This window comes from Castanea sativa, chromosome 6 (genome assembly GCF_040712315.1).
Source record: "Castanea sativa cultivar Marrone di Chiusa Pesio chromosome 6, ASM4071231v1".
NCBI classification, from domain to species: domain Eukaryota; kingdom Viridiplantae; phylum Streptophyta; class Magnoliopsida; order Fagales; family Fagaceae; genus Castanea; species Castanea sativa.
This window is the reverse complement of record NC_134018.1, coordinates 30,488,312-30,560,400: the sequence shown is the minus strand read 5'-3', so window position 1 is coordinate 30,560,400 and position 72,089 is coordinate 30,488,312. Positions and strand designations below refer to the sequence as shown.

The window sequence follows — 72,089 nt, the reverse complement described above, 5'->3', positions numbered from 1 at the left end:
TCCATAAGGTCGTCCATGCGGGCTACTACTGGCCAACTATTCAAGTAGATGCTAAGGCTTATGTCAAAATGTGTGACCAGTGACAACGCTTCAGCAACGTCCTTAGATAACCATTGGAGTATCTGCGCCCGATGATGGCCCCATGGCCCTTTACGCAATGGGGACTAGACATTTTAGGTCCCTTCCCACTTAGAACCAAACAAATGAAATTTTTGGTAATAAGGATCGATTACTTCACTAAATAGGTGGAAACTGAACCCTTAGCAAAAATCACACAACAGAATGTCAAAAACTTCGTTTGGAAAAGCATTGTATGCAGGCTTGGGACACCTAGGGTACTATTATTTGACAATGGACGACAATTCGATAGTACACCTTTCAGGGAGGTTTGTGAGCAACTTGGAATCAAAATCATTATTCCTCACCCTCCCACCCATAAGCGAACAGACAAGTAGAAGTAGTAAACTGATCCTTATTGAAAATCATCAAGACTTGGCTCAAGGGGGCAAAGTGAGTATAACTAGACAAGCTACTAGGTAATCTATGGGCTTACAGGACAACTATAAGGACCCCTACAGGGTAAACCCCTTTCAAACTAGCCTATGGAAGCAAAGCAGTCATACCTGCAGAAGTACAGATGGCCAACCACAAGGTAATGCAATATCAGCATAAGGAGAATGAAGAACAACTTCATCTTAACCTCGATCTCATTGATGAGGTAAGGATGGATGCAAAGCAGACGACAACAAGATACAAAAATCTTATGGCTAAGCAATATGATACAATGATAAAACCCAGCCGCTTCAACATTGGGGACCTCTCCTAAAAGGGTCTCTTTGGCAACCAGAAACCCGACCCATAAGAAACTGGAACCTAATTGGGAAGGACCGTACAGGGTCATTAATTGCAAGAGGCAGAGATCATACTACCTAGAAGCCCTAGATGGACGGAAGTTAGAGCACCCTTAGAATGTTAAGCATCTGAAAAGATACTATTAATGAAGGGTTAGCCTGGATGAGCAACATCATGGACGAAGTTGAAATGTTTCCCTCGTCTTTATCTATGTTTGTTACTACTATTGCATGTTTTAAATATTTTAATTCTCTAAAAAGTGCATTAGACTGTAACTTATGCACTATCCAAAGACAAGTTTGTGATGGACGAAGCTATGTACATAGTCTATCTGTTTGTATAACTATTTTTAATTCCCTAAGGCACTAGCTTCTAAACATGTGTCATGCTTGTGGACGTTGTTTTATGTTATGTATATGCAGTTTGGATCTCCAATGAATGTGATGCATAAATCTAATTCCCATAATTTCTTCCACAAGAAGGCTAAGGCCTAAGACGAACAAAAATCTCTGGATGCAGGGATGTACCGTCTATAAGCTTTCCCCAAAATAAGGGTAAAGCAAAGAAAAATAAGCTCAAGGCATATTCATCCAAAAAACGGATGGGAAAATACGTGCACGCGAGAATAATCAAGATCCACAGGTAAAAATATAACCAGTCGAAACTATCCAATCTTTGGACGAGTAAACACTAGAGCTGGAGATGTCCAGACCATGGACGAAAAGAAAAAAAAACCAGTTACTAAATCTTTGGACAAGTAAAGTTGGCAAAACCAAAGCTAGTAACAAGGCCATTCATAAGACGAGTTATACTTATAAAATTCAAAGAATGGCAAAAATGTTGAACATGAAGGAATTCTTGAACAAGGACGAGCTAAACACCACGAATGGACGGACCACACTTAAAAAACCAGTATAATGTGGATGATGTAAATAAAGAAAAATTCATCCAAACAATAACATGTTCAATAGTAAATAAAGCAATGAAAATAAACATTCATTTATAAAAGTTTAGAAAAGGGTAAACGACCACCGTAAAAAAACCCTTATAAATTAAACCCTAGAAGGCAATTGTTTGAAAGCTTATCACAAAGATTATAGACGAGACAAATGTACTTGGATAGACTTAAATGGTCCAAAACAGCGGACCTCACACATAAAAAAGAAAAGGCAAATGACAAGATAATTTTTCAAACATTTTTCACTGAGGGGGGTTATCCCCAACGTTAGGCTCGTTCTGGGTAGGCTGAGTGGTGGCATTGTCTTCAATACTAACATCTTCAAAACTCTTATGGAGAAAAGAGCTTGTAGCACCAAGGTTGAGATTGATGGAGCTAAAGTCAACTTCAGGGAAGTTTTCTAAAGCATCCATGTGAAAATCTTCGAAGCCAGCAGTATAGTTGGTGTCTAACAAATCAGTGAACTGTTGGGAAGCTCTTAAATCCACCACAACGTCCTCTTTGGCTTTCTTAAGAAGGGTACCCAGCTCATCATTCCTCTTTTGAAGGTAGTCAAGACGAGTGTCCTTCTCAACGATGTCAGCTTTAAGTTCTTTGACGAGTTTCTGCAGCTCCTTGGCCTCGTCTGTAGCCTTGGCTGCCACTTCAACCTAGCCCTTACAGTCATCCTTGACCTCCTAAATCCTTGTCTCAAGCAAAATCCTCGTTTTGTCCATCTTTGTGGCCTGCCTAGACGCAGCAATGAACTTTAACATTGCTTACACAAGTGATTAAAAATTCTGTTAAATATATGTATATATATGTGTGCGCATGTGTGTGTGTATATATATATATACACACACACACACACAACTATGACAAGATGAGGTAAAAGTGATTACATACCTTAAAAAGATCATGAACAGCAAGGTAGGCATAGCAGTTTTGGACGGAGGAATTCTAACATGATCAGATGAATCTACATCATGGACTTGAATGGACGGTTGCTGAGAGTTGGGAGTAGGGAGGCCAGGCTTGACAACCCCAGGCTTGGACGACCTGTGCTTTGCCTTCTTCTCCTTGCAATGACTTGGAAGATTTTCCAAGTCAATTGTTTTTGACAAATTTTTTTGTTTATCTCCAACGGCAGGACGAGGCTGAGATTGGACCTCCTGCCTAGTTACCTCGTCCACCACCTCCTTACCCTTATTTTCTTTCATGGTTTCCATTCCTGAAAAGAACAATTTTAGAGTCATTCGAAAAGAAATATTGAAATAAAAAAAGAAGAAGAAGAAGTAGAAAAGAAAAAGAAAAACTCACGTCTACGGACAGTGAGCTCGTGAGCTAAAGCTTATGGAGATGGCTCAGGATCAAGTCTCCAGGTAGCAAGACGTTGAAGGGTAACTAGAGAGTGGAAACCCTTATTAATGTATAGACGAGCCTTTTGGATGCGTTCAAGATAGAACTTGCTTAAGGATGGCCATCTAACACCTGCAGAAAAAAGAGAACAAAAAATGGTTAGACAATTATAAAATAAGATATATAATAAAAATAATAAAATGATGATAATAGGCATACCTTCAGGACAAAGGTTCTCTAACTCTTCAGTATATGGAGCAAATGGATCCATGCCTACCTCAATAAGGTGTTCAGCCCAAAAACCAGAGACGAAGAAAAACTCTGTCTTCCAATTCCTATCTGATGTGACAAGTGATTTTATTAGTCTACAATCTTTCCCTCTGGCTGTGAATTGGTAAAATCCAAGGGATTGGTAAATTTTAGAGGGCTTGTAGCAGTAGAGGAATTCGTCCACAGTGAGAGGACGATCCCCTTCAAACACCTCCCTCCACAAAACTTGCATAGAGACGACTAGCCTCCACACGTTAGGGTTAAACTGACATATCCCTAAACCTAACTTGATGAGTAACTCCCTAGCAAAGGTATTAACGGGCAACCTAAGACCCCCTAAAAGGTAAGTCTCATAAAAACCTACTCCAAAACGGGGTTGACAACACCATTCCCCATGAACAGCTAACCTAGGATTTAGGTCGTCTAGAATTTGGTACCTACTCCTAAGGGATGCTAACCTCTTTTCATCTGTCTTAGAGTGGACTCCTACAGCACAGCTATATACCGTCTCAACCTCGTTTAAAGGAGTGGACAACAGAGCACTCGAGGTACCAGCCCCAGACCCAGATATTGCCCTCGTCCTAAGTTGCTCCTAAAAAACCTCTAAGGGAATCCTAGGAACACCAGACATGTATTCCTCGTCTGTAGTGTTCCCCCCACTGCTACTATTACTTCCATTACAGCTATCACTATTGGAGCCATTGAAAGTAGTATCATGGTGCTCGTCTATAGAAAGGACAATCTCAGACATCTTGAAATTTGAAGGAAAACCTAAGAACAAGGATGAATAGAGTACCTGGCTATAGACGAAGGAGGACTAAAGACACGAAAATACTTTTAGACGAGGCACTGGACGATGAATGTCAAGGGAGAAAATTTAGGAAATGTGAAGGGTAGGAGAGGAATTCTACTATGTATAGGCAGTGAAGCTTGTCATCTGAAACGACGCAACCAACCAAAGAGCAACATGTGGCATATTCCTCGAAAAGGGAAATCCACGCGACCAGTCACCAATGAGGTCATGACACATGGCATGACATTAAACGACTGATATAAAAACACGTCCAAAGAACAACAGTAAATTTTATAGTGCTCTAGACAACCCTTGGACAAAGGGGTAACTATTGGTGAACTGAAAATTGAACTCCAATTTGTCCATAAGAGTCGTCCTAGTTGAGAAGACAAGAATGGTTGTACCTAGCAAGATGGCCGTCCATAGACATATGGGTCATCCATAAGGAAAATGCTTGGATGACCCCCGACACTTGGGAAAAATTCCAAAGATTTATCTACAAGAGCTAAATTGAACCACGTGTTATTATTTCAAGGCATGAGTTAAATCATGGTTCATCGCTATAACTTCCTCCTCAGTACTTAACTTCCAATGACAATTATAGAAGATAAAGATAAAATATTATAACTTCTATAGCGGTTATGAAAGTTAACCTTGAACCCTCTGACTTCTTCAAACATAGGATAAGTTATGAGCCAAGTAACCGCTTCAAGAGCACAATATATAAACACTCATTCACATCAAATGAAGGTAAGTTTGAGACAACTCCTAAAAAGTTGGAATTCTAGAATTTAAGAGAGAAACTAACTTTAGCAATTGGAGGGTTCTTGGCCGGTCTATCCCAGTCACCTTTGATCGTGTGTTTTTCTTTTCAGGCCTTCCAAACAATCACTAGCCCTTTGAAACCTGGAGCATTCGGCCTACTGATTTCCTTGCATCATCACATGTCATATAATTACCCACTTTAAAAAAAAATACACACCCATACCAAATACACAATTATGTTTTTTCATATTGATGATGCAATTCAATCAGTAGGCTGGATGATCCGGATTTGAAAGGACAACTCGCTCTCCAATGGCCTGAAAAACAGAGAAAAACGATCAAAGATGACCGGGATCGCCGGCCAAGAACCCTCCAATGGTAAAGTCAGTTTTCTCTATATTCTTGGAGTTCCAATCTTTTGAGAAAAAATGTTCAACGTACCTTTCATTGGTCCGAATCAGTGCTTATATAGTGCCTTAGGAGCAGTTATTTGGGATTATAACTTCTCCTGAATTTGAGGAAGCCGGGGGTTCGTGGATAACTCCTACAACCGTTTAGGAGTTATATTCTCTCATATAACGGTCACCTGAGGTTAGGCATGCATTACGGGAGGTAAAATGTGATTGATAATTCCAAGTGTAAAATACTCGTCCATGAGTCTATATGTGGACGAGTCCTCCCGGGACAGGCTGCGTGCATCCTTGGACGAGGGATGTAGCTACGCTATCACCCCAGGACGGCCTTGTCCATTATCCTCGTCCTAACGATAACTCCTGGACGGCTGCTGAGGCGATGACCATCCAGGGACGGTCCGAGCGTCGTCATCCCACATCAGTTGCCCCTCGTCCAGGGGTTACGTAGCGTATTGACAGATTTTAGGACGAGTCTCTCTCTCTCTTTTTTTCTTTTTTTTTTTTAGGAATGGCAACCATGAAAGGAAATAAAGGGAAAGAGGTAATCGACGAGGCAGCTAGACCTGAGTCTCAACCCCAGCTTCGTCCTGCTGCTAGGGAAAAAAGGAAAAGTTTGTCCAAGCATGTGGACTTGGCTAGCTTGCCCAGTCGTCGGGGGAAGAAGGCCAAGCATGGGTCATCCAGGCCTGAAACTGCTAGGCCTGATCCTCCCTCCTAGCCGCCCGTCCTGGTCATTGACGTAGACTCGTCCACGCCCCTCAGCGTCACTCCGTCCAAGTCCCCTGCTCCTGACTTGTCCCAGCCTCCTCGAAGGATTTCTACTAATTTATTGGAGAACGAGGATCTGGCTTGGGAACAATTCCAAGAGGCTGTGAAAGGCGAAGACGTAGCTGCGTGCTATGACATGTCCTTGAAAGAATTCGAGCACTCTAGCGTCCACGATCTCTTCAAGGTGACCATTTTTGCCTCGTCTTGGTTTATCCATGTTTACCCAATGTTATTTCTATCTTCTGAACTTTCTATTCTTCCAATTAGGCAATGTCAAAGTTCATAGCTGCGTCCAGGCAGGCCACAGAGATGGACAGGACGAGGATCCTTCTAGAGAAAAGAATAGAAGAGATCAAGAATGACTGTAGGTCGTGGGCCGAGGTGGCAAACAAGGCCAAGGATAAGGCTGAGGAGTTGAAGGCTTTGGTGGGGGAGCTGAAGTCCGACGCTGCCAAGAAGGACGACCGTCTTGAACTTCTTCAAAGGGAGAATGACGAGCTGAGTCTTCTTCTTAAGAAAGCTAAAGACGAGGCAGTGGAGGAATTCAAAGCGTCCAAAGAGTTCACTGACCTGATGGATACGAACTACGCAGCAGGGTTTGAGGATTTTAGGATGGACGCTATGGACAGCTTTCCTGAAGTTGACTTTAGCACCATTAAACTCAACCTGGGCGCTGCTACAAGTTCTCTCGTTCACACAGGCTCAGACGATGTCAACATCGAGGACGACGCTTCCACCAAACCAGCTCAGGACGACCCCAACATTGATGCCCCCCCCTCTTAAAGAAAATGTTTTTTAACCAATTGTTATTGTTGTTTGGCTTTCTTTTCTTTCTTTTTTATTTAAAATGTATTCAAGTACAATTACCTCGTCTAGAGTGTTCTAGACGAGTTTATGAACAATTGCCTTTTTTAATGCTTATTTTATAAGGGTTTTTGGACGGTGGTCGTCTACCCTCTTTAGGCTAAAGAATATCTTTATCTGTTACCTATTGTATGAACGAGCTTATACATTGTTATCATTTATGCAATTGTGTTTTTTTTTTTTAAACAATGTTCTAAGCATTGAATGATCGTCTACACAATTTCTTTGTGGACGACCCGATTAGGACGATAATGATGACCGCATTACTTTGGCTTGTTCTTTAGGCCATTATTACTCGTCTGCTCGCGAGGGGTTCGTAACGTTCATGTTTCACCCGTCTTGACTAGCTGCTCATTTTTGGAAGGATACGCCTTAATGCCCACTTTTTTAGACGAGTGGGCCTTGGCCTCTTTTTGCTTTATACTCATTTAAGGGAAGTCTTGGACGAGCATGCCTTAGTCTTTTTTCTTTTATCCTTTTTAAAGGAAAGCCTTGGACGAGTAGGCCTTGGATTCTTTCTCTTTTCTTTATCCTTTTTAAAGGAAAGCCTTGGACGAGTGTTTCTGCGTCCGAAGATTTCAATTCGTCTTAGGCTTTTGCCCCTTCTGTGGGTATTATCATGGAAACTAAATCTATGCATCAAATACATAAGAAATTCAAACCATATTATTACATGAATACTGTTCACAAACGTGGCACATGCTTATAAGCTAGTGCCTTGTTAAGATACTTAAAAGTACATAGCCTCGTCTTTCGTAAGCTGGTCTGTAAGTAGTGCAAATGTTTAAGAACTAGTGCACTTTTATTCATAACACACCATAATAGTAGTAAAAATATAACAGTAAATAGAAGCAAACACGCACATCATAGCTGTAACTTTGCCATTGACTTCCCTCGTCCCTGCTTATCACTGATAGTACCTCCTCAGATGTTCCACGTTCCAGGGATGCTCTAACTTCCGCCCGTCCAGGGCTTCCAGGTAGTAGGACCCCTGCCTCTTGCAGTTGATTACCCTATAGGGTCCTTCCCAATTGGGTCACAGTTTTCCATGAGCTGGGTTCCTAATCGCCAAGGAGACCCTTTTGAGGACAAGGTCCCCCACACCGAACCGTCTGGGTTTTACCATGGCATCATGCTGTCTAGCCATAAGATTCTTGTACCTTGCCGTCCTTTGCTCCACATCCATTCTTACCTTGTCAATAAGATCGAGGTCAAGGCGAAGTTGTTCCCCATTTTCTTTCTCCTGGTACTCCATCACTCGGTGACTTGCCATATGAACCTCCGCTGGTATGACAGCTTCACTCCCATAGGCTAGTTTAAAAGGGGTCTCTCCTGTCGAAGTTCGTGCAGTCGTCCTATAGGCCCAAAGAACACCTGGTACCTCGTCTGGCCATATCCCTTTTGCCCCTTGAGCCGAGTCTTGATGATTTTCAGCAGGGATCGGTTTGCTACTTCTGCTTGTCCATTTGCCTGTGGATGGGAGGGTGAGGAATAGTGATTCTTGATCCCAAAATGATTGTAAAAGTCTCTGAAGGGTGCATTGTCGAATTGACGGTCGTTGTCAAATACTAATACCCTGGGTACTTTGAACCTACATAGAATATTCTTCCATACAAAATTTTTCACGTTCTGCTGAGTGATTGCTGCAAGAGGCTCAGCTTCTACCCACTTGGTAAAGTAATCGATTCCTACTACCAAAAACTTCATTTGCCGGATTCCCATGGAGAAAGGGCCTAGGATATCTAGTCCCCACTGTGTGAAGGGCCATGGGGCCATCATTGGGGTCTGGTACTCTGACGGCTGTCTAGGTACATTGCTATAGCGCTGACATTGGTTAGATACTTTGACATAGGCTTTAGCATATGCCTGCATTGTAGGCCAATAGTAGCCGGCACGGACGATCTTATAGATTAGCGACCTTGCTCCTGAATGATTTCCACACGATCCTTCATGAACTTCCTTTAGAACATAGTTTGACTCGTCAGGAGCCAAGCATCTTAAGTAAGGTTGGGAAAAATCTCGCTTGTACAACACTTCGTTTATGAGGACATACTTGGCTGCCCTGACCCTTAACTTTCTCGCTTCATCCTTATCTTCTAGAAGCCTTCCATCTTTGAGATAAATCATTATCGAACTCATCCAATTTTCTCCTCCTCCTATCTGCTGTATGTCAGGGATGTCTATGCTCGGCATATATTTGATGTTGTCGCACTCGTCTGTGACCCCTGTCGAAGCGGCTTTTGCTAAGGCGTCTGCTTTCGCATTTTCCTCCCTGGGTAGTTGAACAAAACTTATGGCTGAAAATTTTCGTGCAAGGCGTTTCACTTTGTTGAGGTATTTCTTCATTCGATCTTCCTTAGTATCACACATCCCATTTACTTGGTTAATAACCAGTTGAGAATCTCCTCTGATTGTTAACGACTCTGCCCCTAAGGACTTGGCTAATTCCAATCCCTTGAGTAAAGCCTCGTACTCAGCCTCGTTGTTGGTAGTTTGATACTGCAGACGGGCCGCATACTCCAGCCTGTCACCCTCAGGGGACTTCAGTACAATTCCAATCCCTCCTGCATACAGTGTGGATGATCCGTTTACATTAATCACCTACATTTCACTTCCTTCGTCCTTATCCAGGTCGCCCTGACTGGGGGTGAATTCTGCGATGAAATCTACTAACGCCTGCGCCTTTATCGTACTCCTTGGGAGGTATCTGACATCAAATTCGCTGAGCTCAACGGCCCACTATACTAGCCGTCCAGTAGCTTCCAACTTGCTCATTGCCTTTTTTATGGGATGGTCTGTTAGGACATTGATGACGTGTGCCTGGAAATAATGTCTCAGCTTCCTTGAAGCCGTGATCAATGCGAAGGCTAGTTTCTCCATCATTGGGTATCGTCCTTCAGCTCATCTCATTGCATGGCTTGTGTAATAGACCGGTTTCTGGATTCTCCCATCTTCTCTGACCAACGCTGAGCTTACTGCGTGCGGGGACACTACCAAATACAAATACAACTCTTCTCCAGGCACAGATGGACTCAATAGCAGTGCTGTCATGAGATATGTCTTCAAATCTTGGAAGGCCCTTTGACACTCGTCCGTCCATTCAAATGCCTTCCTCAAAACTTTAAAGAAAGGCAAACACTTATCAATAGCTTTAGAGACAAACCTGTTGGGGGCGGCAACCCGTCCGGTAAGAGACTGGACTTCCTTGATATTCTTTGGTGGTTCCATATTCAGTATCGCCTGGATCTTATCTGGATTCGCCTCAATTCCCCTGTGCGACACCATAAACCCCAAGAATTTCCCCGATGAAACTCTGAAAGCACACTTGCTTGGATTTAATTTCATGTTGTACCGCCGCAACGTATCAAAAGTCTCTTGAAGGTCGTCCAGATGTCTATCCTCGTCCTGGCTCTTTACCAGCATGTCGTCTACGTAAACTTCCACATTTCGCCCGATTTGAGGATGGAACATATGGTTAACCAGCCTTTGGTAGGTCGCCTCCGCGTTCTTCAAACCAAAGGACATTACCTTGTAGCAATACAACCCTTGGCTCGTAATAAATGAGGTCTTCTCCTGATCCGCTTCATCTATCTGTATCTGGTTATAACCTAAGAAAGCGTCCATGAAGCTAAGTATCTTGTGACCTGCCGTCGAGTCCACTAGTTGGTCAATGCGTGGCAATGGGTAGCTATCCTTGGGGTAAGTTTTGTTTAGATCAGTGAAGTCCACACACATTCACCACTTGCCATTAGCTTTCTTGACCATGACCACATTTGTCAACCAATCTGGGTAATGAACTTCTTGGATGAACTTCGCAACGACCAACTTCTGCACCTCTTCCTTAATGGCATTGTCTCTCTCGGGAGCGAAAACTCTTTTCTTCTGACGCACTGGTTTCGAATAGGGATACACGCTCAGGCTATAGGTAATGACACTCGGATCAATGCCAGGCATGTCCTCATGACTCCATGCAAAGACATCGAGGTTTTTCTTCAGAAACCGAACCAAAGCGCGCTTTGCCCCCTCGTCCATGCTTGCCCCAACTCTAGTATATTTCTCAGGCTGGTTATCGTCCAAAGGGATGTCCTCTAGTACTTCAGTGGGTTCCGCCGCGATTCTTCTCCCGTCTATACTCATTGCCTGCATGTGCTCGTCCATTGCCAGCATAGCTAAATAGCATTCTCTGGCAACCGATTGATCTCCTTGTACTTGGCCTACCCCGTGCTCAGTTGGAAATTTGATGGACAAGTGGTAAGTAGAGGTTACCGCCTTTCAGCTATTCAAAGTTGGTCTTCCAATAATTGCATTATATGACGACGCACAATCAACAACAAGAAAATTTACCTCCTTGGTTATCTGCTGTGGATATGTTCCAACGACCACTGGTAATGTGATGGTGCCTACCGGTTGCACCTTCATTCCTCCGAATCCTACCAACGGCGAGTTCACTGGTCGAAGCTGATCTCGTCCTAGCCTCATTTGTTGGAATGCGGGGTAGTAGAAAATGTCCGCAGAGCTGCCATTGTCTATCAACACCCTTCTGGTCATGTAATCAGAGATGAGTAGGGTGATGACTATCATGTCATCGTATGGGTGATGAAGTCATCCTGCTTCCTCGTCCGTGAACGTAACGGCCTGCTGGTCTACTTCCCTCGTCCTAGTAGGTCGTCCAGACAGCTGGATGTTCTGCACCACCTTCAGGTATGTCTTCCTTGACTTGGACGACTGCGTCGTCAAGTTTCCTCCTATAATTACCCTTATTTCTCCTAGTGGGAGACGTGATGATTCTTCCACCTTGGCTTTCATTTTCTCATCTCTTTGGTCTCGTCCAAGGAAGTTCCTCAGTTTTCCTTGTCTAATGAGATTTTCTATCTGCTGCTTCAAGTCAAAGCACTCGTTTGTGTCATGCTCGTGGTCTCTGTGAAAGCGGCAGTACTTGCTCCTATTACGTTTGTTGGGGTCTCCCTTCATTTTATCCGGCCACTTCAAGGACGGATCGTCCTTGATCTGCATAAGAACATGCTCTAGCGGCATAGTCTGGGGCGTATATTGCTGATTCCTCACGGAGGAACTCGCCTTCTTACTATCCTTATCTTTCCTCTCGTCTACCCGAGCTTTCTTTGGACGAGGTCCCTGATCCGGATAACGATGGTGACCCACTTCCGAGCGTTCTGCCCTTTTTCTTTTCTTGGCTATAATAGCGTCTTCAGCATTCATAAAATTCTAGGCTGAATGGACGAGCTCGACCATAGTCTGTGGTTCCTGCTCGTAGAGCTTATGAATGAACAAGTCAGAATTGACCCCATTGTGGAAAGCGGCCAGCAATAACTTGTCATCCATCTCGTCCACCGTCAAGGCCTCCCTATTAAAGCGGGTGATAAAGGATCGCAAACTCTCATTTTTCCCTTGCTCTATAGTCAGTAGACTAGAGGAGGAACGCTTGTGGCGCTGTCCTTCGATGAAATTGTTGACAAACAACTTGCTCAACTCTTCAAATGATCCTACCGAGTTTGGGGGTATCTTGTTGAACCACACTCGCTCTGGTCCCTTAAGTGTGGTGGGAAAAGCTCTGCACATGATCTCGTCCGGGACCCCCTACAGGTGCATGGTCGTCTTGAAAGTTGCAATGTGATCGCAAGGGTCGCGATTTCCATCGTACGAGTCTAAAGAAGGTATTTTGAACTTCGGGGGTAGAGGATGACTGTTGATGGAAGCTGTGAAAGGGGAGTCCGTTCGGTGGACCATATCGTCTACTAGGTTTGCCCTCCTCATATTCTCCCTTATCTCATCCATGGCTTTCCTCATCTGGTCTATCTCTCTCTCCAAGTGCGGCATCCTTCTTGAAGTGGTACCCTTTGTCTAATTCTTGGACTCGACATTTACCCCTCCTCCTTCCTGACTCGGGGCCCGTCCCTCCATGTGCCCATCTTGGCGCTGCCTCCTGAGGTTGATCTCCCTATTCAACTCCTGGTTCTGACGTGTCAGTTCTGCCATAACGGCAGCCATGGATTGTATGTGTTGAATAGAAGGCGGCTGCATTACGGGTGCTGATCTGCGATCGCGAAGGGGATTACTAGATGCATCCCTACTCTCCTGGTGGCCTAGGCTGGTAGCCCTTGATCTTGTTCGAACCATTCAGCCTTTTGTCTGGGACAGAGTAACCTTTGACAACAAAAACACGATCGAATAAAAAGGACAGTGGATAGTGTTTGTTTGCTCTACTCTCGTTAGTCTTCCCCACAGACGGCGTCAACTGATGATGCAATTCAATCAGTAGGCTGGATGATCCGGATTTGAAAGGACAACTCACTCTCCAATGGCCTGAAAAATAGAGAAAAACGATCAAAGGTGACCGGGATCGCCGGCCAAGAACCCTCCAATGGTAAAGTCGGTTTTCTCTATATTCTTGGAGTTCCAATCTTTTGGGAAAAAATGTTCAACGTACCTCTCATTGGTCCGAATTAGTGCTTACATAGTGCCTTGGGAGCAGCTATTTGGGATTATAACTTCTCCTGAATTTGAGGAAGACGAGGGTTCGTGGATAACTCCTACAACCGTTTAGGAGTTATATTCTCTCATATAACGGTCGCCTGAGGTTAGGCATGCATTACGGGAGGTAAAATGTGCTTGATAATTCCAAGTGTAAAATACTCGTCCATGAGTCTATATGTGGACGAGTCCTCCCGGGACAGGCTGCGCGCATCCTTGGACGAGGGATGTAGCTACGCTATAACCCTAGGACGGCCTTGTCCGTTATCCTCGTCCTAACGATAACTCCTGGACGGCTGCTAAGGCGATGACCGTCCAGGGACGGTCCGAGCGTCGTCATCCCACATCACATATTTTAAAATGTTGTTTGAAAACCACTACTAAACACATTTTTTGCATTATGAGTACTTTTAACACGTGTTTTTGCAACACTTTTTAAACCAAAGTTTTAACATCATTTTAAAAAATAACACTTGAAAACTGCTACCTAGGAGGCCCAAAGTAATGCCCCTCTTTTCCAAAACTGTCAAAATGGTGTAACAAGGACTGTTCATAGACCCATAAAACCTGACCCACTCGGCAACATGCAATTGACTCCAATTGCATAGGTAGTGTAGCAGGTTTCAAGCCTTGAAAAACTCAGAGGGTGTTTGGTTTAGCCAATTTCCTATCTCAAAACTTAGTTTTCATCAATCCAAAACTCAAAATTTGTTTACTCCACCTAAAAATCATTGTTTAGTTTAGTTTTTGTTTTTTCATAAATCAAAACTCAAAATAATTGAGTTAGAGTGATGAGAATTTGGAACAAGTTTTAGGAGTTTCCAAGTTATGGAAATTGAGATATCATGGTGTTATTTTAAATATTGGCTTAAATGCACTTTTAGTCTCTACATTTTGACCTTTTTTTTTTCCATTTTAGTCCCTACATTTTATTTTAACTACTTTTAGTCCCTAAACCAATTAATGTGGAGCATTTAAGTCCTTTTCATCACCCAACTAATGGGGAAAGCTGATATGGTTAACGGAGACAATAAAATAATGATTTTTTTTTACACATGGCTCACCCACGAAAGACACGTGGTTTTCCCGTCACAAGCGTGTGTCACTCACCAACCAATTCGACGCACAGGTAAAGGGGTTTCCCAAATCAGACTTTAATCCCTAGCCTCTCTCTTAAACCACCACTATCATCAACCACCTCTCAAAACCCATCTCTGAAAAACACTAACTTGAAGCACCATTATCATCAACCATCTCTCAAAACCACCATCTTTGTCAATCTCTGTCACTTGATACCCACATTTTTCATGGAGTGGAGAAAATGAAAGCTGGGAGACCTCTGTCTTTGTGAAAAGGTCTTCTCTCTCTTCTCTCTGTCCTTATTTATAGCTTTACAATAAGCTTGTTAGCTTTTTTCTAGTAGGGGCCACAATGTTTTTGTATATTTTGGCTTTTTGACTGTTTGTTGGTCATTGTCTGCATTTGTTTGTTTGTGGTTTACATTGTGGTCCATGTGTTCCCCGTGTATGAAAAAATTACTCTTCTCTGTTTCTTTTAGTATGACAAAACTATTGAAGTAAGTGTTGTATTGTTACTTAAATATTTGATTAAGTGTTGTGATCACCTAATAATTTATTAAGTGTTGTGTTGTGTTGTGTTGTTTGCATGCAGAATGAAATATTTTATTAGGTATGAGTGTTGTTTTGTTAAATATAATATATATTTTGTTCTAAATAATATATATTTTGTTCTATAACTAGCATTGTTTAATTAGTTTTGGGGCTATGTTGCATGCAGAATGGATGAGCTATTTAGTATATCTGTGCATTATGGTGGCCATTTTACTGAGTATGACCGAAAATATGGGAGAGGTGCAATAGATGTAGTTGATAATTGTGACCTTGAAAGGTGGTCCAAGGTTGAGATAGAGAGTATATGTAGGGACTTTGGGTACACATCTGTTAGCAAGCTGTGGTATAAAATGCCTGGAATGGACCAAGAACTGGCAGACTTCCATTTGATTGTTGATGAGAGTGATACCATGTACCTGACAGAATTAGTGAGGGGTCATGAAGATATTCATGTGTATGTAGAGCACCCAATACATGACCCTATATTAGTTGATGAAGGACAGGATGTTGGCGAGGGTATGCAACCATTGGCATTGGAGCTAGACTTTACAAGTTATTATGACAATGATGATGGCAGTGAACATGATGACCATGATGGGGATGATTTTTATAGTTTTTATGATAGTGATGGCATGTATGCTAATGATCAAACTTTTAACAATGAGGATGAGCTTGAGATTAATGCTGATGTTCCTACTGAGGTGGCTACTTCTCAAGCGAGGGGGGTTCAAGGAGAGTAGGTAAAGAACCTATCATTGAGCATCCACCTGAGGTTTTTCATATAAGTGATAGCAGTGATAGTGTGGGAAGCGATGGTGGGGGAAGTGGCCTAAATGATGATGTAGAGTTGAACCATGGTGTTAGGAATTTTGTTGAAGATAGTAGTGACAGTTAAGATGGTAAGGATGATGCTGATGTTAATGAACTAGGCCAAATGGGTGTTGGTGTAATGAACTCTGATTATGAGAGTAAGGAATTGCACAGTCTTATGGAATCATCATCTGATGATGAACTTGGATATGATAGTGATGATAAGTTTGAATGGAATCATCATCTGATGATGAGCTTGGATATAATAGTGATGATAAGTTTGAGGATGATAACAGGACACATGTGGGAGATGGAAGGGAACAAAAGAAAGAGCAAGTGAGGAAGTTCCTTGTGTTTAAGCTAGTGGCTAAGGCTGAACATATTTATTTTGAGAAAGATATGATGTTTACTACACCTAAGCAATTCAAGGAAGCTATAACAGATTATGCAATTCATGGTGGATTGGAGATTAGATTTGTTAAAAATGATCAGCAAAGGGTAAGAGTTGTCTGCCAAGAAGGGCATGAGTTTGTTGTCTATCTAACAAAGGTGCCAAGGGAGAGGAGCTACCAACTAAGGACATTGACATTGGAACATACCTGCTCTAGAAGTTATAAGAATCCTAGGTGTACTTCATCATACATTGGGAAGAAGTTGATGAAGAAGGTGAGAAGACAACCTAATATCAAGTTGAGAGACATTCAAGAGGCTGTCCATGACAAGTATACCCTAAACATAAGTGCAAAAAAAGCAAGTAGGGCTAGGGATAAGGCTTGAGAATATGTTGATGAGGCTTATACACAACAGTACAACAAGTTGTAGGGGTACTGTAAGGAATTAAGGTGGGCTAGTCCTAGTAGTACCATAATTGTGAAGGTACATACCTTCCATGATGGTGATTTAGCAACTAAGATAGATTTGGTGTATAGGGTACCTTATTTTGAGAGGTTATACATATGTTTGGAGGGCTGCAAGAAGGAGTTTTTGGCTGGATGCAGGCCATCATTGGTTTGGATGCTTGCCGTTTGAAGAACAATTTAAGAGGGCAATTGATTACTATAGTATGCAGAGATCCTAATAAGGAGTATTTCCCACTTGGACTTGGTTCATCAATCTATTACTTGTAGACATAGGTCAGAATAGGAGATGGATGTTTATGTCAGACCAGTAGAAAGTGTGTAGTTTATTCTCTATTTGGTTTTTTTTTTCTTCATTTACTCATTATATCTATGTCTAAGACATATTTTCCTTTGATATTATTTGTGACAGGGGTTGGTGCAAACTTTTATTAATAAATGGTCACAGTACGAACATAGAATTCGCTACAGGCATCTCTACAACAACTTCAAGAAGAACCATCTTGGTGTTCTGATCAGAGAACTGTTTTGGAGGGCAGCCAAGGCAACTTATAAAGAAGAGTTTGATAGGGTAATGGATGAGCTGAAGGGTATTGATGCTGATGCACACAGTTGGTTGGATGCTCATTCAACAACAAAATGGGCCAAACACATGTTTAGTGAGGATGCCTTGACTGACACTATAGTAAACAATATGTGTGGGAGTTTCAACAGCAGGATTCTTAAATTCAGGTCTAAGCCTATAATTAGTATGGTATGAGTCTTTGTGATCACCTACAGTTAATTAGGTTCATTGTTTGGTACCGTTTTTAGCAGGTGTTGCAATTAATATCTAATATTTCATTGTACTTGTATGTTCTTGTAGCTTGAGTGTATCAGGCTATATCTCATGACTAGGTTTCAAGAGAACAGAGAGAAGAATGTGAGATATACACGTGACTGGGTTTGGGGCCATGTGTAAAAAAAATCATTATTTTATTGTCTCCGTTAGCCACATCAGCTTCTCCCATTAATTGGGTAACGGAAATGACTTAAATGTCTTGCGTTAATTGATTTAGGGACTAAGAGTGGTAAAAATAAAATGTAGGGACTAAAATAAAAAAGAGTCAAAATGTAGAAACTAAAAGTGTATTTAAGCCTTAAATATTTGGTGATGTATAGGATCCATGGTCATGACTTGTTTCCATCAAGTCAGACTGCACATATGGTCCAATGGTCTTTTTCTCATTTTCTTCTTCTATTTTTCTCTCAATTGATGCTTCCTTCTTTCTTTTTTCTTCTCATCTCTTTCTCTCAACTAGTGTTTCCTTCTTTCTTCTTCGACTTGGACATAACACACCACCTTTTCCTTCTTTCTTTCTCTTCCTTATTTTCTCTTTTCTTTTTTTCTTTCGTTCTTCCTCACTTTGGTTCCTCTACTCTTAGTTTCTTCTCTTTCCTCGTTTCTCTTTTATCCTTTCATTCTTTCTTTCTTCTTCATGCTAGTTTCTTCTCTCAGCTTCTTCTTCTTCTTCTTCTTCTTCTTCTTTCTTTCTTTCTTCTTCACGTGGTGATGGCAGAGATGGCAAAAGCCCAATAACAAATTAGAGCTCTGATTTGGGTTGTGAGTTGCATTTAGATCACATTAAGATGTGCTTTATGGGCTTGGAATTTGACATTTAGAGTTTGTGAATTTTATGTGGTAATTTGTTGTAGTGTTTTTTTATTTATAAGAATTTGTTGTGGTGTTGAAGGTGTTGGTGGTGTGAGTGGGTTTGCTATGGTGGATGGGTTTATTTTTTGTGATTTATGCAATGGTGGATGGAAACAATGACAGTGTTGTCAATGGTGATAAGAGGCGGGGTGGCTGAGTTTTTTTTAGTTGGGTGTTGGGTTTAGCCTTTTCGATTCCTAGAGGGTTGTCTTAACTGGGGAAAGAGCATGTTCACATTGGTAAGGAGGGAGGACCGCTCTAACCCAATCAAACATGTGTGCTCCACCATTTTCAGATAAAGTTGAGTTTTCAAACTAAAAACTAAAGCCAATTTTTTATCCTAACAAATTGGGAGTGAGTTAAAGATAAAAATAGATAATAGGATATGAGATATGGGTTAGAGTTATAAGATCCGAGTTATGAGAACTGAGATTGAGCGTTGCATCAAACCAAACACAATATCAGTTTTTTATTCAAGTCTTGGGTCCCTAGATTCCTGGCTCATTAAATGAAACCGACCAAGTATAAAGTAAATGTTAGATTGTTGGGGTAATTGCAATAAACCCTCATATGGTTTCACTTGAAATCACTTTGCCTACCCATGGTTTAAATAAATGTCATTTTACCAACTTGAGGCTTGCTTCATTTGTCTCTCACAACTCACCTCTATTAAAAATAATGTTACAAGCTCAAGGGTAGAACTCACCCTTAAAAACTGGCTTGCAAAGGGAGGGTGCCCAAGTGTTTATAAATACATGGTTAAGCTTACACTTAACCAATGTGGGATACTAGGATCATAATATACCACTACGCTCTGCAGCCGACGTCTACAACGGCTCACTCTAACAACACTGGCCCGTTGGTAACTCTTTCTCTTTTTGGTGGCTCTACTCAACTATTAGTAATTTTAGTCTAGCCTCTAGGTCACCTCTTCCGAGATCTAACCACAAAACCGCAACTCATTTGATCCCATACTCAATGAGCTACACCCGATTAATCGAGGTGATAGTTGGCTCTGATACCAAATGTTACAAACTCATGGGTAGAACTCGCCCTTGAAAACCGGCTTGTAAGGAGAGGGTGCTTAAGAGCTTATAAACGCATGGTTAAACTTACACTTAACCAATGTGGGACATTAGGATCATAACAAATAATGGTAAATATGTTTTTTTTAGTCCCCTTATATGTCTCTTTCCTTCCAAAAAAATATTTAAAAAAAAAAAGAGAAAAAAAGATTTAAAAGTGCTATTGGTAAAAAAAAAAATCATGCAAGATCCTGAGAGATTTTGGGTGAGAAATAAAAGGATTTACAATTTGAACCTTAGAATTGAAAGTTCTATATTAGTATTGTGGGGGGGGGGGGGGCTTGATTCCAGACCGAGGCCCAAGGGCCCAAAAGGTCATGCTTGAAGAGATGGGTTAGGCCCATCAATGTGGATAGAAGCTAGAGCACTTGAAGAGTAAAGGGTAACTCACCAAAACAATTCTTGTGGAGATCTGAGTTAGTCACCAATATTGGAACTCTTATCCGAGTTAACAAGCATGGATGGTCCTTCGTTGAAAAGGGACCGCAGGCAACTGATTCCCTCTTTAATATGCCACTCCCATCAAATTCGTCTCAGGAAATGCCTTGAAAGGATAAGAATAACAGAAGTAGTCACCTCCACATTAATGAGAGGTTCTTTACTTGATCTCTTCCACATTAAATGCATATAAGATAGCTTGAACAGTGCAAACATCCCCAAAAATCCTATTTCATGATGAAAGGGGGGGAGAGCAGAGGGGGGATGTGACAATTATACCGAAAATCGAGCTAGAAGCAGGCCAGCTGGGGAGATAAGGGAAGGAAAAATGCCTATAAAAGGAGAGGAGGCTGCTACAGAGAAGGGGTTGGGAAATATTAAAGAGAAAAAAAAATCTGAAGAACAAAAGAGAGAGAATTACCCAAGTTAGGGAGAGACAATTTTTTTTTTTTTTTTTTGCTTTCTGGCTTACTCCTGGTACCTCGAGAAAGGAGTTTATATACCGTAAAATTATTTGCATATCCTCCTAGCTTAATAATCAAGTGTTAAGGTCTCCCTCAATAGAATTCTACCCTATGTTCCTGATAAATAAATTGTGCAATTCACTTACCTAGTCATTGTAGTCCATAAGAGTGTTGGAGTTTTTTACGCCCACAAGTATATTATGGTTTACCTTTTTTTTTCTAATAAACAAAACATTCATCAAACACAAAACACATAGGAGAGAGAGAGAGAGGGGAAGGTTGGAGACAAGAGGGTTGAGCTTCATTGGCAAAGTTAGAGGTTGTTTAATCCCACCACCATGACTCCCAGCTCATCTATCATTCACTGCTACCGCCACCTCATCGTTCGATTGAACCACCTTGGCTTCTCTACCACTTGCTTTAACTTGAAGGGGAGGTTGGGGTTGTCTTTGGATTTTGGTTTTGGGTTTTGATGAGTTACAATGATAAGGAAGAGGATAGGTATATCAGGATTTTGTTGGCTATGTTTACAATTTGGATTTTGTTGGATGGGGTTGTTGTTTTGTGTTTTGATGAGTCACAAAGATGAGGAGTGGATGGGTTGTTTGGGATTTTTGTTGGGTGCTCACGATTTTGCTATTTTTCGGTTAGAATTTTATAAATTTATTGGGTTTTATGTTCTCCATTTCTGTCGTTTTGGATTTGGTTTAGTCAAGTAAAGCTCTATTTTTTTTCTTTTTAATTATAATAGAGAACTTTCACTTCTTAATCTGGAATTCAATTTTTGCTTTTTGGGTTTTGTTTTTGTTAGGTTTGTAGCAATGGGCCACTTGGAAGCTTATGAAATTGTAAATGAGTTTTTTCATGGCTATATTGTTGGATGCTAGGGAGATACATTGAAGATTTAACAACCCACAACCCCAATGTACTATAAGATTTCGTTTGTTTGTGTATTGCATGCTTCCTTAACATTTGCTTTTGTTGATTGTAATTTTGAATTGATTTATTAATTTGATTTCTGGGTTTTCATTTTTGTGGGTTTGCGAGGAACTTGGCTTCGATCATTAGCAGTGAAGGTTGATCCTCATTTTTAAAGTTATAGTAACTTGGTTTGTTTGTCCAATGTTATTATGCATTTGCAGACTACTAATACAACCATGAGTTTCATGATGCTAGGTCTAAAAAATGAACATATCTAAAAAATGGACATATGATTTCAATATTATTTTGGTGTTCATTTTTCGAAGCTAGCCTTACGGAACTCATGATTGTATAAGTAGTTTGCGCAAATGTATAATATTATTAGACAAATGCATAATCCTAAAATTAGGATGAATGAAAATTATGACAGTCAACCTAATAAATAAATAAAAAAAAGCCTTAGACCATGTGTGAAGCGTGTGCAATGAGATTAGTATTTTTTTTTTATTGGGATTTATTGTCTCTCTCTTTCTCTCTCCCTCCGTGGTTCATGTTCCAATTTGGTTTGTGGTTCCAATCTAGTTTACAATGGTCTAATATGGTTTGTTAGTCTCGATGGTGGTGGTTCATGGGTTTAATTGGATCGTTGGGTCGTGGGTCACAATTTTGTTTTTGTTTTTCTCTCGATTGGTGGAGGTGATGCAGTTGTGATTTAGTGGTTTCTATGTTGCAATTTTGGTGGTTATTTTAATAGGTTTTGTAGTGGTGGTCTTTAGGTCATGGTGGCTGGTTGGGTAGTCAGTGGTTGCTATGGATTTTCGTGGGTGTATATTATTTTAATGGGTATCTAAATTATTTTAATGGTTGAAGAGATTACATGCATGTGTATTTATAAATGATATGTTAAAATAGGTAAATTAGCTTTTTTTGAGGTGCTATTTCTAAAAAAATACCTATTTTACACTCAAAAAAGCTATTTTATCTATTTTATCAACTCATTTAACAATGCACCAACATCTCATTTCTTATTTTTATATACAACCCAATAAAATAGTATAATCTCTTCTCTCTTTTCATCTCTATCTCTCTTTCCACAGCAAAACAACCAACCAACCACCACTAAAACAACTAACCAGCTAGCCACCATCGAACCACCACCACCACCGAACTAGTGTACTAGCCACCTAAATTGCCATGATTCAAACCCAATGCAACCACTAAAACCAAAGCCCAGCACCAACAACCATCAAAACACTTAAACCAACCAATGGCCCATAACCTATTCAAACCCAAGCCTTAAACACCGATTCAAACCCATGACACACAACAAATTAAAAACAACCCACGACCCATGATGGCAAACCCACAAACTCCATATAACCACTGAAATGTCCAGTCTTTAAGCCATCACCATCACCATAAGTCTTCAAGCCTTTGCCACTGCTGTCGCCTTCAATTTTCAAGTTGTAGCCATCACCACCATGAGAGACTGAGCTGAGATGGGAGAAAGAAGGGGGTAATGAGGGAGGGGAGAGACAAAGAACAGAGAGAAAAAGATAGGAGAGTGATTTTTTTTTAATCAAAGGAGGAGAGAGAAAATTACTGCAGGAACAAGTTAGGCGAATAAAAAAATTACATTTAATTTTTAGCAACCGATTACAATAATTGCTATTGATACCCATTTACGGTAGTTGTGTGAAAAAAAAAAAAAAAGAGATATACCAACCCAAATTTTTGTGGTTTTGGGTATATGTGGATCTAAAATATCAAATTGGGGGGGGGGGGGGGTGTAATGCTAATGCTTTTAGCACCACAAATGTAAATGCTCAGTAAAAGATCACTATAGCCAGTAGCGCCTAACGACTCAGGGGATATTTTTTAGAGTGGTCATTAAAAAAATTTAATAAAAAAAACTTGAATATATTAATATCACAAAATAAAAACATACACAAATATGCTTGCTCACTCCCAAGTGCAGGAGATCGTAGCAATATAATTCTCGGAGTAAAGTGGTCGAACCACAAGGAGCAGAGTAAATTCAAAGACAATAAAATTAAACAAAAATTTGAGTGAAGAATAAAAGTACTTTTGCTTGGTGATTATTAACAAAAATAACAATAAGAACTTATTTGAATCAATAATGTAAATACCAAGACATCAGAGTGTTTCTCTATATCGATATAAAATTCTTTGTGATCTAAGAAAAAATATATTTCATAATTGATTTTTCTTATACAATTAAAAACCTATGATTCGATTAAACTAAGACAATTCAGGAACGCATGATAACCTTGATTAATAATGTGGTTATAATAGTTTTCAGAATAACTCATTTACTTTAAAATGTGATTTCTATTTGAAACTATTAGAGATTCATCTAAACAATAAGAAAAATATGATTGAACTTATTGAAAGTATGGAAGAACTAATACATCAAAAGAAATTTAATTGAACAATCAAATATGTTGTTGTCTACAATCTTAGAAAGAATCACAATGAATATTCATACCGTATAGAAGAAACCAAACCCCTAACCCTAATAAAGGGTTTAGGCAGCCATTAGAGAAAAGAAAATACAAGTCTTTCTCTCCAAATTTATCTCCACAGCCTCCCTTCAAAACCCTAGCGTAAAAGTGTCCAAAGAAAATAAAACTTTTACTATTTAATTTTCGTCCAGATTTACAGCAGCAACTTGTAGGTTAATTTTAGCTTTCAAAAATTTTGAATTTTGATAAATTCAAAACTAGAAAGTTGTAGATATTTAAGTCACGGTTCCAACCCATTTAGCCTTGCTTCAATTGAATTTTTTTAGGAGAGAGATATGCTTAAAATACTGATCAGTGCTCAAATTTGATTTTTCCTTTTTAGATTCGGTCTCTTTGATTTCTTTCTTTATTTGAAGCTTCCAAACATGGTAAATGACCCAAGCACCATAGCTGCACCTCATTAGACATCTAAGCATAGTCTTTTAGCTCCTCTTTAATTTTAGTTTGGCCTCCATTTTCTCACAAACTCCTGTAAACTTATATTTTTTACATGATTTTCCGGGAGTAGAAAATTACACGCAATGAATAACATCTTATTTAAGAAATTATGTAAAGATAAATAATAGAGACTAATGCAATCATGACTTAATTATACAAATTAAGTATAGTAATAAGGGGGATAATGCCCACATAAATATATACAAGTATACATTTTAAGGCATTATCAAAATACATAAAGTTTTAAAATTTTCTTTCACAAGTTTTCATATTTTGAAATCATCGTGTGATATGATAGTTTCTTTATCAATGTTATCAACTACATCTTTTTCAATGTACACAACCAAACAATTATTAAGCTACTAATCTCCCATGCAATTACCAACATATTGTCTAAATAAATAATAATATAAACAAAATACATTATCTTTTTGAAAAAAAAATGTATCACATAAATCCAACAAATTTGGCTAAAGACTAAAGGAAGCGCTAACAAACTAGTTATTTGAAAAGTGTGCATTTTTTATTTAAAAAAATAACGATTTAAAATATGCTATTTGAAAACACAATTTAAAAATCACAATTAAATGTTTGATTTGGGCTTTTAGGCTAATTTGTTTGTTTGGGCAATTTTTGAGAATTGCTACGTTCACAACATTTTTGCAAACACTGTAAGGAATCTGGTGGTTCGTAATGGGATGGATAGGAATTATAGGGGGATTAATGGAAATTGTAGAGAAATTGACTTAATTTGAGGTAGACACCTTCCATAGAGGAAGAGAGAGAGAGAGAGAGAGAGAGAGAGAGAGAGAGATGTACTAATGCACTAAGAAGTTGATCTATTTTTCAATTGATATCTCATAATGGATTACAATCATATATTTATAAGAGACTTACTCTAATCTCATGGGCCCACATGGCCTCATCCTATTGGTTCTATTATTCCCCATGTGCATTAATAATTTCAACATGTGCTAAATGTGATTAACATGCTTGGAATTGTAACTAACTAACTAAATCTCAATAAAACAATATCCATATGCTTATAGCATTCCTAACATTTTCCTCCATTTGAAAACACCTTGCCCACAAGATGTTGTGAAATAGCATCTTCATTGGAGGAGATCTTCCAATGGGCCAACACTGTAGTGACACTTTGATCACCATATTCATGCATTTCTCTTTGACAAGCGGTCTGTGCACATGAAGGTTTCTTCTTGAAGATCTTTAAACTTTGCTTAAATTCTTGAGCCTTCAATGGTTCTTCAATCTTCAAGGTCTCATTGGTTCTTTGAACTTTGAAATGTTCTTGTATCCTCAAGACCTCATTTGATTTTAGAACCATTAAAATTCTTGACACTTGTATCTTGGATTCTTGGATCACCAACACTTGGATTGCCAATTCTTGAATCATAGATTCTTGAATGAAGCCTCCATTGATGCATCAAGAATTAGTTCTTGGAAGATCATCATCACCTTCTTTGTTGGTTCTTTCAATTGAACTTCAAGGGCAACATGTATATGTATATCATCATCTACTTTGACACAAAAATCAACATCCTGGCTTGCAACAACAGTAGTAGATTCTCGAAACTTGATTTATTCTTTGAGTTTCATTGAATCAAGAGATTGTAACTCCTCTTTCGTCATGTTCTCGAGACCCTCTTGCAATCTTGAGAACTCTTCCTTCATGGCCATGTTAGATTCATCCAAGGCCTTGACCTTCTCTAAAATGGCATTGTGAGATTTGTACAAAGCCTTTAAATTCTTTGAAATTTCATTCACCATTTTTAAGATTTCTTGCCGATCATATTCACTCGTATCAAGATCGACAGCTCTGATATCAAATGTTAAGGGAAAGGTAAAACTTGTTTGGTAGCTGAATTCGAGGCCAGCTGGACCTCTAGGGGCCTCCAGAACATAGTGATAGAGGAATAGAGAGATAAGATAGGAAGAATAGGTAGCTTTGATGAACAATTTGCTTAAACTTCATTGATCATGGCCTTTGGCCTTTAGTACAAGTTTGCTTTGTATTCTCACTAACTAACTCTTCATATCACTAACCAACTAACCCCCAACTAACCCCCTTAACAACTAACTAACAATAGTTACAATTACCTTCACACATTGACTACCCTTAACCATAGTTAACTAACACAAGTAGTAACTAACACAGTAAGCAACACTAGTTTGAACAGTAATTCAATACAATAATACATTGATGGTTAAATCCTAATAAACATTTTAACAACAAAGCTTAAGCGGTAAGTTTTTACTGGTTCTAATTTAAACTTACCACTGAATTTTTTTTGTGCATCAATAACAACTTGCTACTCAAGATTTGTTACAAAAATGTTGTGAATTTCTCGCAATTTTTTTGTTCAACATTCAACAGATCAAAATTTTGAAGAGGTTGAATTTCATTTTTAAAGGGCTCAATTGTTATTAAGGGTGTTTTAGTTTTTTCTTAAAGTGGAAGTTTTTTTTTTTTTTTTCCTAGGGTGGTCAAATGATCCATATTAGGCTTGATGCCGCCCTGACTCTAGCTATTTTTTTAAGCTATAACAACTCTGATGTAGCATATATTTTTGATGTTTAGGATGCTAAAATAGCTTCTTAGTGATTTTACAATTTTCAACGTGGATGCTCTAAAAATACTTGAAAGTATAGTTATTAAACCCAAACTGACCCAATTGGTCGAATCGAAAACCCGATGACCTTACACTTAGATTGGTCAAGGCATTTAAATGGATCGTTTCAACATAAGATCTGATTAAACCTAGCGAATTTGTGGTGACTTGTGTAACCCAAATAAGTTTTTATTATCGGACTAGATTTGTGAAAATTATAAGATTAATCTATAGGCTCACTTTATTAGTTTCTTTATGGTTTAGTGTGTTATTATATGACAATTTAAAGAAGAGAAAATGTAATGAATTAAAAAAAAAAATGCACTTGTTTGTCAATTTGTCTGCCTCCAAATTCCAATACTACCATCCTTTTAAAAGACTATTATGTTATTATGAAACTTTCGATTTTGAATTTTAATGGCCAGTTTAATTTTTTTTAGGGTAAACTACATATTTAGTCCTTAACTTTTACACCATATTTCAATTTGGTCCTTAACCTTTCAATTGTGTCAATTTGGTCCTTAACCTTTTAATGTCGTGTCAATTTAGTCTTTGCCATTATATATTAGATGAAAATTATTTACATAGCAAATAGCCAAAATAAAATTTTAGTTTATTATCACATCAACAGAAGCTAATTTTTTATTTTGGTCATTAGACATGTCATTAATTTTCATCCAAAAGATAATTGTAAGGATTAAATTGACACGGTAAAGAAATGTTAGAGACTAAATTGACACAATTAAAATGTTAGAGATCAAATTAAAATATAATGTATAGAATAGGGACCAAATACGTAGTTTACCCTTTTTTTTTTTTTTTTATTCAACCATACGATTTGACCAATGGCTAGTAGTGATTCAGATCAGGTTAATGTCCGGCTGAGTTTAATAACTATGCTTAAAAATAAAAATAATCAGTCCTCCACTTCTGCATACCAAAAATTAAAAATATTGTCAGTTCTTTTCAAACTCAATAGAATAGAATAGAAGAGGAAATCGGAATATTGAAGTAGTCCAGTCCAGTAGACTAGACATTGGTTGGGTTGGGTTGGGCAACCAGATCTGAGGTTGTTGGTGAGTGGGAAATGTCGTCAATGGCGAGTAGTACAGACACAACTTGGGTGGGAAAGAAGCCTCTAAGGCGCATCGGTGGCATGTCCGATGCTCTCTCCATCGCTGCCGATCTTGGCTTCTCTGTCTCTCCTCCTCCTACTCAGGTCTCTCTCTCTCTCTATGTATGCCCAATTTTCCATTTTGTGCTCACTTTTGGTAATTATGCCTGCCCCATTTGCCTTTTGCTTCTGTTTTGTTTCCTCTGCTGGTGTTCTTCAGTTTGAAATATCCATTTAGTTCTAAATTGATGTAGAAGCTAGAAGTACTGTGTAGGTTGTGGAAGTGAGTATGTTGGAAACATGAAAGGATTTAGTCTTTAGTTTCGAGATTAATTCAAAATTTTTGACATGGGTTCTTCATTCATATATATATTTCTTTCAATTGCGAAGGTTTTAAATTACATAGTCTTAATGAGGTTTCAATTGCTGGTATGGGAAAACTAAGGCATTTTGTTTTGTTCCTTGGTTTTATTAACCGATTTCAAGTAGATAATTCAACTTGGTTCTCAAAATTTTTAGTGGACAAGACAAAACAAGACAAAGGATCTTGGTAGATGGTTCCTAATATTGGTCATCTCGTATCACTGCTTTACTGACAGGATATATTAATTGTTATATCAAGTAAATAAAAAAGCTTGGATCTTATGTTTTTATGCAACAACCGCTTCTGAGGTGGCTGAAGCCTATGCTTTAAGAAAAGCAGTTGTGGTTGCTATAGAGGAATCTCTAAGCCTAGTTATCGTAGAAAGTGATGCCCAGGCAGTTATTCTAGGCGTAAAAAATGTTTCAATGCTTCTGAGCTGGGATCGCTTTACAAACTATGATTGAAGAAGCTTTGGACTTGATGCATCTTACAAGTTTGAATTCTAATGGATTAATTGGTTTAGCCGTGCTCCTTCCAAGATGACTTGATGCATCTTAATTCTATGTTTAATATTTTCATTTGTGGTATAACACTGACCAATTGGGAAATTATGATGCAGAAGCTTTGAAATTCCAATTGAGCTTGTCTTTTGTTTTTTTGGCAGGAAGAACTCCAAAACTTATCCACCACTTCTGGCGAGAAGGGTGATGACTTAATAAGGGTCTTAAGAGAACTTACCACTGTACAAAGAAAAATAGCAGATCTGCAAGTGGAACTTCAAGGTCGAAAGGTGAGTTATGCGAGTTTCATTTATGACCTGTTTCAATTTACAATATGTGTGAGGCTGCTTCTGTAACAGCAAGAAATGAAATTACAGTATGATACTTTCAGGTAGCACTTTTACATATCTTATTCACAATTGGTATGCAATACTTATCTAACCAAGTGGTTTTGTAAAATATAGGATGATAAAAATGTAGCACATTTAACTCATGTGAGTGAAATGGAAAAGAAGATTGAGACGTTGGCAAGGATTACAACTATATTGAAAGATGTCATTCAGAATAAGGTAAACTTTTTTTTTTTTTTTTGCCTTCATATTTATCATCATTGTCTTCTTGACATGTAAAAGCTGAAATGGCATATGCTTTATGCTAAGCTCCTTGTCTTTAATCCTTGAAATGTCCATGTCCAGTCTTCTATGTACATTGATGCCTATATGGAACATGAACCAAGTATACAAATGCACAATTGCTTGTAGTTGCACACACACAAAACTGTGCACATATATACATTTCTCCTCCCGGGTTTTAAAATAGCATGGGTTGCTCAAGATATAGTTTGGTTGCCAATTTTGCTATAGGTTAATTTTAAGGGTTCATTTGCTTATTAAAATTTTGGCTTCATCAAAATTGGTGATTTCTACAATTCTCTACAATTATTCCTTGTTCCTTCTCCTCCCTCCTATAGGCAAGAAGGGGAGTAAGGGTTGGTGTTTGGTGGAGGAAGGTTGATGACGCAATGCTACAAATTGCATTTGTGAAATAGAAACAGAATGCAAGAAATCAAATACGGAAATACATTGCGTAAAACCCTAAATACAAGACCACCCAAACAATGTCTCAACTAGCAAAGACTTCAAAAGATCAACAAATTTCTCAACATCCTCAAAAGTGCGGGTATTTCGTTCCCTCCAAATTAGCCACATCAAACAGGCTGGCACCATATTCCAAACCAAAGAAGAGTGTATCCCCAAATAATTCTCCCATGCACAAAGAAGAGAAACAACCTTCCTTGGCATCACCCATTGTATACCAAAAAAAAAAAAAAAAAATCACTCCATAAGGCATGTGCGAACTTACAATGAAGTAAAAGATGATCCATTGTTTCTCCATCACAACGGCACAAACAACACCAATTAACCCAAGGCAAGTTCCTTTTTACAAGGTTATCAATAGTAAGAATACTATCCTAAGCTGTTGTCCATAAAAAAGAAAGAAACTCTTCTAGGTACCTTAACACTCCAAATACACTTCCAAGGGAAAGGAATGGTAGGAGCAGTAGAGAAGGAATTATAGAACGAGCGCACATCAAAAACACCATTTAGGGTTAACTTCCAAAACAAACTATCAACCCCCTCACCCCTTGGCATTTTGGAATAAATATGCTCGTAAAAAGCATCCACTCTCTCCACCTCCCAATCATTAGGAGCCCGTTGGAATTGAATATTCCAACTCCTACTACCACTGTCTAATGTAATAGTAATCAACTCAGAAATCCAGGCGTCTTTACCCAAGCACGAGAGAAAAGATCACGGTAAAGATCTTTTAAGGGAACGTGTCCGCACCAAAGGTCATACCAAAATCGAATATGAACCCACCACATACAACACATGTCCAAAGAAATTCTCTGCGCCTTTTCTAATATTCTTCCACATTCCACACCCATGTGAACCTCTACCAACTCTAGTGCACTAGCCTCCACCAGTCTCTCCATACTTGGTAGCTATAACCTAACGCCATAAACAATTGGCTTCACATCCAAACCACCATAACCATTTTCCAAGCAGGGCTTGATTAAACAAGCCAATCCTCCGTATCCCCAAACCTCCTGCCTCAACCGGCCAACACACCTTATTCCAAGCAACAAGTGGATATTTGAAAGCTTCCATAGAAATACCCCACAAGAAATTTCTTTGGATCCTTTCTAATCTATCCGCCACAGCTTGAGGGATAGTAAACAAGGATAAGAAATAGGTGGGAAGGCTTGAAAGGATACTTTTCAATAAAGTTAATTTGCCCCCCTTTAGACAAATAAAGACGTTTCCAACCAGATAGCTTCTTCTCCATTTTTTTCTATAATAGGATTCCAAATTAATGGATCTTTAAAATGAGACCCAAGAGGCATACCCAAGTAAATCATGGGCAACCTAAAACACTAGCCAGAGCATTCAAACTTCCTACCACCCCCACGGGAATTATCTCACTCTTACCAATATTAACTTTCAACCCTGTGATAGCCTCAAAGAGAATCATCACTATCCGAATATATAAAAGTTGCTCCCTAGATGCATCACAAAATAAGATAGTGTCATCAGCAAAAAGAAGATGAGAAATATGCAAACCTCTTTGTCAATGGCAATTTGCTTGAAAACCCCTAAGAAAGCCTCCCTCTTTCGTTCTTTTTAACAGCCTACTCAAAACTTCCATCACCAACAGGAAAAGAAGATAAGACAAAGAGGCCCCTTGGCGAAGGCCTCGAGTACTAGCAAAAAAACCCACTAGAGAGCCATTAACAAGAATTGAAAAACGGATTGTAGAAATACAAAACTTCATCAACCTCCCCCACTTCTCTCCAAAGCCCATCATCTCCGTGAGATAAAACAAAGCATCCCAATTCACATGATCATAAACCTTCTCAATATCCAACTTGACAATCACACTGGGAATTTGATTCTTCATTCTACTATCCACACGTTCATATGCAACTCCCCCCCCCCCCCCCCAACAAAAGAATTCTAAGAATTAGAAATGAGTTTATCCAAAACACAACGAAGCCTATGTGCCAACACTTTTGATAACATTTTATACAAACTACCCACAAGGCTAATCGGACGAAAGTCCTTAATGTTAATAGCATTGGTCTTCTTGGGAATCAGACACAAGAAAGTGGCATTAAGGAATTTTCCAAAGATGCAAGTTCTAATTTCTATGAAAATCCACAAAAAAGCCATAACATCCTCATCTAACACGCTCCAACACTTTTGGAACAAACCCATAGTAAAACCATCTGGCCCAGGTGCCTTATCACCTTCAACCTCCTATAAAAATACAAGAATCTCCTCCTTATCAAACTCCCTCTCTAAAGATAACTTCTCAGATTCATCTAAGTAAGCAAACTCCAGGCCATCAATGGTTGGTCTCCAAGATCCGGGCTCTTGATATAAATTCCTATAAAATTCCACCAATTGATCTTGAACCTCCCTATCATCCTCATAAAGCACTCCCTCCACCTCGTCTCCCCTAATGTGACTGGTTCGCCTATGCGAGTTAGCCAACCTAAGGAAAAACCAAGTATTATTATCCCCCTCTTTTAAGAACAAGGCCTTGGATTTTTGCCTCCAAGAGATCTCCTCCAAAGAAGCTAAATGCTCGATATCAGCTTTGATCACAGTTCTTCTAGATCTATCTTCTAGAGACAAAACTTGTAGCTCTTCTCTCATATCAAGATCTAACAACTCAGTCAAAAGACATTTCTTCCTAAAAGCCACATTCCCAAACTCATGTTTATCCTAATGCACCAAGTGATAACCGCTTCACCACTGCTGAACTCGATCCATAAAACCCTCCACTTTAAGCCACATATTTTCAAATTTAAAAGCACTCTTCTCCCTCAATATAGCTCCTCCTCCACTAAAATAGGACAATGATCCGACACCACTTGAGGAAGAGTCTTTTGGGTCACATCCAAAAAATGTTCCTTGCAATCAGCTGAAATCAGAGCCCTATCAATTCTGGACATGGAAGGATTAACAGAATCATGAAACCAGGTGTCACCTCCCTCCAATGGCAAATCAACCAGATTATGTTTCTCAATAAAGTCAGAGAATTTAAACATGGCTGTCTAAAAGAGTTACAACCAAGTCTCTCATCCAGATATCTGATGATGTTAAAATCACCAATCAAACCCCAAGCTGAGCTCCACCACAACCTCACAGAATCAAGTGCTACAGAGTGCAAAAGTGTAATAGTGATTTCATCTTTGTGAGCCTCTAAAGATGATTATATTTCTTTGCGTTATCCGATTATTGACTTATAACTAAAATTGACCTGTTTGTGAGCAGTTTTCATATTCTCATACCTTATGTCCTCTTCATTTTTTTTGTTGATAAGTACCTTATGCACTTCTCATTGTTCTTGTAATTTGTTTATCATTGGGGGGAAAATTAGGCTAATTGCATTTTGCCCCCCTAAACAATAGGATCAATCTCAATTTCCCCTCTAAACTATAAAATTCAGCAATGTCCCTTATTATTGATTGTTAATATGAAAATTTTCCCATGCCATTAATAAATTCAAAATTTTAATGGAGAATTCTAGTTTGTTGAATTCCATGCCATAGCCTGTTAGATTTTACTTAAATATTTATATGAAATATCTTCTTGGAGTTGGGAAAGTCTTTGAAGGGAACCAAGGGTTTGATTCTGGCCACCACGCTTGTCCGGAATACCATTGTGCGTTTTGTGTTGTTAAATCAAGTGTATGTGTAGGAATTTACGGCCATTGGATTGTAGTGGTGTCCAGTGTGAGTTGGATTGAGTGGTGGTCAGGTTAGGGCAAACTTGGCCAAGTTAAATTTCAACGATGTCCAGGGGAGGAGAGGTTTTCAGTGGGATTTTTGAACTTTGCATATTACTGCAAATAGAAAGAGGAGAGAGGAGAGGTTTTCGTACAGCTTTTGGGGGATTTCTATATTCAAGCAATTAGAATTAGAGTAAATATATATTTTATATTTCCAAATTCTATTGTTTATACTTAACCATCTCTTCTAAACTTTGTATTTTGCACTTTTTAAATTAATTTCATTTAATTTAAACTCTAAATTCAAATTTCTTTGAAGGATGTAATTCTAAAGAATTTTTGTTTTTGAATGTAGACTTTCTTGTTAAAGTTTTTTATTTTTATTTTTAAATTTGATTATAATTTAATGGTTGGGCTAGGGCATTTGAATTCTGGATGTCTTCATTGGAAACATAAGAACATGCTAACTAGTTGAGTTTCAAATATTTTGACTGTTTTTTGAAGTTTTTTTCCCCCTCATTTGACCTAGAGGGTAAAATTGGAATTCTGAAATGATATGTGTATTGTTTGGTGGGCTGAGCATGCATTTTGAGAAAATGGGATATCCCGTTAAAAGTATTGAATTAATTGGATTTTACTAACGACAGGAGCAATATGCATGTTATCAATCAATCAAGGGGAAGGTTGCTCAATTATAAAATTTAGGGATGACTGGGATTGACCCCATTGTTTTTTTTTTTGTGGGGGGGGGGGGGGGGTGGGGTGGCAAAGTCCAAAGAAATTCCTAAACAATTTTAGCTTAAAGAAAACAACTTTTTTATGTTTTATTTTTTATTTCCCGTTTATTGAAGATAAATAATCCCAGAGTAATATCTTTCCATGGATCAAATTGAGCCTCTGCATGTGTACACTTTGATGCATAAATATTTCTAGATTGCCTCAACAAATATATCCTTAGAGGCTTAGATTGGGCATTTATCCTCTAGATGATTCTTATTAAGCATGATAGTCATGATCATGCAATTGCAGTCAGTAAGGACAATAGTTAATGATATTGACAAGTGACAACGGAAATGTCATATTTAAATGTTAATCTCTTGCAACTCCTGAGACCTGAAATGGAGTATTTTAACATTGCTGCTGGTGCAAGGGCGGACTGTAATTTCAAGAAAATACTTAATTAGATATATGTCCTAGCAAAATGTGTATAAACATATTCTGTGGTTATTCTGTGTATGTCTCATTGAATTATAGTGATGGCTAGAAAATATATATATATATATATATATATATGTATGTATGTATATATATATCACACATTTCTTTTTTTCCATTTCCTAAGCATAACATTTTTATTTTTTGGATTGAATAAGATGAATTTGTTTAACCTGGGAGCATTTCACTCTTAAATTGGCAGGATCGCATCATAGCACGTCTTCAACAGCCATATTCACTAGATTGCATTCCAGTGGAAGCAGAATATCAGGTTGGTCCAATTAATTCCATTCCTCATTTCTCTATTTATCAAAAAAAATAAAAATCCATTCCTCATTTCTCAACCCATTCTTCAGTCAGAACTCATTTTACACATGGTTACTCACTTGTGACCAGTCTGCTGGTCATACTAATTGCTTTTGGTGAAACACTTAGGCACAGGTGCAAGGACTTTGGTGTGGGTACCAAAATTATTCCCAACTTGAATTTGAATATTTATTGATAAATTTTGTAAGGCTAGAATATTTTAATTATTTATCTTATCGATGTTTGCTGGTGTAAAAATGGCTCTAGTAAACTTATGGCACACAGATGATTGATGAATAAATTTTTATGTCGGAAATTTCCAATAGCTAGGTGCAGATTCCTAATTATCCAATAAAAAATAAAAAATGAAGTGAGGAATTATCTGATGAAAATAAAAGCAAGTATTAATGGATTAACAGGTTAAATATGGCATGGTTATTACCCGATGCACAGTGATGAGTACATTCCATGCTGTAAACCTCTGTATGATCAGAACCATCAATTTAAAGATGGGAAAAGGTGAGTAGTTGTAGATTCTAGGGATCATAAGGTTCATGAAATGTGAAGAGAGGGATGTTCTTTCCTTATCCTAATCGTTGTAATAATAGCATGAGGTAAGATCTACTTCCTCTGTATGCCTGTACCAAGTCCTTCATAGTAGTTCCATGTATAGTTGCTTTTTAAAAGAAAAAGGGTTCTAAATTGCGATGTACACCTTGTCAAGAGCGTTGTAGCTCAACTGACACCTCCTTGTGTTTCTAATGGAGACTTCTAAGGCTCAAATCCTCCCCTCCCAAACTATTGAATTAAAAAAAAAATTAAAAAAAAAAAAAAAAGCAATTACACCCCAATGTCTAAATTAGGGCCGAAATTATCAGTTTTAGTAGGCTAACTATCTGCCTTAAACTATGAGAGCATTCACAATGTACAACACTAATGTGTTCTCTAATTTATATGGCAGGTGGATATCGCAAATTATTCTTGAATTTGCAAAATTTTGAAATTTAGGGTGTTCATTGCAAATAACCTCTATAGTTTAGGGTGAATAGCTGCAATTAACCCAAGAAAAACATAAATTTGAAAGAATTGGATATAACAATTTCACTTAAAACAAAAAGTATGGTAACATTATAAGTCCAAGTTGTTAATTATAAATCTGGCTCTTGGAGAAAGGCTAAAAGAACTGCAGAATCAATCATTTATCTAATACTAGAGAGCTATTGAATGGTTATATTAGTTTTGTTGTCATTTGAAAAAGACTTTCTAATGCTCATGGCTTTTGCTTGGGTTTGTGCAGAAACAATTCTCTGAGTTACTGATGAAGGCTGCTAGTGATTATGGGGCATTGACAGCATCAGTTTCAGATTTTCAATGGAGTCAGAACTTTAAGGAGTCTCCTTCAGTATGGGGGGTAAGCAAGTAGAGGCTTTTATTTTGCTTTTAAAAGTTCCAGAGTGCATTTATAAATAATAAATAAATAAATAAAAGGTTCCAGAGTGCATAATAGGGCATAGTTTTTTTCCCATCCTAAGCTCTGTCTGCATTCAGTTGTTATATATAAATATTTTTCAATTGGATTTAATTGTCTCTACCTTTTTTTTTTTTTTTTTTTTTTTTTAGCAAATAACTGTCTCTACCTTATAAACTTAAATCCACTATGATATGGAATATTGCTTTCAATGAAGGATGAGATCATGGGAGTATTTGGGTCATCTGAAACATCATGCAATATGATACTATTGCATATTTGTTCTCAATGGCCTCTGAATTAACAATCTACGTTTTAAAACATGTTGAAAAATTAAAATCAAAATACTAAAGGTTGAACATCCTCGATCTGCTTGGAGTTTCTTGAAATATCAATAATCTGCCATAAGGTTTAGTGGAGGAATCATTATTTTTCTTTCCATTCTCCCCCTCCCCCGTCAAATTTGATGTAAAAGATTTAGTCAATAACATTATTCTCTATTTATTGAAATCTCAAACATGATCTCATAATAGAGAACTTAGATTTTCATTGTGGTATACTGGGTCAAATCATTTCTATGTGTTCCAATAACCGTGCCTGTGAGAAAATATCCTTAAATTAATGGGAGGGCTTTGTGGCAAAAGGTGATCATCTTCTTCTATTGACACAGGAAATGCTTCGCCCAATTCCAGTTGCTTTAGCATCATGCACCCGATTCTTTGAGGCCATGTCTGCCATGAGAGAATCATTTGCAACACTTCAAAATCTGAGAGTGGGTCATTCCAATTCCTCTTTGCCTACAACACCAGCAAAGGATGCTTCTCAAAGAGTGCCAGGGGACTCCGACTGTGTAACTCCACCACCTTGGAGAAATGAACCAAGCTTTGATGACTTAGCCATTAGAAGCATAAAGAAGCAAGAGATTCAGAGGCAAGAAGCAGAGGATGAAAACAGTGAGATGGGTGATGTTAATCAGGTTGATGGCACGAGCCATAGGAGATTGTCATGGCCTCCATCAGTTAAAAAGAATGGAATTTAGTCAAATAAGGTGAATATCATTGCATGTCTTCCAGTAGTAAATTTTCCATTAGGTTTGTATTCTGTTTGTGATGTATTCATTTCACTGGAAATATGTAATAGCAGTATCATACACCATGAGAAACTCATTCTTTGTGCAGTAATACATATGTTATTTTGTTTAGTATTTTGAAGTGGCATGTACATCGTCTGTGGTGTCCCCAGTAATGATCGGCCATTTTTGTTATTTTTTTTATCCCCATATAGGCTTATATTAGCTTCTGGTCACCTTTGGATTTGAACTTTGAAATAAGTGTTCAACTCTCATTGTCATTGTCTTCGTAGTACAGTGTTTTGCCACTAGAATGTGGATCTATTAAACCTTAATTCATTAGCAAATAGCAAGAGGATATAAGAACAGCTACCGCTGATTTCACATACATCTTACAGCTGGAACTATCAGATTTTCTTTCCTTAAAAATTAAACCTTATAGTTTAAAATGTAATAAATTAAACCTTGGTGTTGCAAAAAGTAGCAATGACAAAATTACGTTATAGTTTTAAAAGTAACAAATTAAATCTTTACGAAAAATATTAACCACTTTCGCAATTCAGAGCGGAAAGAACCATTCCCAAATTGAGAGTGATGGGTGATGCGATCGAGAAAAGGCTTATTATGATGTTAGTAAGGACAAGCCCTTTTGACTAGGGGATTTGGCGTAGCAAATTTGGATGCAGTAGTAGCCCTAAAAAGGAAATTGGGCCGAAGGGTGTGACTTGTGAAAATCATATATGAGCATGGGCACACATGTCGCATATGTGCTCAGAAACTCTTCTATTTTTTAGGTAAATATTAATAATTTGTATTTATTATAATTTAAAAATATATATTTTTATATTTCAAACAAATAAAAAGAATAAATTTTAGAGATAGGCAATAATTGTAATTTCTTTTTTAAGAGACCGCCATTACTTGTTGCCCTAAACTCTCATCAAGACAATGCCTCTTACACTTCTAAAAATAATCACTTACAATTATGTCCAACAGTTGCCTAAGTCATCTATAAAAGGACTGAAGTATGTCAAAAATGACTACAAAATATTATTTATATACAAAATATATAAGCTGATACTAACTTAAGCATTGAAGGCTCCCTCATCAGGCACAACCCGGTAGTCTCTTTAATCAACTCTATTTTTCTTGCAAATCCTACAAGATCGTTAAAAGTTTTGGATTAGACGAGTGATCCAACTGAAGATTTTCGGCACCATCAATGTATATGTTAAATGCCAGATCATTCCAAAATGACGTACTTTTTTTTTTTAATACAAGATAAAAATTCTACTCTAATCTAATCTAAATATATATGTATGTGAAACTCCCTCTTGGAGACTTGAACCCCGACCCTTACTTCTCATATCCCACAAGCGTTTATATTTGTGAAGTGACCATCGCACCAAAGGTGTGCAATGATAAAATGATGTACTTTTAATGCAGTTAAAACTACGTCATTTTGTCAATGCCAAATAAAATATATATTTTTTCTTTTTATTTTACATTCTTCATCCTATTTTTCCTTTTTGGTTTTTGTCGTGCCTAAATTTTATCATTTTCCTATAAAAATCAAATAAAATTTTTCTTTGAAAACAAATACACACTAAAATTAGATTAAAAAAAAATGATTCACCTCCATAAATCTCATCGTCATTGAACATGATCTCATTCTTTCTTTAGAATTAGTCAAATGAGGTTCAACTTCAGACCCAACACCCTTAATCGAAATCCAAATCAAACCTTTAAACCTAGAACCTTGATTGAAACCCAACTAGGGTTCTTTAGTAGTGTTCATCTTGTTAATTTGTAATCACTTGATTAACAAATATTAGAGGCAGCCATGAGTAATGCTTGTGGAAGCTATAGTGTACTGCTTCTCCTCTGATGTGGCCAATTAACCAGCCTTCATATGGTATTGATAGCATACTACCAGCACAGAGAAGCCTCTAATGGTCATTCACTTCTTGAGAAGAAGAAAAAAAAAACTTTTCCTACAACTATTACCGTGATCAAGTTAAAAATTCAAGAAACTTCATAACTGTTAACCTAGTATAGCATCAAACTATTTTTATATCAATGAGAGAGGCTAAAGAGTAAATAATAAAACCATATAACATATATTTTAGACATATATTAAGGTGGGTTGAGTCGGGGTTAAATGGATTTATGAATCAACTAACCCGCACCAGATCCAACCCCTTGTAAAAATAATAATAATAATAAATAATTGGCAATATGACCCAACCTATCAACTCCTAAAAATCGATAAGATTGGATTGAATTTTGTTAGTTTTTGCGAATTAATGGCTTGATTGCACACCTTTACTTTTGGGGGAAAAATAAAAATTACCCAAAGCTTGAATGGTGTAATTTATAATTTAGAATGAAGAATCAAATATCATAGAATTAAGTTTAACACCTAAACTATCCATCCCACTAACTTGCGTCGAATTTAGAACCTCAGTATTTGTTGCCAACCAAAAAAGGTGGCAAAATTGTCCATGCGTTATCGGGTTGGGTTAGATGGTGGAGCTGATCAGATCCATGAGTCATCCTACGTAGACATGTGCTTTTATGGGTATACCTTTCAAGAAGAGCATATACTGATTTTTAAATCAAATAAAAACTCTCTATCTCACTTGCGCATTCCACCTTATATTCTCTACCAATTACAATTTGTCACACATTTGTTTTTTTTTTCTTATAAAATAATAAAAGTTTAAAATTAAAAAAAAAAAAAAAAAAGAGAGGAGATATGGTATACTATCGTTAATAGAGTATAGAGTAGAACATTAAACTCTGTTTAGTTCTAAAAAGTTTTGTATTCACTTTTTATTTTCGCTTGTTTGTTTTCAAATTCTAAATTGAACATAGAAAAAATGACACAATTTTACATCTGAAGGTATTGATAAGTTATTTTGAATAGACAATTTGGATATAAAATTCATTATACACAGTTTTGTATTGTTTTTTATTTTAACAAGAAGTTACTTTTTTCACTTAGACACACTCACATTAATCAAGTGGAACCCATTGCATTTTCACAATATTTACGAAATTGCAACTGTATTCATTTTCTATGAAAATGAATACATTGAAAAGATGTTTTCATTTTTTTGTATTCAAATTCAACTTTTAGGATGCAAGTTCTTAAACCAAACTTGTTTTTTGAGGTGGGTCTCACTAAAAAATTGAAAATGGAAAAAAAAAAAAAAAAAACTACTTTCTTTAGCTAACCAAACATCCTATAAGAATTCAAAAAAAGATTTTTTTTTTCCTTCAAAACTTATGTCTCAACCAATGTCATTAATGTTATAAAGTATTAAACTTTAACTTGCCATGAATAAAATAAAATAAGTAAAGAAATAAAAAACTTTGTCTTGCCAATTGCCACATTTTTTTAATACAAGGAAGTAGTGTTCTAACCTTTAACTAAATTATTCTACTTCTTATATATAAGACATTCTAAAACTCTACAAACTGAAAATGTGATGAATAAACCTAAAACCTCCAAATTTATGTTTTACAAATCTTTTGAACTCACCACTCGAAATATCCCTTTAGGGACAGGTTGTCACATTATCTGCAAGCACAAATGCAATAAAAATATAAAATGAAGAATTTCTAGTCTCTTTTGTGGTTTTTGTAAGTCAATGACTAAAGTTTTGAAAATAAAGCCTCTAAACGGCCCAATGATGCAAATTAGAAAGAAAAAACCAAACAAAAAAACTGGTATTTAGAGCATCTTTATCCATACAGCTACATCAACTTGAAATTCTTGCCTTTACAGCCAAGGAATGAACCTCGAAATTTCCTAGATTGAGGGTCAAGCTCGTCACCACTCAGGAATTACAATCAACAGCCCAACATCTAACAATCATACAGACGCGGAGAGAGCCACTCATAGACTCATATAGTCGGCACGGTGCCCCACGAAAAGCTATCATATACTTATTTCACATACGCTTATAGGTTCTCATGGAGCTCACGTGCCACTGCTAACAGGCACCAGCTAGTTTAAACCTTTATTTATTTATTTATTAGAAGCTAGTTTAAACTTTAAACAAAAGTAGTAGACATATACTTATTACTCATAATTCAATTATATACTTTAATATATATGCCTTACTTAGAGACAAATCTTTTTGTGACTAGCTACAAAACAAATTATGATGCTGGGATTCGTTACAATTATAAACTATACATAGTTTATTCTATATGAATAGAATAAATTAAAATCTTACAACGAAAATCATCTTTATCAATTCCATTCAAATGGACCCCACAAATTAATCTATAAAATACAGAAAAGACAACCATCATCATCCAACCTAGAATACGTAACATGCACCTATGCATGGGCTTTATATTCGATGTATTCGAGATCTTTAAGTCGCTCTACAACCGTAAATTATTTCACAAATTTTGCCATAATTGTAAAGTAGCAAGTTGGGTGTAATGGTTTATTACTTACGAATAAATCTACCATTTTTTTTAATACTCACTACTTCATCATAATTGTGACAAATAAGTTGTATAATAATTGAGTAATGTTATTACTTACATATAAATATACAATTTTTTCTTCATTGCTAACATTTTGCTACATCATAATTGTGACAAATAAGATATATAATAATTGAGTAATGTGAGGTTCATTAAAAAAAAAAAAAGTAATGGTAGGACCACAACTTTAACATAATTTATTCACATAGTGAGTTGTGAGTGGTAAAATTTTAAATCCACAATTTTTACTCTACCATTCATAATTGGTCACGTGGACAAATTATGGTAAAAGTTATAATCTTATTATTTGTCATAATAATTTGTTGTTATTCTAATACCACCACTTTTGCCATATTGTTTTTCACAAGCTTATGTGGATGGCCGTGATTTATTCTCTATCAATTTAAAGGTTGTGTTAACTATTAAGAGCATCCACATCAGTTTTTTTATTTTACACATCTATTTTTACACTAAAAACCCACTTTTTCTATTTTACACATCCAATTTTACAAAACACCCACATTAGTTCATCTATCCTACCACCTTTTTTAATTAAATAATCAATTTTTTATTATTTCCCCAACTACCCCGGATATAATACGCGCGCTCTCTCTCTCTCTACTCATTTCTGATTTTTGCTCTCACTCTCTATACCCATCTCTCCAACTCTCCCTCTCCCTCTCGATCAACTCTTCCTCTCGATCAAGAGCTCAGATCAACTCTCCCTCTCCGATCACGAGCTCAGATCAATTCTCCCTCTTTAATCACGAGCTCAGATCAACTCTCCCTCTCTGATCACGAGCTCTGATAAACTCTCCCTCTCCGATCCTCGATTTGCGAGCTTCGATCCGCTCCCGCGAGCTCCGATCCTCGATCCGCGAGCTCTGATCTATGTGTTTTTTTTTTTGTTGAGCAAAGTGTATCTCTGTGTTGATTTTCTGAGTTGATTTGTCTGTGTGTGGGTGTGTTTGTGTGCATCTGAGGAAAAAGAAAAAGATGAGAAGAGAATTGAGTTTGTTGAGCACGGATCAAAGAGAGAAAAAAAGGAACGAACGAGAAAATGATAAAATATTGTATAAACGAGTTACAGTAGCCGTGTGTATTTACATGGTTACTGTAGCTCGTAGATGGTTTTGCAAGATTTTACACAGTTTTAGCCTCACTGATGTAGGTAATTTTTTGACCAAAATGTGTAAAATGAAATTTTTTTTATATTATAGAAGATTATACAAGAACTAATGTGGATGCTCTAACAACAATTTTTTGTCATTATTTGGTAGCTTTATGTTATTTTTTGTAGCTTTATAACCGTGGAACCAATTTTATAGAAAACAAATATAAAAATAAGTCATAGGTTAATTTAATGTCTTTTTATTTTATTTATACAATTTTTTATTATGTGAAACTCACGTTAATCCAACCTTAACAAATGCGGTTAACATTTGCCATAATTTTATATGAGCCACCAATTTTTCTTTATTATTTTAGGTCCTCTATAGTTGTAGCAAAAATGGTATAAAAACTTGATGGATGCATAATTTTTGTTGGTCTTCTCTTTCCCTATAATTTCCTCTGACACCATATGACGCAGCCACTTGGCCTGCCCATTTAACATGCAATGCAAGTGATGATGGCTTTGGGATACCCCATGATCATGCTGATCCACGATACTCTAATATACGTCCTATTTCTATTATTTAATACACGCCAATTGCAGAACATGATGGGCCCTACCACAAATCAATACTGGTTGTTTGACACAGATGTGTCCAAAATTTTACCATGGGTTCCACAGTCATGATTGAAATTCCTCCTCATTGTGGGGTCAGGACTCAGTCAGGACCATGAAGAAGCTCAAAGTGCGTGTGCTTTATGCGCATCTAATCCATTTCCAAATTTGCTCTTTTGGGTTGAATTGTTAATGGTCAAGCATTTTGTGGTTATCGCATTAGCAGGCAGGGATGAGCTGAGATGCTTCGGCTCCACTCTACACGCGGATTGGTTTGTGCTTGTCATCGTGTTTCCAATCTTTTGGATAAGAATGGGCTGCTGTCTACTAGTATTATTGTTGGAGTAATAAAGGAATATGCTCTATCGTCAATATGATACTAATAAGTATCAAATATCAATTTATGCAAATCTCAAAAAATATATATTCAATCTTATAGAGTCGTTAAAATTTTACTCATTTATTTTTAAACGAGTTAGTTGAATTTTGTTTCTTCATTAAATTTAAAATTAATTATTATTTATTATTAAAAATTAATCATTCCTATTAAGTATTAACTAACTAACTAACTAACAAAAATATATGAGTATTGAGCATTGACTTTAGTTCTTATAAAAACTTTTGTTTATTTTAGTATAATAACACCACATATTAAATTATTTATTTTATAGTATATTTTAATAAAATATCATTTTTTTCTTGATTTTTAAAATTATTTTTCTCTCTTTATACACAATACCTATCATCTATTTTCTTCCTTCATACCGTGACTAAATGTAAAATAAATATTGCATGTATAAATTTACATAGTTACTATATCGATCATATATTTTTATACAACTTTACATGATATGAATGAATTGTGGACTTTATTGGCTAAAATGTAATATTTTATCTGTTATATAAACACTTAGAGCAACCACATCAGCTCGTTTATTTTACACATCCATTTTTACACTAAAAACCTACTTTTTCTATTTTACACATTCATTTTTACAAAACACCCACATTAATTCATCTATTTAACCCCATCTTTTAATTAAATAATCAATTTTCATAAATTTGTTATTATTTCTATTAACTACCTACGCGCGCGCACTCCCCCTCTCACTCTTTGTACCCATTTTTTTTCTTCTGATTTTGCTCTCTCTCTCTCTCTCTCTCTACCCATCTCTACCCATCCACAGCTCCGATCCATAGCCCGATCCGCAGCACCGATCCCAGCTTCGATCCACAACACCGATCCCAGCTTCGATCCACAGCATCGATCCACAGCTCTGATCCACAGCCCAATCCGCAGCACCGATCTGCAGCTCCGATCCGCAGCTTTGATCCGCAGCTCCGATCCACAAGCACCGATCTCCCTAGCTCCGATCAGATTCGAGATCTCCCTAGCTCCGATCAGGCAAGACCCAGCTCCGATCAAGCACCAATCTGTCTCTTTGTTGTTTGTCCGTGTGGGTTTGTTTGTGTGTGGATGTGTTTGTGTATCTGTGTGTTTTTTTTTTTTTTTGGAGCAAGTGTATGTCTGAGTTTGTTACTGAGTATTTGTGTTAATTTCTCTGTGAATGTTACTGAGTTTGTTGAATTCGTTGAGCACGGAGAAGAGAGAGGAAAAATGAAGCAAACGGGAAAGGAATAAAATAATCCATACACGAGCTACAGTATCCGTGTAAATATACACGGTTATTGTAGCTTGTGTTAAGATTTTCACATTTTTGGCTATTTATACACCCACTGATGTGGGTGTTTTTTTGCATAAAATATATAAAAGTTGTACTTTCTTTTATTTTAGAAGTTTTTAATTGAGCCAGTGTGGATGCTCTTACAAGTGCTTTAATAATCTATTCAAATATTGGTTAAAAAAAAATCTATTCAAATATTTTTATTTTAGATAAGAGATTAAAAATATCATTTTATACTTGATTGACTCACATTTGATTTAAGGAGACTTCTCAAGGGATGATTTCAACGTATGTGAGACGTCATCAAGAGGCAACTCAAAGGCAAGAGTACACTGATACTGTGTCCAATGAGATCTGAGCGCTTTCATTTCATAGTAGTCAAAAGCAATTAATTGAAGACATGCTCTCGAAATGAAAAGAAAAATAAATGTGTTAGTTTACCAACTTCCGTATCTTAATCTATGTGCTATGTCTATGATGAGGATGAGAACCAGGAAAATTCCTTGAAATCTTCTATAAAAAAAAAAAAAAAAAAAGGAAAGGAAAGTTCCTAGAAAGGCAAACAAGTCAATAAGTATATAACTACAAGTCTACAACGACTTGTAGGCTTTTAATTATGTAGAAAGTTTTATCAAATAATAATAATAATAATAATAATAGGGTCCGATAAGGCACACATTGAGCCATTTATTTATGGTAAAATTTTATCGAGAATTGAAAAAACTGTTAACACTTTTTCAATTTTTGATAAATTTTTTTCCAAAAATGAATAATTATTGCGTGCCCTTAAGGTATACATTAGCAAAATCCATAATAATAATATACCAAACACTTATGTTTCATCTTATCTCAAAAGCGGGTTCCAACTCCAATTTGAGCATTGTATTTTCTTGGAGCATTGTCATGTCCACACCAACATTCCCAATCATAGACTCCTAGTCACCCATCACATATATGAACATTTTATTCACATTATATTTTGAATTTTAAATCAAATACTATTCCAACATGAAAGGGTTAGCAAAATTAATATATTATATAATATGTTGCGTGATTTGATATAATGTCACATTGTAGCACAGGCTTTTATCATACTGTCTCATTATAAATACATTAAAATTATTAGTAAATTTACTTTAAGTGAAATTCACAATAAAATTTAAATTATTTTGAGGATTTAATGAGATTTTATTTTAATAAAATCTCAATCTTGTGCTATATGTTCATGTGATGTAACTGAGATATATATTTTATGAGATAATTCTATTATATTCAATTATGGGAATCAGTGATGGTGTGAGATGATGGATTTGATCTCACTACATGGGTGACTTACTTTAAATAATAATAATAATAAATAAATAAAAATATAGGGAAAAAATAAAATAAAAAACAATGTACTTAATGCATATGCAACTACCATGCATGAGAGCATTTGCATCCGGTTTTTTTAAAAAATTCAATTTTATCACTTAAAAAGTTATTATATCTATTATACCATACTATTTAACAACATACTCAGCATTCTAACTTTTATTTTTCTATACAATACAATAAAATAATATATATCTACTCAATAAAATATACAACACAAAATCATCTCTCTTCTTTTTATTAATAAAAAATTAGAAACACAATAAAATAATATTATTTAAGAATACAATCTCGCTACAATAGCCTCTTACTTGTAAGAGGCTACTGAAGCACAATGGCATATTTTTTTACAATTACCAGTTGGGGTAATGCTTGCTTTTAGTGTTTTTAGATAGTGAAATACAATTTTGGGGCTTGCAATACTAATGCTCTAAGAGATGAGCGTGTGTGGAAATTTAAATTCAAATTCTCCAAATAAAAGAGAAAAGAATAATATTTATCAAAATATGTAATTTGTAATCACCCTCTCACATGGAGGTCAACTTCATTGATATGAGACACACTCCAATATAAAAAGTTGGTTATATATGCCTAACACACCAAGTACCTTCTTATTATAAATTGAAGATTAATTAGTATTATTAAATTACAAGACTCTTCAATGTTGGTTTAGGCCTATACTTAATTCCACATTTTTTTTAAAAGCATGCCTAAGTCCACATTAAAAAAAGGTTTTACCCCTTTTATAAAAATGCTCCCCCTTATTACAAAAACACCCAAAGTGTTTTTTTTTTTTAAGAAAAGAAAAGAAAAAGGTGTGTGCAATATTTTTATCACATTGGGGGGGAGGGGGAGTTGTAAATGTGTCAAATTTTGTAAACTTGGGGCTTTAAGTTTTATAAATAAATATCCTACGCAGTTAACCATATACCACAACAATCATCTCCAAATTAAATAATCTGCAACAATTCAACCAACCACATTAATGGTAGAATAACCCCTGAACAATACCTACACAGCCTGTATTCAACTCCACCACCACCAGCAAAGCAACGATTGGATAAGTATCTAGGGGAAGATTAGCAGCCCTCCAAGTGGAAGGTGTAGATGTGATTCAAGTGATTATAAAAGGAGAGAAGATCCTACATAAACAGGGATTGGAAATGGGGAGAACAGAGGAATAGGTTCAACAAAAGAAATTGTAATTTTCATCACATACAATAGATCCTCAGGTTGACTGAGGAGAGAGATAAATAAAAATTTCACTCTTTCTTGTTCGATTTCTATTACTGTTAGCAATTCCTAGAGTCATTTTTCTTCTAAAATTATTAAGGGCACGTTTGATACAATGTAATGATGATTATAATGTATTAGGAGTTAGTATTGTGGGGCGGGGGGTAAAAACTCCTGAACAAACATTTGGGCTTTGGGCCTGGTTGGCTGGTACCAGTTTGTTTTTGATCAGGGCCTCCAAGCTCACAAGTCAATTTGCACTGTAAAGGTTCGAGGAGTTGTCCGAGGAGGAATGTCTCCTCGGACAGGCCCGGCAATGACCCTGGGACTTGCTAAAACGGGTTAAAGGCAGAATTCTGAAAAAACTGATGGGTAAGAGGGTGATCCAAGCACCCTCTAGAAGCAAGGATGTGAGAGAAATATCTAAGGAAAAGGCTGCTACCACCACATTAAAAACCCTGCATCTACCTCTCTAGCCGCATTAATGGGGAAATGACCTCTAAACAGTAGGATTCAGCCTCCCTGCTATTATTTGAAGACTTCAAGAAGGCGGTGGATGTGACAAGTATCCAGGAGGAAGATTTGTATGACACGTGGATGAACCAGTGAAGAAGAAATATATAAGGAAATGAAAGAGGAAAGAGGGGGGGATCTGCGCTTTCTGCTGAAAGAAAACAGGAACTAAGAATTGTAAACTTTGGCGTAGAAAGAGAATATATATATATATATATATATATATATATATATATATATATATATATATATATATATATATATACAAATCGTCCTTGGCTTATGTTCGAGGAGGTTTCTTTGTTGTATTCGATTACCATTTGCACAGATAGTGGCACTCTAATCTGTTAATCAAACTTCCAACATCCCAAACCTAGATTTCAAATGCATTCTCTACAAGTTTATTGTATAAGGCTCATTAGGCCTGAGACCAACACTTGTTTTTGGGACCGGGTGCAATTGTGCACTTACAATTGGCACCGTCTGTGGGAAATCTAGCGTTGAAGGAATTGGAACATCATGGTAGGTTTAGGTTCACACCATGCAGAATCTCAGGGATCGTAGCCCGAAGATCTTTTTGAGCGTCTTGAGCGCCGGAGGGATCGAGAGGGAAGTGTTCATACCGTATATCCTGGCGCAAGTCATACGCGCGGCGGAGGCAGTGCCACCCATAGGGCTTTGACTCAGGGATATTGGTGGCCCAATATGCAGAGGGAAGCTCAAGACTACGCGAGAAAGTGTGACCAATGCCAAAGGTTCGCTCCCAACATTCATCAGCCTAGGGGAGTCCTTAATCCTTTGTCCAGTCCTTGGCCTTTCGCTTAATGGGGATTGGATATAGTAGGGCCTTTTCCGAGGGCCGTGGAAAACAAAAGATGGCTACTCGTGGGAACCGACTACTTCACCAAGTGGGTCGAAGCTGAGCCTTTAGCAAATATTAGGGATATCGACTCCAAGAAGTTTATTTGGAAGAATATTATCACTAGATTTGGGGCACCCCACATACTTATCTCATATAACGACATCCAATTCGATAGTAGAGCTTTCAGGAAGTATTGTAGTGACATGGGCATCACAAACAGATACTCTACTCCAGCTTATCCTTAGGGAAATGGGCAGGCCGAGGCCGTTAACAAAGTCATAGTCAGTGGACTCAAAAAGAGGCTGGATGACGCGAAGGGTAGATGGGTAGAGGAGCTACCACATGTTTTATGGACGTATCGGACTACGCCGCGCAGGTCCACTGGAGAAACACCATTCTCTATGACTTATAGGGCCGATGCGGTGATACCTTTAGAATCAGGTTTCCCCACGCTAAGGACGAGTTCTTTTAGCCCAGAAAGTAATGATGGTCTCCTGGAGAAAAGCCTGGATTTGGTTGAGGAATGGCGAGAGACCGCTATGGTCCAAATGGCTTATTATTAGCAGAAGCTTAAACGAGGGTATGATGCCCATGTGAAGCTAAGGCCACTAGCGCTTGGGGATCTGGTGTTGAGAAAAGTTGTGGGTACAGCCAAAAACCCGGCATGGGGAAAGCTAGGACCAAATTGGGAAGGACCCTATCGGATCATCTCTGTAGCAGGCATAGAATCATATCGACTAGCTGATCTAGATGAAAAAATTGTACAACGCCCCTGGAATGTAAACAACCTGCGAAGGTATTGTTATTAATAAAGAGCACTTTTATCGTTCGTCGTTCAAAATTATCAATATGTACTTGGGTTTATCTCTTACAATTTCTAAGTATCAAACAGAAACTTGGTCATGGATGGTCCTCGGACCACATACCTTGTGAAAATTGATATCTCATCATGTGTTAAACAGAACCTTAGTTATGTCGGGTCCACAGACCTTCTACTTTGGGGAAATTAACATTTCAAGTTACAATTTTTAAGTATCAAACAGAAACTTGGTCATGGATGGTCCTCAGACCACATACCTTGTGGAAATTGATATCTTATCATGTGTTAAACAGAACCTTAGTTATGTCGGGTCCACAGACCTTCTACTTTGGGGAAATTAACATTTCAAGTTACAATTTCTAAGTATCAAACAGAAACTTGGTCATGGATGGTCCTCGGACCACATACTTTGTGGAAATTGATATCTTATCATGTGTTAAACAGAACCTTAGTTATGTCGGGTCCACAGACCTTCTACTTTGGGGAAATTAACATTTCAAGTTACAATTTCTAAGTATCAAATAGAAACTTGGTCATGGGTGGTCCTCGGACCACATACCTCGTGGAAATTGATATTTTATCATGTATTAAGCAGAACCTTAGTTATGTCGGGTCCATAGACCTTCTACTTTGGAAAATTAACATTTTAAGTTGCAATTTCTAAGTATTAGATAAAAACTTTGATATGCATGGTCCTCGGGCCACATGCCTTGTAAAAATTGCCATCCTACTTGTTCTAGAAAGAAAGTTTGGTTATGTTAGGTCTTTGAACCCTTCACTTTGAAAACATTAGCAGAAAACTATTTCGCATTAGTGCTGAGGAGGTAATGAAACACTTGGATTGTTTTATGTCCCAAGTTAAATTCTAAGTTAAGTTTTTTATTGTATATTGCTGTTTCACATATGTTTTGTTCGCGGGTCATGATTTGCAAAGTATAAGCTAAGTATGTGTGTTTCTATTTAAAGTCATGACAAATTGAAATATTGCAAGTGGTGTTAATTGTTCCATTCATTCATTTTGTGATGATGAGTATTGCTATACTAAAAAAAAAAAAATTGGAAGGCAAATGAAAATCAAATCAAACAGATTGTCATTAATTTCTGTCAATGTACATTCAAAGCAAAAATTCAAAAATTTGTTACATGACAAAAAGAGAAGTCCTAAATAGCCTAAATCCTAAGCTTTAGAAAGGGGGTTCTGCACGGAAGTGCTGGCAGCTTCTGTGCTTTTTAGCTCCATTTCAAAAGAGGATTGGACTAGTTTTCCCTTGTCTATTGCCACTAGTGGAGGGACATTAGGCTTGACGCTTTGGCTCGTAGCCTCCTCGGCACCTTCACCCTGTTCCTTCTCTTTATTGGAACTCGTAGGTTCTGTAGGAGTAGGAATGGGCTCTGGGATCTTAGGAGGGAGCATGGAAGGTGCTGTCTCAAGGGCAAGGGCGACAGGAGGAAGTTCTTCTATCTCCTGGATGTCTAGGGGAAGCCAAACGTTTTCGGGCTTCGAGTTGAGGGAATCCCTGCCACATTCAAGGCTTCCTCCCAAACTTGCTGGCAGTACTCTCGGCACAGCTCGGCGAACTCCTCAGTTAGCTGGTTTTCTGTCGCTACTACTCCTTCCTTGTAAGCGGCCTTCTTCGCAGCCTCCATAGAATCCTTGCAGGTACGAGCCTTGTCCTTCATCCTGGCAAGCTCCTTCTTCAAGTCGGAGTGTTCCTGTTGAGCTTTGGATAACTCTTCATCCCTTTGACGAAGAAGCTTGCGTTGGCCCTTCACCTGGGTCCTCATTGTCCTTAGGCTGGCCTCGGCACCGTCTTTTTCCCTTTTAAGCTCCGCAAGCTGCGTGGTTAGCTTTTCATTTTGGGCAAGGGCCTGACCTAAGGACTTCTCGGTCTCCAGCCTAAGCTCCAGTTCAAGTCCAGCCTTCTTCCGAGAATCCTCCACCCACTTCTCGGCAGCAAAGACTTCCTGGATGGCATGTGGCGAAATATCAAAGTATTTAACGCATGAGAATGTCTCTTACAATAAGATGTGATGAAAAAAATAATAATAAGGTGAGCATAAAACTTAAATACTTACCAAGGCCAAGTTCATTTTTAGCGAAAGGAACAAATGGGGCTGGTTTATCTTGTCCAGGGCTTCCATGTCCTTTGGCAGAAAAAATGGGACGTTCCAAGGCATCTGCCAGGTGGAGAGCATGGCCTTGTTGGAACGCCCTGATATTAGACTGGGAAGGGATTAGTGCCCCGTCCAGCATAAGCTCGGGAGACCAGTTAGCCGGTGCACGGCGCACCTCGGCAAGGTCCCTGTTCTCCCCGCTTTCTACTAAAGAGGCACGTCCCTTGCCCTTGCTGGGTTTTTGTTGCTAGGGTTGTTGTTGTTGTTGTTGTTGTTGTTTCTACTTCTTCTGCCTCTCCCCATCTGCCTCCTTGGCCTCACCCTTCCTTTTCTTCTTGGGCTCCACAATGGGAGGCTTAGGATCGGAGGGAGGAGGGGGTGGGGGCAAGGACGGAGGGACTTGTGACCCACCTGTTCCCTTTTGAGAGACTCTTGCGCCCCTCTTGTGCATCAGTTCCTTTAAGGCGTCCATCTTTTCTTCTTCGGAGCTGGGGTTAGGGTGGGCAATCACCAAACCTTGTATCCCCGAAGTCTCGGCGGGCTTGTGCTCCTCGTCCAAAAGAATGACAAATGGATTTCCTCGAGGCCTTTCGACGTCCTCGAGTTGAAAGTTGTTTATCTCTTCGTCCAACGAATGTTGTGAGGATGCTTGCTCTTCTCGGACGGCAGTTGTCTGGGAGTGCGCCGAGAGGGGAATCGCTGCGGTTGGGCGCGTGTACAGAATGGTGGTAGGATTGTCGGGAATTTCATGGTTGGAGAGGAAGCCTGGTCTTGCCACGTCTATCCTTCTGCGTCGCTTATCTCCCGCGATGATGGCATTTTCAATTTCTTGGAAGTCCACTGATATGGGGTCGTATCCCAGTATCAGGTGGGCAGCTCTCAATTGTAGGTCCTCACTGACGAATACTTCAGAGCGAAGGACACGGTTCAGGTTGGCAATATTGCAGAGGCTGAGGCGTGCACGTACGTGTTGTTTGTCTGTGAAGAGAAACATCCGAGAAGAAAAACATGGTCAGATTAGTGATAAACATCAAGACAAAAAGGAACAATATGCAGTAAAAAGTAAAAATGGTAAAGGCAACGGGGTTGAATCATGGGTTAGTAAATCTAACTTCTAAGGATTCACACTTGGTTCTCCCCATTCGACTGGGCAGTGAGGACCGTCATACCAGTTTCTTGAGGCGATGAGGTAGTCGTCCTTCATGCCTTTGTTGGATTTAGGAAGACAGGAGATCAGTCTAACTATGCTGGATCGGGATTTAATGTAATATCCTACATTTTTTAGTTTGTAGCACTTGTACATGAAGGCAACGTCGTGCCATGTGAGGTTTAAGCCTATTTGCTCGTTCAGAGCGTCGATACTGCCTAAGACCCTAAACACGTTTAGTGCGCACTGGTCTGGGCATAACCTATGGTTGCGAAGGTATTCACTAGTCACGTTTCTCATGGAGAGAGTCATCCCACCTTCTATGAAGGCAATCATGGGAATAATGACTTCTCTGTCTCTCCTAGCGCTACCTACGGCTTCTACTAGACAGTATCTCAATCCTATGTCATTGGGAATATGGTACTTGGCCCTAAAACCTTCCATACCGGCGTCAGTATCAACTAGACACTTAAATCTACCCATTTAGGAGAAGTGAAAATGAGAGTTTGAAGAAGAAAGGAGGTTTAGACAGGAGCCGAGAAGGAATGAATAAGGAAAAGCGAAAACTTATTGGAGTTGGTTATGCGATTCTTCACGAGCTTCTAGAGAGAAAAGGTGATGATTGACACTTTGATACGATTGATTTCTGAAGAAATGAATGAAGGCTCGGGTTTCCAGGCGTTTTGACGTGCGGGAGGCAGCCTCGAAATTAAATTTGTCCAGCTCAAAATTTTCAGGGCCAACCTGGACCGTTGGATGTCCATCTTACCGTTGAACGTGGGGAACATGATGTAACTTGCGGTTATAAATGCGTGCGTTCCGGGTTTCGAAGCGTCAGAAACTTTTTCAGGGAACGAAAGGACCTATATACACGTGGCGGTTTACAAAGCGTGTGGGTGGTATTCTAGTCGGATCAAAACTCTATTTCTCTCCTCGGATGGGTGGAAAAAATAAAGTTTTGAGGGGCTATTGTGGGGGGTAAAAACTCCTGAACAAACATTTGGGCTTTGGGCCTAGTTGTCCAAGGAGTTGTCCGAGGAGGCATGTCTCCTCGGACAGGTCCGACAATGACCATAGGACTTGCTAAAACGGGTTAAAGACAAAATTCTGGAAAAACTGATGGGTAAGAAGGTGATCCAAGCACCCTCTAGAAGCGAGGATGTGAGAGAAACATCTAAGGAAAAGGCTGCTACCACCACATTAAAGACCTTGCATCTACCTCCCTGGCCGCATTAATGGGGAAATGACCTTTGAACAGTAGGATTCAGCCTCCCTGCTCTTATTTGAAGACTTCAAGAAGATGATGGATGTGACAAGTATCCAGGGGGAAGATTTGTATGACACGTGGATGAACTAGTGAAGAAGAAATATATAAGGAAACGAAAGAGGAAAGAGGGGGGGATTTGCGCTTTCTGCTGAAAGAAAACAGAACTAAGAATTGTAAACTTTGGCGTAGAAAGAGAATATATATATACAAATCGTCATCGGCTTACGTCCAAGGAGGTCTCTTTGTTGTATTCGATTACCATTTGCACAGATAGTGGCACTCTAGTCTGTTAATCAAACTTCCAACATCCCAAACCTAGATTTCAAATCCATTCTCTACAAGTTTATTGCATAAAGCTCATTGGGCCCGAGCCCAACACTTGTTTTTGGGACCGGGTGCAATTGTGCACTTACAAGTATTACAAGGAATACAATAAGCTGTAATGGAATGACTATTACTATTCATTTATTTGGTGACAACCCATGAATAAAACCTTAAATGAAATTATATTTAAGTCCAATTGACTAAATTGCCCTTACTTATAGATTTATATTTGCACTTTTTATAGCTCTAGCTTAACAATTTATTATGTATAAATTAAAAAAAATTATTAAATAATATACGTCTCCGTTGTTCAAAATTAGTAACTCCATAAATGTTTAAATAACATGATGTTCATGATATGATAACAAAGTTTCAAAATATTATTTTTTTATTTGGCATGGAACTATAATAGTCTTGAACTAGTTTGTAGGATTGGGTTTTGATTTTATAGAGGGTTTGGCAAATAAGAGTTCTAGAATCTACCAAGAACAATTGCTTATCATATGAGTATGGATAGTTTTAAAGCATTTTGGAGACTTGAATTTTGATCGATATATATGGGTTTTGTTCTAGAAATTCATGGATGTTAATCCACTGTGGCTGATCTTTGCAAAATAAACATATTTTGTTGGAAATTTTAAGTTTAATAGGTGGAAATCAGCCAAATAACATTACATGCCTTTTAATTTCTATATAGAGAACCTAAATTAGCTAAAAGTTGCGGTAGTTTTTTGTGTGGGCATTTTAGGAATTTTCTTTAGAGAGTACTAAATAAGTTAAGGAATAGTTATTACATAACTTTTGATAAGGAATAGTTATTCTTCATTTTAAAGAATAATTATTCATTAAGAATGAATATTCCTTGTAATAAAAACATAACCAAACAATTAAATAACTATTCTTTAGGAATAGTTATTACATTACAACATCTATTACAATGTACCAAACGTGTTCTAAGTCATACCTCCAAGAAACCTAATTGTTGACATGCATGACCATCCTACAGATTAATTGTATTGAATTCAAATCTTAGCCCAAGCCTATTCTGAGAGGGTTTGACTTAGAATTATACCTCTCACACTTATGATGATGTAAAAATATTACAGTCATACAACAAATTAATCCACTTCTTGAAAAAAAAAAAACTTAATCCAATAATATTAGTTTACACGTTGTAATTATGAGAAAGTGTGACAAGGGTAATGGTGTTAATAATTTTTTTTTTAATGGGAATAATTTTTTGAATTATACATAATAATGATATAATTGCCAACAAAAATGTATTCTATATAAGAATAAGAATTGAAAGCAGAAAAAGCATAGGCCACACAGAGGTTTCAGCTGGACGTAGTAACACGGTAGAAGTTCCCCAAGGGCCAAGGAGCATGTTTTACGGTTAATATTTCCCAGGTTTTGCGAGGCTTTCCGAACTCTCAGCTTCTAACAAATCTCTCTTTCTCTAGTCTTCCTATCCTGTGTGAAAGGACAGGCTAGGTACGCGGGAAGAAACTCACAGATCCCGAGATCCAAATTTACAATTATACCCTTCTCTCTTTTCCGCTTCCTTTTTGGTTTCTGGGTCGTGTGTGTGTTCCTGACGAGACGACTTTAATTAAAACTCTCTTCTTCTGATAAATAACACAACACAATAACAACCGCTCTCTCTCTCTCTCTCTCTCTCTCTCTCTCTCTCTCCTCAACATCAAAATCACATCAGTCTCCTTCAAATCCAAGTTACCTCAAATAAAAAAGAAACAATAAGTCAATAACATAGCCATTTAAAACAAAAACAAAAACATATATATCGATATATATTAATATTCCTTTCCTCCCAATAAAATTCAAAAAAGAATATTACTACACTACTATTCCATTTCAATACGCATACTACATACACCACACCTCTCTCTCTATATCTGTATCTGTATCTGTATCTGTATCTGTCCGGTTGTTTTGGTGCGTGTGTCCGCCCCTTCTTCTCCGTTTGATTCCTCCGCCCGCCCTCCATTTTTGTTTACCGCGGACTCTTATGAACTACTTCTTCTTCATCACCATTCTCTGTTCTCCTCCTCCTTCATTTTCATGGACTCCAGGTCCTCTCTCTCTCTCTCTCTCTCTCTCTCTATGCATTAGTTATGTTTGTTTGTTTGTTGTGTGAATGTGTTAAATTGTGCATCTAATTGGTTTGGTTTTATTGTGGGATGTCATGTAAAGCAGAGAATTGTGGTGTTGAAGAATTGGTATCACACAGAGATTTTGATGGGGAATGGTGACGATTCCGGTTGTTTTTTCCCTCTAACCAGTTTGCAAATAGGGTAATAAGCCTTTTATTTCCTTTTCTTTTCCAATAAATATTGACATGCGTAAATGCTCCCCTTTTTCTTTTTTGGGTTTTGACATTGCATTTCAATGAAGACCCAATAAGAATTTCGATTTTTTTTTTATTTAAAATTATTAAAAAAAAAAACTTGATTTGTAATTTTGATTTTGAATTTGACTACAATAACGTAGAAGAGGTAAAATATTCAATTTTTTGGGGGGGTAATTTGTAACGTTTCTACCTTGTAGTGCTTAATATTATTCTGGGTTTATTCTTCCAAAGAAAAATTGATTCTGGGTTTAGTTAAGAGTCTGAACATGGTTAAGCATGCACCAAAGGTGGTCAATTTTAAGGCTTTCTGGGGGGTTATATGTAGAAAATTTTAATTAGTTGATTAACGCAATCAAGTTAATTTAAAATAGGTAATACTGTTTACAAGAATTTGCTTTAGTGATATGGTTTGTGATGATAACAATTGAGAAATATGTAAGGACAGAAGTGAAATGCAGAAAAAGCAGTTTTGTTCATTTTCTAACTTAACTATGTGATTTGGTCGTTCAGTTAATTTGGAGGGTTGTCACTTGCGATTTTTCATTTGGGTTTTGCGTCTACTAATGTGCTGTATTTGTGCTATGTGTGATATCAGAGATTTGCAGTCTTATCTTTCAGATCTTAGCCTTTTCCTGGCCAATGAAAGCAAGAAATTCTATATCTTGGTGGACAATCGACCATATTTGGGAGACCTAGGTTCACGACGAGCTCAAATATGGCAATTAGTGGTTACCAAGGTTGTTAAACGTATTTGATTTATCTTGCTTTTGCTTAATATCTAGAAAATGAAACTCATTATGTTTTAAATTCAGTCAAGGTTATCTCCTTTTGCAAAATCGAAATCTCGGAGAGAGAGAAAGGAAGGAAAAGAGTCTTGTTCTAGATCCAACTCTAGTAAAGCAGAGACAATTAAGAAATGGTTTGCAGTGATTGATGCAGCAAGACTGTCTCGTAAGAGGGTTCTACTACCTGTAAAAAAGCTTCGCCATTCTTTGCGTGTTAGCAGTGAGTTGCACAAAACCTTGCCTGGCTTTATTGTCTTTGAAGTTTCATGGAGCAATGTTAGAGGTATTAACTACTTGAATGAGCTTCAGGTACTGTCTCTTTACTTGCTCCATTTTTTCACCAGTTTATCATAAATGTTCTTGTGTTCCAAAGTTTTTATGCCGCTTGCAGACTGATACATCTCTGGCTATAGAGGCGAAACTAATGCTAAGATGGGAATTTGATAGTATAGCACAAGCGGCAAGCTGTATATCCTCATGGTTCTCTGGAACGACCTCTGAGCAGCTACTCTTGAAAGAGTATCTGGATTCTGCTATAGGTATTCTTATGCCCTTCATTTGTGTTAGAGGAAAAAAATCTTCTGTGATTTTTAGACACATGCAGAAGTGCTATGCCTCATCATTGACATGGTGTTAAGACAAACTTTTCAATTGTAGATTTCAGGTATGGGGTTGGGTCTTGCTGTATATTGTGTGTGTGTGTGTGTGTGTGTGGAAGAACCATAGGGATATTGCTGATGGTCATGTATTAGGTTTTATTATCATTTTTTTAAAATAATAAATGTGAAATCCTTTTTATTTTGTAAAGGCATAAATTTCAGGCATCAGGTGAGCCTCTAGGAATGCCTAAGCCTTTTTTAAGTATGTATTCTGAAACAAAAGCAATTATCATACAATCAGGACTAGCTTAATTTGAATTGATATAGATTTAATCTTAGTCCATTACTACTTTTGCTTCTTGAGTGTCATTGGGCTTAAGATTTCGATGCCTTATTCTAAAATTTCATGCATTATGGTAAATATGGTATGCATTTGAGTCCATATTGGGCAAGAGTGATAAGGTACATATTTGAGTTTAGTATGATTGGATGGCTGCTTTGAGTAGTCATTCCTTCTCTAATATGCTGGAATTTTTTTGACTTATGTACCCTTATAGTATGATTTTTAACTGCCTTTAGTTCACTGCCCATGGGTTGCTATGTTTCCCCCCTATTAATAATAAAAATTTTCAGTTACTTATTAAAGAAAAAGCCCCAGGGGGGGAGGGGGATAAACAGCAGGTGCCTCCCTTCTTTTGCATTGTGTTTCATATATCTGAAGGAAAGGCTTCTACTTATATATGCCCATTGATGATATGAAAGGCTTTTCTTATTGGTCATTTAATTTAATTTAATTTAATTTTTTTTTATCTTTTGATTGCTGGTGTACTTTCTTTTGAATAATTTAAGTAGATAGGTAACTTGTCATTTATAACAAACTTTACTTAAATATTTAGTTTGATAACTTCCCTTATCTGATATAAGAGTGTCATACACTTGATTGCAGCTGGAACTACAGTATTTTTACGTTACTGACTTAAGTGAGCATTCAATAACATATTCCATTTTATATTGCAATCCTTTCAGGAGAAGTGTTCTATGATGCTGAAGAAACTTTATTGGAGTCTATCCCTATTGATGATGATGATGATGATGATGATGATATTGTCTGCAATGATAATCCGTGTGTTGAGGATAATTCTCTCCACAGCATTGGTGGTAACTTTAATGTATATTCTGATACTGATCAAGATAGAACAAGTGCATTACACACGCCTCCTCCTCCCACTGGGGCTTACAAAAGAAGAAAAGTAATGAAGTCGATTAGTGTCGGAGAAGTTGATATTTTTCCTGAGCAAATACAGAGAGGAAATGATGTCTCGTTAGAGAACTTTGAAGATGCAGTGGAAGCTACAGAGTACAGGGATGTCTTGATTTTGTCTAGGTTCAATGACCGTAATCTCCCATTTAAACTAAGGCAAACAATAATGTCTGATTTGCGGTTGCTTACCTTGTTGGAGGCTGGTCTTCCATCTTGGGTTATCTTCCTTCAGTCATATCCTGGGTTTTGCCACCTCTATCGCCCGTGGATGTGTCCTTTGGCGAGAGCATTATATGTTCTTATCTCAATTGTCACTGTTCTCATAGGATTCTATGATTTATACAAAAATGTCCCAGTTCTCAAGGCAACTGCTTCTCGTTTGTGTGGGCCTCTTCTTGATTGGATAGAGACCTGGGAGATGGTATCAAGGATCAAGTACTTGGGAACAATGCTATTTCTACATAATTTTGAGAAGGCTGTTACATGGTTTCTTAGAATTACACGTATGATTCGATCTTTCCTTTCAGTTTGCACACAACCACTGGCAGAACCATTTCTGGATTTTTTTGAGATGTTTCTTCCAATGTGGAATGTGCTTATTGAAGTACTACAGAGCTTCTGTTCAGTCATTTGGGTTGTGATTGAGTCTTCCATCAATTTAGTGGAAAATCTAATAGAGATTTTACTATATCCATTATGGTTTAGCCTCTCACTTGTCTGGAGTATTGGTAGGTCTTCAGCTCTTTTGGATTATTCATTCTTGTTAGTTTTAATGGGGTCATACAATTAACAAGATATGCTACTGATTATATATACTCATGTTTGCACAATAATGCAGCAACAACAGTTTTATATCCTGTATTTTGGATCCTTTGGGAATTACTTTATGCTCCAGTTCGCATGGTCCTTGCATTAGCCAGTTTCATAGCTTTCATTTGTGTCAGCATATACGAGATGCTTCAAGAAGTATGGCAGATTGTTAGTAGCATTTTCCAAGTTGCTTCAGCTACTGAGGCAACAGTGAGCACGTCTGAGATTTCCATGTGGCGTTCACTTTGGAATGATCTTTTTTCCCAGGTTGTAAGGGAGTATTTAATTGCATATGATAATGTGTAGTGGCTAAAAGTAAAATGGATTACTGATCATAATTATTTTCTTTTGTTTTCAGGTTTTCCGAGCTGTCAGGAGTATATTAAATGGTTTTGTTGCCTTCTTCACAGCCTGCAACAGGCATCGCCTTAGGTATCCTTAATTAATTATTTTAGATATTTTGAATCTCATATAGCTGTTCGTTTCCTTTCATGCCTTTCAAAACCTGTAATGCATACAGTTCTTTGTCTGGATCTCTAGTTAATCATGTCATGTGGTGATGGTCACTATGTCCAAATATATGGTATTGACTAAGACTGTCAGTTAGATATCTTCTTGTAAGCTTGATTTTTTAATTGTGTTTGTATCTATATTTTTGTTTGGGAGTCTAGAACTAAATATTTTTGCTTGGGATTTAGAGCAGTGATAACTCTAGGGATTATTTCATCATGAGTATCCTGAAGTATTCTTCCAAGCCTTGAAATTGCAAAACTTGGAAGTTTTGTGCTCTTTTGATCATGTATTATTGTTTGGTGAAGTACAGCTAACTCCATGCTAATTATTGTTTTGATGTGATGTGATACAGCATATACAATCATATACAGAAGTTTATCCAAAGATTATTTGGCCGGGCCCAGAGATCACAGCCTGTAGATTCAAGACATAGTAGACCGACATATGAGACTCAGACCTCCGTAAGTAGTCTTCTACATGAGTTTTCTTGAAGATTATGGTTGTCAAATCCAAACACAAGATCGCAGTACACAAGATAAATGGTTTGCTGCATATTATTTTCTGTTTGGATTTAATTCATATGATGCCCTTGCTTCATTATTTCTGGTTTGCTGCATATTGCATCAACTTGGTAATGGTTATTGACATTATTTCTAATTAGATCCCTAGTTCCCAAATATATCGTTATATTGCTGGTGTTGGAGCATATGTTCTGATTTCAATGTATTAACATTACATTACAATTGACATTAAATACATATATGAATTTTTTCTTCTAATTTGCATTTACCAACATATACTTTCTAAATAATGAATAAATATATCAACTGCCAACTTATATGCATATCCTTAAACTGAATTTGGTGCTTCTGGTTTTTGCAGTTGAGAAGAAAGGAGGAACGTTCACATTAAGTGAATCACACTAAAGAGAGAGAGTTCCTCTGTGCAAGGGTGTCATCTGTATTGAACCCTATTGACAAACATAATGGAGCTAACTTCAAAGATAATCGGGTGGAACAAGCACCCACATTTTACACTTGATGATTTGATTGACATGTTTACTGAAGTATCACAGATTTGAGCCCATTCTTTTGCCGTTCTTTGATTTTAAATTTAGATTTCTCAAAATTTTAGATGTTCTTGTTATTTTTTCCCCTCCCTATAATAGGTATTTTTTTTTCCATTGTATATAAAATTCAGAATGTCTGGGCCATAGTCAACTTAAGAGAATGTAAATTTTATGTATAGGCGGCTTGTATATTTCCATCAAAGCTATCAGTTGAGTTTTTTTTTTTTTGGATTTTTTGGGGGAAGGGAGGAAGGGATACATGCCATAACCGTTGGCATTGTTGTTGTGACTTTTAATTTTAGCAATGTTCATAAGATTTCACATTTCATAGATATTCACAAATCTTTTGAAATACGCAATAAATATATGGTTTGTTTGGCTTGGCTTTACTTTGACCAGCTCTTTCAGTAACGAGTTGTTCAATCCTTGGGGCATGTGGGACGGTGTCTGGAATTAGGAGTTAGTGCAGGGAATTACATGTCTCCTGGCGTTATTCAGTCCAATGTTTATGAATTGTGTACCAACTCAACGAGAGAGAGAGAGAGAGAGTGCTCCTACTTCCAACCATTTGCTAGGCAAGTATTTTTACCTTAAAAGTGGTGATAAAATTGTCATGTCTAACGTCCAAAGAAAATTGGAAAAGTTTGCCTCTAAATTTGTTTGGAGTTATCTTACTCTAGCTGACTATGTGGTAGTTAAAGAGATCATTATGTATAGTTTTATACTTTTAGTTACATGACTCTTTTAATGAATCATACGACTTGTTTAAATAATATATATACATAGATAGTTTTATAATTTTCCAAGTGATAGGTTGGAAAAAATAGTTCTAAACATGTTTGGAGCAAAACTTTGTCTCAAAAAAATTTCAAATGTCTATCTTGACTCTACTTTTAGTTATGTTAATGAATGCTACAAAATTTATTTCATAAGTTTTACAAAACTGATATGCCACCAATCAGTATCACAAAATGTAATTCAAAGTTTTAAATATCAATTTATTGTCTTATTGAAATGACATTAATCACACTACTATGTTGTCTATAAACTTTTTAAGCTAAAATTATATTAGCTTTACCATACTGTTTTTTTTTTATTGGATGAGTAATGTTTGTAATTTATTATAATTGATTCAAATTAATTGGATTAGATTAGGTTATGGAGAAAGGACAATGATTTTATGATTAGATTAGGAATTTGTTATAGTAGATTCAATGATAGATGGTAGGAAATCAAAATATCTTTATCTAGTCGGAGGTCAATCTTGTCTAAAAGCAAATGTGGACAATGGAAGATCAATCATGATTTTCCAAATTACAAATCGTTAGCTAGTCTAACATAAAGGTCTAGATTTCCCCTCATCAAACAAAATAAAAAATTAAAAAAAAAATGAAGAAAAGTCCAGAGATTTCCCATGAAGCAAACCTTACTCTTCTTATTTCTCATTTTCTATTAATAAAAAGAGAATAGCTCATAAAATTAATCCACCACTCGCAAACAAACTTAATACTCATTATGTTGCGTAAGCTCATGACAAGTCCATTTGGTTAGGTGTTCTGTTGGATTAAAAAGGTGTTTTTAAAACTCAAAATTCTATTTTGCACCCAGAACTCCTCGTAACTTTCTTACAGATGCTCATTTTAAACTCAAAACACAGTTTTTCAATAGTTTATGTAAACACACCCAACATCTAAATTATAGGAAAATTCAACGGTCAATTATCAAGGACAACATTAACATATTATATGTCAAATAAAGTCTTAAATTTTAATTTTGTCATTTAAAATCTCACCTTTTATGCTTCGGATAGGGAATCCACAGGAAGAAGCAAGAAATCACCCTAGGAATGCCTCTATTTATGCATGGCCGCAGTACAAGCCAACTTTATAAAATCATTTCAATTAAAATAAAAAATCAGTGATTAAAACAAATTTGGTAGCTATTGGAACTTAGAGGGAATTCAGAGCACAACAAATACTGATTCTTGATTGTCAAGTGTGAAGAATTGGATAAAATTACTTGTCAAACCCCTCTCTTGACTCATGAGATAAACATCCATCCAACCTCGGGCTAGAAAGATATCTTCCCTATAACCTTTTGGACATACCTGAAAAGTTAGAAAGTTAGAAACGAACTCTTCTCGACTCACGAGATAAGCCTCCATCCAACCTAATTGGGCTAGAAAGATATCTTCGCTCTAACCGTTTGGACTTATCAGGAAAGTTAGAAACAAAACCGTCATGGATAAACTTTATTTAACACTAGATTCATCTTACCGCTACTACCATGGCTTTTAATTTCGTCCAATATTTCACATGAAAAATTATATAAGAAATTGATTTGATGGACAAAGAAATTACCCTCGTCCAAGAGAGACAATCTGGACGAGGATAAGACACCATAAAAGCCACCATTCAATACCCCGACAGTTATATATCAGCAATAAGATCGTTGGGACCCTAATAAAGGCCAAGTTAAAGACTCGAGACATTAACTAAGCAGGCTTTAATCCACCATTTAAGAAGAGCAATGGATGTTGGAGAAAACCTACATATACAAACCTACAAAATCCGTGAGGAGGTACACATACTGATTTTTTACTACTCATTCTTGCTCTCATAACAAAATTCTCTCTTCGAGTTCCATTCATTGACTTTGTCATTGGAGACTCTGTGGCTGGCACCACACCGGTGACCACTTAGAGAGGACTCTATTTTAACCCTGCAGGTATGACGACGAGCCCATGTTGACCCATCTGGACGAACCTAATCGACTGACAATTTTAGCATCATCAATTTAGCACCATCTGTGGGGACAAAAATTTTGTACTTTGGTCTGAAAGTGCAGTTCCATTCAATCCTAAAGTCCAAATGGAGTCCGGTACGCCACAAGATTCTGCAACATAGCCCTGCAAATCCAAACACTCATAACCAGCGTAGAGGAGCTTATAAGACAGAACCAAGAGATGAGGTTGCAACTTCAGCAGGAAGAGAATTGTTTTGGGACTAACCGGAATGACGATGAAGATAGCCATAGGAGGAATGATCACCGATGACTGAATACCCTTGAAGAAGTGAATTTAGACCTGCTTAGGGAAATGAGGAAAGAGATGGACGAGTTGAGAAGTGTGATACGGGAGAAGACGGATCGAAACTTGGATGGAATGGTTAGAAGGACAGACTCGCCGTTCACAGCAAAGGTCTTGGAATGCCTTATGCCTCCAAAGTTTTTTCTTCCACAGCTCGAGTTATTTGATGGTCTGAAAGATCCGCTGGATCACATCACCACCTTCAAAACGACTTTGAGTCTGCAACAACCCCCAGACGAGATACTGTGTCGTTCATTCCTTACCACTCTCAAGGGAGCAGCATGAGTGTGGTTTAGTAAGCTAGCAACATCGTCCATTGACAACTTCGAACAACTGGGCAACTCTTTTGTACGTCATTTTGTCGGCAGACATCGCCCAAAAAAAGCCTGTAGACCATCTGCTCACCATTAGGCAAAGAGAAAAGGAGACCCTGTGGTCGTATGTGAAACATTTTACCAGAGAATTCTTGGAAATTGACGAAGCAGATGATAAGGTGCAATTAACCACATTCAAAGCAGGATTGAAATCCAGAGAGTTCATGGTTGCACTTGCGAAAAGTCCCCCGAAGATGATGACAGAAATACTGTTAAAAGCTCAGAAATACATGAACGCTGAAGATGTACTAACAGCAATAGGTGACGAGGATAAGCCCACTGAGAGGGAGGGAAAAAGAGAAGACCTAAAGGGATGAAAGAGAGACAGAGGGGAACATCAGGAGACTAATGGGAGCAAACAGAGGGATGATAAAACGCCCAGGACGGTAAAATTTACCCTTTTGGTTATGCCCGTTGACAAGATTTTAATGCAGATTAAAGATGACCATCACCTCAAATGGCTGAAGCCATTGCACTCATCACCGAACATGCGAGACAAGAGGAAGTATTTCCGCTTCCATAAAGACCATGGCCATTACATTGAAGACTGTAGAGACCTGAAGGAGCAGATGGAAGCACTTATCCAGAAAGGGAAGCTTCAAAAATTTGTGAAGAAAGGGGAATCTAACCGACCTAGAGATGACGATAACGAGAGACATAAGACTACTCCCAGAGACGAGGCTAATACATTTAATAATCCAAAAAGTATGATAGGAGAGATAAAAGTGATCACTGGAGGACCGTCCACAGGTGGATCTTTCAAATCCCTCAAGAAGTCATAACAGAGGTAGGTGAACAGTGTCCACAGGTTGCCGCCCCAAAAGCAGAATGACAGAAATGGACATCTAGTTTTCAGAAGAAGATGCTAGGGGCGTAAAGCAGCCGAATGACGACCCTTAGGTCATCACACTTATGATAGAAGGGTTCAACACCAAACAGATCCTCATAGACAATGACAGTTCTATAGACGTCATATATCTCTCAGCTTTCCAGCAGCTGAAAGTAGATTCCAATAGACTACGGCCTTTTGAATCCTCCCTTGTCAGTTTTAGCGGAGACTGGGTGTACCCCAAGGGCATAGTGGCACCAACAGTCACAGTAGGGATTCACCCCCAACAGGTAACTCGTTAGTTGGGCTTCCTAGTAGTAGATTGCTCGTCCTCGTATAATGTAATTATCGGGAGGCCCATGCTCAACCATTGGAAGGCAGCAACCTCCACATATTGTTTGAAGGTAAAGTTCCCAACATAATATAGTGTGCTCAAGGTAAAAGGAGACCAGATACTGGCCAGAGAATGCTACCAAGCAATACTGGCAGCTAAAGAAAACCATACATGGGTGATCGAGGAAAAGGAGGAGGAGAAAGTGGAAGCCTTGGAAACCATAGAGCTTGTGGATGGAGAACCATCAAAGAATACCAAGATAGGGAGGAGCTTGAGCGTTCTAATAAAGAAGAAGCTGGTCCAGTTTCTCAAAAGCAACTTGGACGTCTTCGGGTGGAGTCACGAAGATATGCTAGGCATAGCAACCGAAGTGATCCAACACCACTTGAATGTGGATCTTGAGAGAAAACTTGTCCAGCAGAAACGACGAGTATTCGCCCTCAATCGAAACAAGGCCGTCATGGATGAGGTGAGCAAGTTATTGTCTGTAGGTCTCATCAGAGAAGTCTACTACCCGGATTGGCTGGATAACGTCGTCCTAATGAAGAAAGCAAACGAAAAATGGAGAATGTGCATGGACTTCATAGACCTAAAAAAACCCTACCCAAAAGACAACTTTCCCCTGGCAAGAATAGATCAACTCGTGGACTCCATGGCAGGACATAGGCTCTTAACATTCATGGATGCATTCTCCGGGAACAACCAAATTATGATGTCAAAGGAAGATCAAGAGAAGATTGCCTTCATCACCAACCAAAAGCTCTACTATTACAAGGTAATGCCTTTCGGATTGAAGAATGCATGAGCGACCTACCAGAGATTAGTCAACAAGATGTTTAGTGAATAAATCGGGAGAAACATGGAGGTGTATGTAGATGATATGCTCGTCAAGAGCAAGGAGGAAGCCACACATCTAGGCGACCTCGAGGAAACCTTTGCAACCCTCAGATGATACCATATGAAATTGAATCCTAGCAAGTGTGCCTTTGAGGTCGCATCTGGAAAGTTCTTGGGATTCATGGTGTCCCAAAAGGGAATAGAAGCTAACCCAGAAAAGATACGAGCCATACTAGAAATGGCGTCACCAAGAAAAGTGAAGGAAGTTCAAAAGTTAACTGGAAGGATCACAGCCCTCAACCAGTTCATCTCTAAAGCGACGAACAAGGGCCTCCCCTTCTTCAAGACTCTGAAGCAAGCATTTGCAAGGATGGAAGAATGCGAGAAAGCCTTCCAATAACTGAAACATTACTTGAGCAACCCACCACTCCTAAGCTCGTCAAAAGAAGGGGAAAGCCTATTCTTGTATTTAGCAGTATCAGCCATCGCTAGGGCTGTCCAGCGGGTAAAAGACCCGATCAACCCGCCCAGATCCAACCGACCCGAGGCCCAACGGGTGGACCCGAAGTCCATGGTGGTTCGGATTTGGGTCCCCCTTTAATAAAACCCGAAAAATCGGTTCGGGTGGCGGGTTAATGGGTTAAATACCCGCAGAATCCGACCCGACCGATAGTTAAGTGAAAAAAAAAAATACATGCAGTCAATAAACCCGTGAAGTCTGAAGCTTGGGAAAGTGGGGTGATTGGACTAAACTAAAAAGCTTGACTTGTTTAAGAGCTACACGGCAGGTGATGGGACTAAAAGGTAAACAATGAGTGGTAAAGCTCCTAAAACCACTTGCTCCCACGGTTTTGAAAATTCCAAACACAATTTCCATTTTCCACGCATAGAGAACTGAGAGTCTGAGAGAAGTTCCACCACACAATTTCCTTTACCTTGAATCCTTGATGAGTCATGGCCTCAAAAAAAATATCTACTGAACTTCAGACTTTGATCACTGAAGACATGGAGCGGGCAAACAGCTACACAAGCACAACACTTCAAATCAAAAAAAATTTTCACTTCCCCATGCCTCTACTCTTAGGGTTTCAAGACTCTACCATGTCCATGGACCATGGACATGGTAGAGTCTCGGCTACACCAGCCTACACAGAGTCACAGACACAGTACACTTCAAGAGTTCAAGTAGAGTCTCGGGCCTCTCTCGGCTACACTTCACATCATGAATCTCTTGATTCACTTCCCCATGCCCGAGTCTCGGCTACACCCTACACTTCAAAGTTCAAATCAAAACCTAAATCAAACCCATACTCGGCTCACTCTCTCTTAAGTCTCAAGCTCAACGCTTATCTCTCTCTTTTATAAATTGGTCATCTTTGAGTTTTTTTTTCTCTCTGCTCTCTAGTCTCTACTGATTTCAAAATCTGTCTTTATTTTTTGAAACAAACCAAGTCCTTTACTCCTTCCTTTACATCAAACTATCAAAGGTTCAAAATCTTTATAGTTTCTGCACTCCATGTGTCTTCTCAACCTTTCTGTCTCGGCTTCCTAGTCTCAGATCAGGTAATTTTTTTCCCCTTTTCATCCCTCTTTTTCTGTATTTTGTGTTTGTGAATCTGTGATATGGGTTTATCATTTTGTTCAAATAATTTATTTTTTGATATTGTAATAAGAATTATATGAAAGTAACTGAATGTTATGAATCCGGTTGTGAGTTTTAATAAGAATTATATGAAAAGTAACTTTATTTTTCGGTTCACTCTTTGTTTTTTTTTTCTTTGTTATAAAATTTTAATCTTTTAATTACTAGGAATGTGAGTTTTAATTACCTTGCTTTGTGTTGTTATGAATCCGGTTGGGAAGTTGATGTTTGTTACTCTGTTTGGTTGTTGCTTTTTTTTATGAAACTGATTATATTTATGGATTTTTAATCTTTTTTTACTTGGGGTGTTAGTTTTAAATACTTTGCTTTTTGTTTGTATGAACCCTGTTGGGGATTTAATGTGTTAATTCAGATGGACGTTTTTTAATTTGTCACTAATTAATTGTTAATTTTTAGATTTTTATTTAAATTTTGTGGGTTTTGATAGCAAAAAAAAAAAAAAGTTTCAACTTTTAACATTGTATTGATTGGAACTTGTTATAACTAATTTATTGTTTGTTGATTTGTTATAACTTTGAGAGTTGAAGGTGTGGATTATATGTTGAACAAGTGTTTCATGTGCTTTGTGTTGTGGGGGTTATGGTAGAGAAAGCTTAATTGGGGTAATTTTTTTTTGCTTTAGAGGACAAGCTGAGAAGGAGTTTAAGGTTGAAGTTGAAGCAATTGGACGTGTTCAGCATAAGAATTTAGTGAGGTTGCTCGGTCATTGTGCTAAAGGTGCTCATAGGTATTTTGATATTTAGTTACATCCTGTCCCTCTTATCTTTATTGTTTATGGATATAAAAACTTTTGCCAAGGACAATTTCTTTCAAATGCTTATAGTTATATAAGTGCTTAGTTTTGTTTTGACTCTTAAACATGCATGTAATTTAAAATGAAATCATGAAGTGCTATGTAATTTAACTTGATACAGAACACTAAGTGTCAAATGAAATCAGTACTTGTGAAGACAATACTTATGCATAATAATATTTCTTATTCTACAAAGGTCTAGTGAATGTGACTTTGCCCTTTTAAGAGGTCAACTACAATGATCTTTCTTAGGATTAGTTTATTATGGTTGTTTTCTAATGCTTAAATTTGATGTCTTTAGGCTATGGAAACCTCTAGTGATGCACCCCCTTCCCAAACAATACCCGCTGCCCAAGTTGATCCTACTGTCCAAGCTGAACCTGTGGCCACTCCAACCAGTGCTGAGGCACTTCCACCTAAACCTAAGGATAAAACCAAGGTGTGTGAGGCAGCGGTTGATTGTGGTAGTAATAGGAAAAAGTCTATTGCTTGGGATCATTTTGAAAAAATAAAGATTAGTGAGGGTCAATTTAAGGCTGTTTGCCATTATTGCAAAAAAACTTATCGTGCTAATAGTAAGGGACATGGTACTACTAATTTATTGAATCATACACTAAACTGTGTTAAGAACCCTAATAGAGTTTCACTTAAAGGGCAACAAACCTTAGCATTTGAACCCAGGGGGGAAGAGTTTCAACTTGTACCATCAGCCTTTACTGTTAAGGCTTCTAGGAAGGCACTTGCTGAAATGATTATAATAGACGAGTTGCCTTTTAGGCTAGTTGAAGGGTATGGGTTTCAAAAATATTCAACAACCTTACAACCTAAGTTGCAAATTAGGGAAATTCCATCTCGTCAAACTGTAGCTAGGGATGTGATTGGCATTTATGGTGTTGAGAGAGAAAAACTAAGGGAAGCCTTGAAAGGTCGTAGGGTGTGCCTTACTACGGACACATGGACTAGTATTCAAAATCTGAATTATATGTCCCTCACATGTCATTTTATTGATGATGATTGGAACTTGCATAAGAGGATTCTGAATTTTTGTCAAGTGGAGGACCATAGGGGGGAGACTATAGGTAGGAAGATTGAGATGTGTTTGCGTGAGTGGGGTGTTGATGGCATATTCACTTTGACAGTGGATAATGCTTCCTCTAATGGCACTACCATTATATTTTTACAAACAGTAACTAAAGATTGGAAGGGGACTGTTTTAGAACATGAGTTCTTGCACATGAGGTGTTGTACACATATTCTAAATCTAATTATGGGAGATGGTTTGAAAGAAATTGATGCGTCCATTGCTAGGGTGCGTGAAGCGGTGAG

At 37.6% G+C, this 72,089-nt stretch overlaps 3 protein-coding genes and 1 pseudogene across 3 annotated transcripts; all 4 read left to right on the top strand.

The window, feature by feature from the left end:
- The first annotated feature begins 16,182 nt into the window (after positions 1 to 16,182).
- LOC142639776 (uncharacterized) lies at positions 16,183 to 17,769 on the top strand. Its single transcript, XM_075813913.1, has 3 exons — positions 16,183 to 16,617; positions 17,221 to 17,562; positions 17,674 to 17,769. The coding sequence occupies exons 1-3, from the start codon at positions 16,183 to 16,185 to the stop codon at positions 17,767 to 17,769; spliced, it is 873 nt and encodes a 290-aa protein (XP_075670028.1).
- Positions 17,770 to 27,903: 10,134 nt separating this feature from the next.
- On the top strand, positions 27,904 to 37,997 carry LOC142638119 (AUGMIN subunit 2). The gene is made up of 6 exons (XM_075812113.1): positions 27,904 to 28,242; positions 29,166 to 29,291; positions 29,466 to 29,570; positions 35,219 to 35,287; positions 36,620 to 36,733; positions 37,461 to 37,997. Exons 1-6 carry the CDS (start codon positions 28,111 to 28,113, stop codon positions 37,827 to 37,829), a joined length of 915 nt encoding a protein of 304 aa, XP_075668228.1. The 5' UTR covers positions 27,904 to 28,110; the 3' UTR covers positions 37,830 to 37,997.
- Positions 37,998 to 57,033: 19,036 nt separating this feature from the next.
- Positions 57,034 to 63,222, top strand: LOC142637884 (uncharacterized). The gene is made up of 10 exons (XM_075811845.1): positions 57,034 to 57,530; positions 57,655 to 57,752; positions 58,404 to 58,545; positions 58,621 to 58,902; positions 58,985 to 59,132; positions 60,219 to 61,181; positions 61,292 to 61,530; positions 61,622 to 61,695; positions 62,129 to 62,237; positions 62,659 to 63,222. Exons 2-10 carry the CDS (start codon positions 57,697 to 57,699, stop codon positions 62,686 to 62,688), a joined length of 2,043 nt encoding a protein of 680 aa, XP_075667960.1. The 5' UTR covers positions 57,034 to 57,530; positions 57,655 to 57,696; the 3' UTR covers positions 62,689 to 63,222.
- A 6,631-nt stretch (positions 63,223 to 69,853) lies between these two features.
- LOC142637938 (zinc finger BED domain-containing protein RICESLEEPER 2-like) overlaps positions 69,854 to 72,089 on the top strand; it is a 3,525-nt pseudogene continuing 1,289 nt past the window's right edge.

Bases quoted from the DNA above. Each gene is read 5' to 3' on its own strand.
- LOC142639776 (XM_075813913.1), top strand. From the start codon at position 16,183: ATGGAATCATCATCTGATGATGAGCTTGGATATAATAGTGATGATAAG. The intron at 16,618-17,220 runs GTGAGAAGACAA...TATTTGTGACAG, and splicing joins GGAAGAAGTTGATGAAGAAG to GGGTTGGTGCAAACTTTTAT. The intron at 17,563-17,673 runs GTATGAGTCTTT...ATGTTCTTGTAG, and splicing joins CTAAGCCTATAATTAGTATG to CTTGAGTGTATCAGGCTATA.
- LOC142638119 (XM_075812113.1), top strand. From the start codon at position 28,111: ATGTCGTCAATGGCGAGTAGTACAGACACAACTTGGGTGGGAAAGAAG. The intron at 35,288-36,619 runs GTTGGTCCAATT...GGGTTTGTGCAG, and splicing joins CAGTGGAAGCAGAATATCAG to AAACAATTCTCTGAGTTACT. The intron at 36,734-37,460 runs GTAAGCAAGTAG...CTATTGACACAG, and splicing joins AGTCTCCTTCAGTATGGGGG to GAAATGCTTCGCCCAATTCC.
- LOC142637884 (XM_075811845.1), top strand. From the start codon at position 57,697: ATGGGGAATGGTGACGATTCCGGTTGTTTTTTCCCTCTAACCAGTTTG. The intron at 59,133-60,218 runs GTATTCTTATGC...CAATCCTTTCAG, and splicing joins GTATCTGGATTCTGCTATAG to GAGAAGTGTTCTATGATGCT. The intron at 61,182-61,291 runs GTAGGTCTTCAG...ACAATAATGCAG, and splicing joins CTCACTTGTCTGGAGTATTG to CAACAACAGTTTTATATCCT.